The 69,643-nt window shown below is 39.0% G+C and overlaps 8 protein-coding genes and 1 pseudogene across 12 annotated transcripts; 8 read left to right on the plus strand and 1 right to left on the minus strand.

Moving 5' to 3' along the window:
• Positions 1-5,087: 5,087 nt before the first annotated feature.
• LOC120287334 (putative receptor-like protein kinase At3g47110) lies at positions 5,088-6,628 on the plus strand. Its single transcript, XM_039300105.1, has 2 exons — positions 5,088-6,069; positions 6,231-6,628. The coding sequence occupies exons 1-2, from the start codon at positions 5,088-5,090 to the stop codon at positions 6,626-6,628; spliced, it is 1,380 nt and encodes a 459-aa protein (XP_039156039.1).
• A 12,028-nt stretch (positions 6,629-18,656) lies between these two features.
• LOC120287335 lies at positions 18,657-25,520 on the plus strand (annotated as a pseudogene).
• Positions 25,521-26,503: 983 nt separating this feature from the next.
• On the minus strand, positions 26,504-27,763 carry LOC104414943. Its single transcript, XM_039299336.1, has 2 exons — positions 27,672-27,763; positions 26,504-27,530 (listed from the first exon to the last, which is right to left on the minus strand). Exon 2 carries the CDS (start codon positions 27,496-27,498, stop codon positions 27,028-27,030), a length of 471 nt encoding a protein of 156 aa, XP_039155270.1. The 5' UTR covers positions 27,499-27,530; positions 27,672-27,763; the 3' UTR covers positions 26,504-27,027.
• Positions 27,764-28,746: 983 nt separating this feature from the next.
• On the plus strand, positions 28,747-32,555 carry LOC104414944 (uncharacterized protein At4g15545). 4 transcript variants are annotated; one of them, XM_039298942.1, is made up of 9 exons: positions 28,747-29,127; positions 29,234-29,302; positions 30,181-30,305; positions 30,360-30,412; positions 30,842-30,934; positions 31,359-31,502; positions 31,651-31,693; positions 32,036-32,114; positions 32,211-32,555. In XM_039298942.1, the coding sequence occupies exons 1-9, from the start codon at positions 28,840-28,842 to the stop codon at positions 32,307-32,309; spliced, it is 993 nt and encodes a 330-aa protein (XP_039154876.1). In that variant the 5' UTR covers positions 28,747-28,839; the 3' UTR covers positions 32,310-32,555. The 4 variants fall into 4 exon arrangements, with proteins under 4 accessions (XP_039154876.1, XP_039154875.1, XP_010024466.2 ...); XM_039298941.1 differs by having other exon boundaries at positions 28,753-29,127; positions 31,245-31,502; XM_010026163.3 differs by having other exon boundaries at positions 28,759-29,127; positions 30,181-30,237; positions 30,373-30,412; positions 31,245-31,502.
• Positions 32,556-35,171: 2,616 nt separating this feature from the next.
• On the plus strand, positions 35,172-39,039 carry LOC104414945 (receptor-like cytosolic serine/threonine-protein kinase RBK2). 2 transcript variants are annotated; one of them, XM_010026167.3, is made up of 9 exons: positions 35,172-35,684; positions 36,329-36,468; positions 36,569-36,958; positions 37,047-37,298; positions 37,398-37,552; positions 37,811-37,890; positions 37,999-38,134; positions 38,254-38,403; positions 38,511-39,039. In XM_010026167.3, the coding sequence occupies exons 1-9, from the start codon at positions 35,398-35,400 to the stop codon at positions 38,703-38,705; spliced, it is 1,785 nt and encodes a 594-aa protein (XP_010024469.2). In that variant the 5' UTR covers positions 35,172-35,397; the 3' UTR covers positions 38,706-39,039. The 2 variants fall into 2 exon arrangements, with proteins under 2 accessions (XP_010024469.2, XP_010024468.2); XM_010026166.3 differs by having other exon boundaries at positions 35,174-35,684; positions 37,392-37,552.
• A 1,149-nt stretch (positions 39,040-40,188) lies between these two features.
• On the plus strand, positions 40,189-43,878 carry LOC104414947 (probable prolyl 4-hydroxylase 4). The gene is made up of 7 exons (XM_010026170.3): positions 40,189-40,461; positions 40,594-40,651; positions 40,851-40,955; positions 41,583-41,640; positions 42,600-42,775; positions 43,174-43,243; positions 43,349-43,878. The coding sequence occupies exons 1-7, from the start codon at positions 40,322-40,324 to the stop codon at positions 43,642-43,644; spliced, it is 903 nt and encodes a 300-aa protein (XP_010024472.1). The 5' UTR covers positions 40,189-40,321; the 3' UTR covers positions 43,645-43,878.
• A 3,114-nt stretch (positions 43,879-46,992) lies between these two features.
• Positions 46,993-48,102, plus strand: LOC104417422 (histidine-containing phosphotransfer protein 1). Its single transcript, XM_039300107.1, has 6 exons — positions 46,993-47,003; positions 47,155-47,264; positions 47,388-47,454; positions 47,675-47,746; positions 47,877-47,949; positions 48,043-48,102. Exons 1-6 carry the CDS (start codon positions 46,993-46,995, stop codon positions 48,100-48,102), a joined length of 393 nt encoding a protein of 130 aa, XP_039156041.1.
• Positions 48,103-49,733: 1,631 nt separating this feature from the next.
• LOC104414948 (histidine-containing phosphotransfer protein 1) lies at positions 49,734-50,531 on the plus strand. Its single transcript, XM_039300108.1, has 4 exons — positions 49,734-49,799; positions 49,901-50,031; positions 50,166-50,234; positions 50,447-50,531. The coding sequence occupies exons 1-4, from the start codon at positions 49,734-49,736 to the stop codon at positions 50,529-50,531; spliced, it is 351 nt and encodes a 116-aa protein (XP_039156042.1).
• Positions 50,532-63,853: 13,322 nt separating this feature from the next.
• LOC104417423 (histidine-containing phosphotransfer protein 1) lies at positions 63,854-65,048 on the plus strand. Its single transcript, XM_010028707.2, has 6 exons — positions 63,854-63,925; positions 64,064-64,194; positions 64,342-64,410; positions 64,611-64,691; positions 64,790-64,862; positions 64,989-65,048. The coding sequence occupies exons 1-6, from the start codon at positions 63,854-63,856 to the stop codon at positions 65,046-65,048; spliced, it is 486 nt and encodes a 161-aa protein (XP_010027009.2).
• Positions 65,049-69,643: the final 4,595 nt, after the last annotated feature.

The raw sequence follows: 69,643 nt of genomic DNA on the forward strand, positions 1-69,643 counted from the left end.
CTTGTCTGTGAGAGAGGGGAGGAAGGGAGGTTGGCTTATAAACTCTGTTAGGAACTGCTCATATATGTAGGAAATAGTGGAGGTTCAGGAATCAATGGAAAAAATATCGAATATCCCCTTTATGACGTACTAAACAAAGTCAATTATAATATACAAAAATTTAAAAAAAAAAATCATGTTTTCAGGTGAATCTGATGTGAATCACATTATCTCTTGATTTGTGATTGACATTAGTCTATTAGATTAACTCTATATAACAACTTCCCCAAGCAGGGTCAATTATATTTCTTCTTTGGCGCTTTAAGGGGTGTATAACATTAACTCTCTCTTTGTGCATCAAACATGGCAACCTATGACATGAACTAGCATATAACATGCACAAAGAAAAAGTAATACAAGTCACTGCATACAGCTTCCCACATGCATGAAAAGGTCGTGGAAATCATACACAATTTGGCAGCAAATAGAGCCTCGCCTACGTAAAGCCCATGCTACTCTCTCTCTCTCTCTCTCTCTCTCTCTCTCTCTCTCTCTCTCTCTCTCTCTCTCTCGTTCATGCTCAGGCATGTTATTGACAAAGTAGTGCGATCCTTCCTTTGATTAACTCGGTTTGTCCCTGTAATCATACCAACACACACTTTAATTTTTTGCATGATGTGTCCTTATTTGAATAGTAAGTCAACTTGTTTCATATTCCCCGTATGCTTTATTAAAATTTCAAAACTATGCTTCTTATCCCTAAATTTGAGCATTTTTTTTCCGGTCAAATCCTCTCAACATTTAGTTTGCTTCATCAAGTCATTGAATTTACATAGCCTTTTCTAATCAAATCCCCTTAGCTCCAAATCTAATAATTGGAGTTGACATAAGTTATTCAAGAACTTTTATATTTTACACTATTCTAATTTCATCGCCTTCTTATTCTTTTATCCTCAAATATTTTGGCATACTATTTAATTACTATGAACACAACAACAAAATTTTAGCATATTACACTTAATTACTATTTCTCTTCTTACAAAGTACATGGTCTAGGGGTGATGTGTACCAACTCTATATGAAGAGTCACAAGGATCTAATCCAATGTAAAATTTAAATTTGTTGACCAAGTTTTTGCTTAAAGAATGCATAGTGTAGAGGACACAAAGTAACTCCATGGGTCCCTCTTTGTCCGACATCACCTAGTCACAGTTTATGAAGCACCGACACTCTTCAAAAGCCTTCATGTCGTGTTGGACACTTCAACACATGTCCGACACTCTCCGACACTCGATCAACATGTGTCAGAAAATCTGACACCTAGTCAACTTTCCCAATACTTGAGTCAGAATTTTGACATACAAGTTTCCAACACTTGATTCCGCTATCGAGGTCAATTTTCAAAATTCAATAAATAAGAGGTCAAAATATTTATGTGAAAAAAAACACACTAATAAAAATAATAAATTGAGAAAGAAGAAAAACCTAATATTCTCTTCTCTTCTAACTCTCACTTCCCGTTATATACAATTCACCCCTTAAGTTTTTTTTTCTCCTCTCCCAACATATCTAACATGTGAGTCCAAAATATTGATCGCTTATTTTTTCTCTGAATTTTATGAATTATTGTAATAGAGTTAAATTTGTCAAATTGAAATAATGAATGATATTAATATATTACGGAATAATGTTTTTAGTGTAAATTCATTCTAGGCTTTTAAATTATTTATTTATTTATGAATTTGATTCAAATTAATTTGATTGAAATAATTATAAAAATGATCATTACTATGTATATATAAAAATATATACTTAATATATAATGTGTCCCAACGCATCGAAATTTTCTGTTTTTTGAGAAATGATATGTCGGCGTGTCGTGTTGTGTTGTGTTGCGTATCAGTGTCGGTGCTACTTAGGTCACAATGCCTTCTCATGTCATTCTCGTTTGATTTGCTTTGGTTGAGGATCATGTCGTGTGACAAGAATCTTAATTATTTCTTAATTATAGTATTATTCCCAAGATGGTTAATGATAATTTTTGTTTGTTTGTCTAGTTCTAATTGGTCTTAGGTGATTACTAAAAAAAAAAATTCTTTTTAGTCACATCACACCGAAATGATTTGACAATCCTAAAATTATTTCTCTTTTTTTTTCCTTGTGGACATCACAACCAATTAAAAGATCACTTGAAGTTAATTAAAGGAAGTAAATCCAATTGCGATCGAATCGGCCTATACACGGAGGAAATTTGGTCAGCATGAAAGGCAAAGTTGGTTTGCCATGCACTTTGAGGCAATGCACCTGCGTGGTTTTGTTAAGTATAAAACCAAACACCCTCCTCTAGATTTTCAATACCAAAGGATAATCTTGAGCCATACGGTAAAATCCGCTATTATGACTTTTTCTAATTGGGTCTTTGTTTATAATTCCTTGATTCTAGGGAAATAAAAGCAAAAGAAAGGTTGAATGGATGAAATAGATTGATGTTCCCACGACTTTTCCCATTTGAACTATCTTGACTATGCCATGTCAAAAGAAAAAGGATCGTTTACTTGACTTGAACTATCGCGCTTAATCAATTAAATATAATATGCCAATTACAACTTTCTTACTTTTTTGCCAATATAATAGTACCTCTGATTAAATACATACGGAGTTTTTTTAATAATTCCAATCATTTCTTTAATAACAATATGACTATATTCAAAAGTTAAAGATAATAATATAATAGCGGTGGGCTTTTTTACTATCAATTAATAATTCGTCTATACGTACTCAAGAAGCTTCCAATTTGCATCTCAATGTAACAAGTTAAACGCGGGTACAACATTATTATCAGAGGTACTATTTTGAAATAAATTCTGCTTCACCATAGTAGAGATTTTGCTCTGTTTTATGTATAAGCGCTATTTTTAATTTTACTAAAAAATCAAAAATGTATAATTTATAGAAAAGATGCATATTATAATTGAAAAATGAAAGTAAAGTTGATTATAAATTGTGAAATAAATCTACTTATATGTATAGTTAATACTGTTATGCTTTTGAGTAATGAAAAGTTAAGATTTTATATGCGCCGAAAAGGCTCAAGTTGTTGCCCCTACTAAACGGCCCACAAATTTAGGGAATAGAAATATACGATTGACAAGGAAAAAAAGTAGGCCCCATGGTGTTTTCAGCTTTCATTGACTGACTTGATCATCAGTGGTTACCTTGCATGTCTCACGGCCTTCTAATTTTTTTAATTTGAAAGGACCATGAAAAGATCTATCATGACTATTCTTGAATTGATGAATTCAACATGTCTTACTATGAGAGAACATGTTGCCTGCTATTATATATTCACGAATTGTTTGGAAACAACATTACAAAGAAAACCAAAAGAGACTTGAGCTGAGTGCGCTTCGCTACAAATCCTCATGGACCTTCCCTATAGAGATCGAGTTTTATCCGGGTCGTTCTCATGCTTAACTACCATCATTCTTCTATTAGGGAGTGTTCTATCTTTAGTAAAAGCTAGCAGGAATGAGACTGATCGGCTTGCTTTGCTAGAATTCAAGGCTCGAATAGTTGATCCTGGCGGGGTTTTGAGCTCGTGGAATGATTCTAGCCACTTCTGCGAGTGGTACGGCGTCACATGCAGTCGTAGACACCGAAGAGTCACCATACTAGACCTCCACTCCAAGAACTTGATTGGGGTCGTGCCACCCCATATTGGTAACTTGAGCTTTCTGAGAGAAGTCTATCTACAGAACAACAGTTTCCACTCTGAAATTCCCTCGCAATTTGGCTACCTATCTCGGTTGCATGAGTTGTTCCTTAATAACAACTCGTTCAACGGACAAATCCCTTCGAATCTTTCCCATTGCTCTAATTTGCTGGTTCTTAAATTAGGTTTCAATAAGCTCGAAGGAAATTTGCCTATAGAACTCGGGTCCTTGTCCAAGCTCCAAAAACTTGTACTTTAAGCCAACAGCTGGACGGGAAACATTCCGCTGTCATTTGGAAACTTGTCCTCTCTTCAAATCTTTGGAATTAAGGACAATAATCTCGGTGGTATGCTCCCAGAGACTCTCGGCCGACTGAGAAATCTATACTCCCTCGATCTCGCCTTCAATAAATTTGTCGGTACGATTCCTATCTCAATTTTCAATATATCCACTATGCAAGTGCTTAGTTTGGGTGAAAATCAGTTAGAGGGGGGCTTACCTAGTGATTTAGGCTTCACTCTTCCAAATATCAAGTATATCTCTTTGTGTGAAAACCACCTCATTGGACCCATTCCTGAGTCAATTACCAACGCCTCTAATCTTGATATCTTTGCAATCGGATCGAACAACTTCACCGGGAAAGTTCCTTCTTTCTCAAAGATGAGAGAACTCTATTGGTTTGAAATTTGCCGAAACAACTTAGGAAGTGGGGAATCTATTGATTTGGATTTCCTTTGCTCTTTAACCAATTCCACAAACTTGAAACTATTAGGTATAGAGAGCAATGCTTTTGGAGGACCAATACCCAATTGTATTAGTAACCTCTCTATCACCCTTGCGTGTTTTGGGTTACACAAGAACCATATTTCTGGAACCTTACCTTCTAGAATTGGAAATCTCATCAATTTGCAAATCCTGTACATGGGGGGTAACAACATCTCAGGAAACATTCCTTCTGAGATTGGAAACCTGAACAAATTGGAGCTTATGGATCTTGGTCAAAATAAATTCTCAGGGAAGATACCGGAATCTATCGGGAATTTAAGGATGTTAACCAAATTGAGTATGTATAGCAATAATCTCTGAGGCTCAATACCATCATCTCTAGGAAATTGCAAGAACCTACTTCTCTTAGACCTTTCAATTAATGACCTCAGCGGTAACATTCCTTCGGAAATTATGGGACTCTCATCTTTGTCAATTTATCTTAACTTGTCTCAAAATAGTTTGACCGGCTGCCTTCCAACAAAGGTTGGAAAATGGAAAAATCTCGACGCATTAGCTCTTAACGGGAACAAATTATCTCAACATGTTCCAAGCAGTATCAACAATTATGCAAGCATGGAAGGCCTATATATGCAAGATAATTTCTTTGACAGGCCCCTACCATCGACTATGAGTTATATGAGAGGCCTTCAGGTTTTGAATGTTTCCAATAATCGATTGTCCGGCCATATCCCGGAATTTCTAGGGTCGTTGAATCTGTCGAATTTGAGCCTATCTTACAATGATTTCGAGGGTGCATTGCCTATAGGAGGAGTTTTCAAAAGTGTCATTTCAACTTCAGTTGTTGGAAACAAGAAGCTTTGCGGGGGTCTACCAAATTTTCAACTACCAAAATGCGACTGCAAAGAGTCAAGTGGAACTGCAAAAATCTTGATATCCACAGTCTCTGCTCTTGTAGGAGTAGCCTGCATACTCTCTTTGTTATACTTCTTTTGGTTTAGATATAATAAGAACGCATTAGCTTCAAGCTCTTTCGAAAATGGGCATTTGCATGTTTCTTATCACAGTCTACTGAAAGCGACAGGTGGATTCTCTTCCACCAATTTGCTCGGCATGGGTAGTTTTGGGTCCGTGTATAGAGGGCTTCTTGATCAGACTCAATCGATCGTGGCCATCAAGATTCTTGACCTTACATATTACGGAGCTTCCAAGAGCTTCATAACTGAGTGCGGGGCCTTTAGAAGAATCCGACACCGTAATCTCATGAAGGTACTCACAGCATGTTCTGGATTTGATTTTAATGGAAATGATTTCAAGGCATTGGTTTATGAATTCATGTCAAATGGGAGCTTGGATGAATGGTTGCCCCCAACTACATCGCAGTATATGGCAAGAAGCAAGTTGAGTCTACTTGGGAGAGTGAATATTGCCATTGATGTTGCTTGCGCACTAGATTATCTCCATCATCACTGTGAAACGCCAATAGTTCACTACGATCTAAAGCCAAGCAATGTCCTTCTTGATGATGAAATGACTGCACATGTAGGTGATTTCGGGCTAGCCAGATTCCTTCCAGAAGCAACGCATAAGTTATTGGTCGATCAATCAAGCTCTGTAGGAGTAAAAGGATCTTTTGGCTACATAGCTCCAGGTAATGACATAGAATGTTGGCCTTTCAATTTATTTCCTCGTATCAAACACGCAATTGGAGATCGATCCTTAAATAAAAAGGCAAATGCACGAAACATCATTGGACTATATTTCAATCTCAATTATTCACTATGCATGACTATGCTCTATTGACTATTGTAGAGTATGGCTCGGGAAGTGCAATGTCCACAGAGGGAGATGTGTACAGCTTCGGAGTCTTCATTTTGGAGATGTTCACGGGCAAGAGGCCAATTGATGACATGTTTGAAAATGGGCTGAAACTTCATTGCTTCGCAAAGGCAGCGCTAGCAAATCAAGTGGAAAAGGTAATTGATCCCATTCTACTTCAGGAAAACCAAGAGTCCGAGAAAAGACAAATCATCGCTCTAGATGGCAAGGACAAAAGCTGGTTTAGCACTCTAGAGTGTTTGGTTTCGATCATTGAAATAGGAGTGACTTGCTCTTTTGAGTCTCCAAGGGAACGAATGGATATCGTTGATGCATTGACTAAACTCCAAGGAATCAGGAGGAAACTTTTTGAGTTCATTGTTATTGCCTAGTTGATGTATATTATGAGCTTCATATGGAGTCATGTTGTGACATCCCGATTTTCCAATTCTGGTTTCAATTAAATAAGTCGGGCATTTCATCTTCGCGTCTATAGCTTTCTTCTCTGAGCTGATCACTCACGAGATAACTAGTCTATCAGGTGAAGCCGTTAAGGAATCTAAACGCAATAGACTTGAGAATTCGACCAGGTTACGACTGCTCGACCGTACTAATCTGCAAGGGTCATTACGGCACAGACCGATTAGAGACCGGAGATAGGTCGATTCAACAGAACCATGTAATTCAGTATGGGTGATTCCACCTAATTGCACAATTCTTGTTAATCGACACTAGACCGATTTCTCTATCGTTTTGGTACCCTGTGTCCGTATTTGAAACCTCGAGATTTCTACGACAATCAAGAGTCGCTAATGTGTCGAAGATGCACTTTGTGGCTTGAGAAAATCAACCACAGATCAATTGCACAGAAAATTCCTAAAAGCTACCCGGTAGATTAGGACGTGCTAAAGTCGCGCCAGATTGAATTTAACCGTGAAATTGAACCCGATTATAGAAATTGGAAGTTCTATCAAGTCACAATTCATTTTAGGAAAGATTTTTCTACAAACCGAGATTTTTGGCGGAAAAGCAAAGTAATGCCGTTTTTGTTCGGGATTCTCAGAGGAGCGTTTTTAATCGAATCTTCGGGATGCAAGTTGGATCATTTGATGGGGAAATGTCATGAGAAGGCCGAGGACACATGGGTTGATTTAATTGAGCTTCAATTGGATGGAACTGAGTGAGAATTGATTGAATTTGATGTACAAATGTATGAAATTCGTATACCATGGGGGAAGAGCTATTTTGCACCTATTGGCAAGGTTGTGGAGGAAGATTGAGGAGAGGGAGTGGATGATGTCATGTGATGTCATGGTGGGGGCAAAGCAAATGAGGTTTAGACAAGTGTTGAGCTCTAGTGAGCCACCAAGGAGGCCCCCCTCTTCTGCAGACCATCTTCTTCCTTCATTCATGGCTTTCTCCATGGTTGAGGCTTAGTAAAAGCTCAAGAGAACCAGAGGAAACCGAGCTCACCAGCCCCTCCATCGTCGCACGCCCGGAAGGCCACCGTCGGCCGTTTTCCTCTCTTGTTTTCCCCTCGTTCCAGTTTCTGCTCCAGCCGACCTTTCGCCAAAGATCCGAGTAAAAAGTTAACTTCCCGGATGAATCAGCGAATGCTCCACCCACGTCCGTGACGAGGACATCAAGCCCGTTCCGGAGCACCCTGTCTCTCGCCGGAACGATTCTCCGGCTGTCCCGAAATCCTGAGAGAAGCTGCCGCTCACCGGACCGTCTGGTTCCGCCCTGCTCCGCCTGTTCCGCATTTTCTTGCTGTTTCGCCCCTTTCCGACCCTTCCTTTGTCCATCCCAACCTCCTACAAGATCCCCAAGACCCCTGGGAGCCATTGGTTGCCAACCACCCGCTTGCTGGAGCTCCGATCGGCCCGTTTTCGCCGTTGAAGTTGCTGGTTTCTTCTCTGCAGTTCAGTCCAGATCAGAAGCAGAAGACAGCAAGGTTTTGGAGACTTCGAGGCCCGTTTTCAGTGTCTTCCCGGCCTCCGTTGGTGTCGCCGCTTTGGGGTTTATCGACCGCCTTGGCGTCGCCTTCGCCGTGGACTCGCCAGAATGTTAAACCGATGAGTTTATCCTCTAATTCTTGCTTAGTGAATTAATGATGCTTAAGGGGTGTTTAGATTAGTCTAATTAGATTTAGGTGGTTAGATTAGATTATTTTAATTTAAATTAGATTAGTTGTGTGATTAGTTTAATGGATATTTAATTAGGGCTAATTGTATGTTTAAATTAGTGTAATCTAGTTTAAGCCCTAATTAATTATTTTTAATTAAATAATTATTTCGAATTTATAAATATTATTTTATTAAATTATATTATTATAAAATAATATTTAATTATTTAATTTTCGGAATTAAATTTAATTATTTAATAATTTCAAAAATTATGCCGAGATGGCCGGTCGTTAGAATTTCGCGCGATCGCAAAGTGCGGTCGGTTTGTGTTAATTGTATGTTTAAATTGAGAAATTGAGTGATTGATGATTATGGTGAATAATTCCAAAAGTGTGGAATTGTGTGAAATTCATGAAGTTGTGGTATTTAACTTGAAAATACCCGGTGTTAGCTTTTAGCACCGTAATTGGTTTGTATGACCAGTTTGAATCGATTGGATTGATTGATTGATTGAATTGAGATTTGAGTTGGTTTATTATTGAATAATAAGCTTTGGCGAGCAATTGTTTTATATATATGTATCCGCTTAGGCAAACAATTATGATATACATATATATATATATATATATATATATATATATATATATGGCAGCTTCTAGTAAGCTATAGTATACTATATTGAATATTGCGGCAGCTTCTGGTGAGCTAAGATCGTTTTATCAGCTTGTGCGAGCACGATCTATATATATATCAGCTTGTGAAAGCAACGATCCATATATCAGCTTGTGCGAGCTATCATCTATGTATATATCAGCTTGTGCGAGCTACCATCTATATCAGCTTGTGAGAGCATTGCATCCATTTCAGCTTGTGCGAGCCGTAATTGTATTGATGGATGAATAGATGGTATGGTTTAATAGATGATATGAATTGATAGATGTGTGGATCGTATGATATCAATTGGATTGACTGAATTGATAGACCGATGGGTATGTCGGTAGTTTCAGCTTGTGCGAGCATTGCTTGAATATGAATTGTACTAACGTGCAGGAAAGGGACTGAGGCGAGGTAAGCCCTCTATTCTATTTGTGTGGCTAGAGCGCCCTGAGGCGTATTTTCTCCCTAATTGAGTTTTAGATGGTAGGACTCGCTGAGACATAGTCTCATCCCGGTTGTGGGATAATATTTCAGGTCCCTAGATGACGGTCGTGGAGGACCGAAAGTCCTAGAGTTCGGAAGGTGAAGGCTGAAGAATCGGCGAACGTGTCTGACAAGTTGGTCATAGGACAGTTCCCTAGCTGTTGAGCCTGTCTATTTTGTAGACAATCCAATGTTGTATATAAACCTATGTGTTTATAAGAAAGCTTGTTTGGTTGTGATTGATTGCCTGCTTTTCTATCCCAAGTTAAAAGTTGTCAGGGGATTTGTTTCGCTTCCGCATGCATAATAAAATTGAATGGGTCGGCGATGTGTCCTGGGAAGTCGCATTTGAATCGACCAAAGTGGGATGTGCGCGCGCTCGGAGGATCGGGGCGTGACACATGTGGTCTTCAGGGTCATTATTTGTCCAGAACAGGATGTGCGATTTGGCCATTTAGAGAGAATTTGAATATGGTGATAGTGAAATCAAAAGTGTTGGAGACTAGTGAAGTAGCAGTCCAAGGAAGATCAAAATAGTTTATGTTGTCTTAAGCAGAAGATCAACGTCCTTCAATTGTGTGAAAAATGAATATACTTTATTTTGCTTTAATCCACAAACACTATTGATGAGTTTGAAGGTGAAGGACGTCATAAGTTTGCCATAGTGTGTTATCTTGAACATGTTTTGTATTTGTCGACATGTTTTGTACATGTATATGTATTCTATTTGTGGGAATAAAGTGAATGTTTTTTACAATTTGAAATTTGATGGGGTGAAACCATACACCTTTGTCCTTTTCTCCAGGAGTAGACTCAACTAGAGAAGATACTTCAGTAAATTCGACCTATGATATCATTCATGAGAAACATTATGAAGCAGACAATAAAGTCAAACAAGATAAGAACATAAGGTACAGTAAATGCTGGCATTTTTTTCACTCCAAATGAACCAGCAATCAAATTGCAATAAAGAAGTTTACATGCACTGTACTCCACCAGACCATAACATCACTAAACCAAACTATCATTGATAAACTAAAAAAAAAATCCACAACACTATTTCATTAAACCCATTAGTGAGAAAAAAGAGAGCCACAACACCATTTCACATACTACACCAACCATAACACTACTTCATTGAACCAACCTATTGTCAACAAACAAAAAAGAAAATCCACAACACTATTTCAATAAACCCATCAATATTTCCACTCCTTCCTCTTAGTATTTTTCTTCTTTTCTGATGGGCCTACTACTATTTTTCAACAATGTTCCACATCTCTCTCAAACATGGACGATTGTGGCATTAAATATGGCTCGCCATCCTCTAGTTGACATTTGTTGAGGGTGGTCACACGACTACGACAAGCTTTGTTGAGGTTGCTTGACATCGGCAAGCTTTGCCCAAAGGAGATCTCTCTCGCCCTAGGCCGAAGGTCACGCAATCGACGGTCGATGAGGTGGGGGGGCGGTAGCGGCGAACAAGCCTAGGTTGTGATGGTGGGGCTCCATGTTAAAATCCACTTTAGAATAAAGTGTATCAACCAACAACCACATTGAGCGAAAGATCTTGGAGTCGAAGCCCTTTGTCTAAATGCAAAATCATTCTCAATAAAACTCTTCCAATTGTGCCCGTATACTATTACATTATATTCCTTGCTCTTGAAATTTCCATTTTGTATCTTAGTTTTGTCACAAAACTTTTGACTTGGATTATCATGAAGATAACCGACTTTTTAAATTATTTATAAGCACATGATCATCGGCCAGTGAAGAATCGATCAGCTGGTGAGCTAGGAGTGAAGAATCGATCATCCGTCTACTCCAAAAATTTCTTTCAAGAAAACCCTCCCGTTCCGAGAGGCTACTTGAAATTTTCGAGAAATTATCAATTGCCTCCAAGGAAGGATTAGCTTTTAACTGAAGCATAACATGAACTCGTTGGTTCAACTAAGAAAACTAATAAAATGCACCACCAAACCTCAAATTTTGAGTTCCCATTAATCCAAACAAAACTACACACCCTCAACTAAATCGTCTTGTCAACAATTCATAATCTCTGATTTTCAGTATTTTTCTATTATGTTCACTTACAGCATAAATTGAACTTGTAATCTCATGAAAGATGGGGATCACGAAAGATGGGCGATCCCTCTCTTTACTAGATTTCAAAGATGAAAGTTCACAATGGCTTACTACTGAAAAAATACTGAAAATTTGCTGCAAAAACACAATTGAGTTATAGCATAATTAAATCATAAAGCTCGTTAATTTAGTGCATAATTTCGTTCAATTTGAGCAATATCAAATGACATAACAAATTAAGAGAAAAGAGCTGACAATTTAAAAGAGAAAAACCGTCACCCAAAGAGAGTGATCGGTGTCCAAGGGAGTCGAGGGTTGACAACCCTTCTCTCTCTCTCTCCCAAAAGGTTTTGTATTTTTTATTATATGTCAGCCCTTTTTTGTCCTTTTCACAAATATTTCATTTTTCTTGGAGCAATGTGCGCCGCATATCCTAAAAAAATTAAATTAAATTGACATGTCAATATTTTTCTAGTTCAAATAGGACAGAACTAATCCATATAGCTTGGGCATGCACAAGTTATATGGTATTACCAATGTCATTTCTGGCATATGTCGGGCTTTTATATAGATATTAACCATGCTCTTCAAACCTTGAGTTTAGTCAAGATTACTCCTGGCCTTTAAAAAAATAAAATAAATGAAGTTAATGAAAGTATTTAATTACCCGATTTGACAAGTTTTCTTACCTCGATCGAACTTGTTGAACATTTTAAGATTTTTGGAACACGTCCCCTTTGTCAATAAGTATGCGAGTAACCATGTTTTCTTATTTATATTCATCTATCAAACAGCTTTCCTTGTCAGAAGTCGAGTTTAAAAAATAAAGTTATATAATTACCAATTTATCTCGTTAGTTTATAAAAAAAAAAAAACATAATCCAATAATCACATTGTTTCACTAGAATCCAGAGGCCCAAGATCTCAACAACATATATTTTACTAAATCGTTCATCTATGTCATCGGAACCAAACATTCCCCTTCATCTAATTGGTAATTAATCTAGTGTGAGACCTACATAGACAAACGCAAGGTGAGCAAAGAACGACCTCCATCAACTTTGGAGATCAGCTTCGAAGTTACTAATCACTGACCTCCATCAACGATTTCTTCTCCATCTTAGGGAAGTTACCATGCAGGTTAAACTTAATCATAGACCAGACGGCTCATGAGATCGTTAGGGCCAACACCTGAGTTTGCAGAAGCACGCATTCAGTCATGTAGCTTGAGCCCGACCTAATGAAGTCCGAGCCAGGCTTGCCGAGCTCAGAAAAATGTCATGTAACTCATCGTCTTTGGACAGGCATAGGCAACTATTAGTTATGTTAGGTTCAGGTCGGCCCGACTTGGATCGAAGAGAATGCTTTGAAGATTAGCTTCGAACCTCGAATTTGAGTTGTCCCTCGATCAAAACAGAACGATATGCTTTCAACTAGACCGTCTCATCAACAGTTCACAATCTCCAGTTTCCATCCTTCTCCGCGATTACAGAAAGGGTCATGGCAGCAATAGAAATTTTTTCACAGATTCGTCCAAGGACAAGAAGAGAAAAACTTTCGCATTCACACCCTCCACAAGGCTCCAACTCCGTCTACGCTATTTCCCAATATTACAAATCCACCCCCCATTTTTTCTTTTCTTCCTTCTTCGAACCCCTAGTCTGTACCCACTATTACAACTAATCACTAAAAATGCAGCCTAATTACAGCAAAAGAAGCGCGTATTGCGCGCATGCTCCTCCTAGTTTCTCCAAATTCCGGATTGGCCCCCGTTTCTGAAAAAACTCACGGAAAGGTCCAGACCTCGAGAATTCGAGCTAGAGAGAGGGAGAGAGGCGATGGAAATGGATCTGGAATCGGCTAGATCTGATCTTCAAAGATCATCTATACTTGGAGTTGGCGGTATTCGAAAGAGCTCTTGCTTTTCCTCACAAGAGATCGAGCCGGAGCAACCGCCGGAGGTCCCTACTGGTTGAATCATCGACCAAGAGCGCCTGCTTCTTCTTGTCCTTCAAAAACGATGGCAGCGGAAGCGAGCTCGGCTCTAGCGACATGGCGAATGCCGATCCGGCATACACACGGCGGGGATGGCTCAAACCCCGAGCCGCCTCCCTTCCCCTCTCTTTTTTTTTTTTTTTTTAAATAATTGTATCTGTATTTTTAAATGTTTTAAATAAATTAGTTTTAAATTTAATTTAATTAATTTTTATATTAATTTTTTACCATGTCAACACCAAAACGACGTCGTTTTAGCATTGTCTAGCCACGTTAGTGTGCAAACCAATGCTGTTTTGCACCTATTTCACTGAAAAATGACCATGTCAGTATTTTGGCCAAATTTTTGCCGAATTGATACTTAAATGATCCATTTTTGCTATGATTTTGGCACTTAAGGCAGCGCATGGTAACGTTTCTGTTTCTCCCAATTTCTATTCATTTGTTCCCAGGAACAAAAAAAGAATAAAAACCTATTTGGTAAAACATTTGTTCCCGGGAACAATTTCTCTAATTTTTTGTTCTCGGGAACAGTTTTGAGAAACAAAAGAACGTTGCTTCTTGTTCCCAGGAACAATTTCTAGAAATAAGTCAATTTTCTTTTTTTGTTCTTTTCTTTCTCTTTCTTGCCGCGGCCACCTCCAATCGCCCGGAGCCGCCACCGCCATCGTCGCCACAGCTGCTGCCACTAGCCGCTGCCCGCTGCTGTGCAGCAGCAACAGCGGGCGGCGACAGGCGGCGAGCGGCATCAAGTGGCAACGGTTGACGGTCGGCGATCCGTTGAGCAAGAATAAAAAATGAATAAATACAAAAAAAAAAAAAAAAAAATATTGCGTTACCAAACACATTTATGTTATTTTCCTATTTCAAGAGTAAAAATTTTATGTAGTTACCAAATGGGTTCTTTTATTCATAAATTGTTCCCCGGAACAGAATCGTTGTCATGCGCAGCCTAACTGTCACTTTCCTAACTTATGGCACTTAAGGGGGTGCATGACAAACTACAATTTCTGTTCCAGAAACAATTTTTCTATTCTAGACTTGTTTTTGGAATAGAAACTTGTTTGATAAAATTATTCCCTTTTTCTATTTCTGAAATAGATTTTTGTTCCAGAAATAGATTTGGAATAGAAATCATAAATAAAAATTGTATACTTTTCTATTTCTAAAACAGAACCGAGAAATAAAAATTCTTCGCATCGTTCATCCTTACTATGAACCGACCATCCATTCGTCACCGCCGACCACCATTCACCGATCGCCGGTTGTTGCCGCCGCCGGCCGCTAGCCACCGTCCGAAAGAAAGAAATTTTATGTCGTTATCAAATGAATTTCTATTTTTAGAGCCGTTCGCCATCCCGCTGCCGCCGCCGTTCGCCGCCGACAACCAAAAGGAAGAAATTTTGTGTCGTTATCAAATGAATTTCTATTTTTAGAGTAGAAATTTTGTGTCATTATCAATTGAATTTCTATTTTTAGAGTAGAAATTTTGTGTCGTTATCAAACTCATCTAAAAATAGAAATAAAAAAATCTATTTCTCTTCTAGAAATCAATTTCTTACCAGAAGTGTCCCTCCATGCCAAATTTTGACACTTGGAGTGTACTTCTTCCTTCTTCTTTTTTTCCGGTCAAATCCTCTTAACATTTATTTTGTTTCATCAAGTCATTAAATTTGCATAGCCTTTTCTAATGAAATCCCTTTAGCTCCAAATTTAATTAATTGGGGTCAACATACCTCATTCGAGAATTTTTGTATTTTGCACTATTCTAATTTCATCACCTTCTTGTTCTTTCTACCCTCAAATTTTTTGGCATACTATTTAATTACTACGAATGCAACAACAAAATTTTGGCATATTGCACTTAATTAGTATTTCTCTTCTTACAAAGTATATGGTCTAGTGGTGATATGTACTAACTCTATTCATATGAATCTAATCCAATATAAAATTTATATTTGTTGACCAAGACTTTGCTTAAAGAATGCATAGTTAGTGCAGAGGACACAAAGTAATTCCACGGGTCCTCTTTGTTTCACATGACCTAATCACATTGCCTTCTCATGTCATTCTTGTTTGATTCGCCTTGGATGAGGATCATGTTGTGCAACAAGAATCTTGATTATTTCCTAGTAACAGTATTATTCCCAAGATGGTTAATGTTCATTTTTTGTCTGTCTAGTTCTAATTGGTCTTAGGCGATTGCTAAAAACAATAATTTCTTTAGTCACATCGCACTGAAAAGATTCAACAACCCTAAAATTATTTTCCTTTTTTTTTCCGTGGACAACACGACTAATCAAAAGATCATTTGAAGTTAATTAAAGAAAGTAAATCCAATTGCAATGGAATCGGCCTACACACGGAGGAAATTTGGTCAGCATGGGAGGCAAATTTGGCTTGCCGTGCACTTTGAGGCAATGCCAAAGGATCATCTTCACCCATAAGGTCAAATTTGGCATTATGAATTTCACTAATTGGGTCTTTGTTTATAATTCCTTGATTCTAGGGAAATAAAAGCAAAAGAAAGGTTGACTGGACGAAACAGATTGATGTTCCCATGGCTTTTCCCATGTGAACTGTCTCGACTATGCCTTGTCAAAGGAAGAAGGATCCTTTACTTGACTTGAACTATCACACTTTTTCAATTAAATATCATATGCCAATTACAACTTGCTTACTTTTTTCACTAGTTATATGCCTTTGGGATTAAATACGTACGAAGTTGTTTACAATTCCAATAATATTTTTTTAAATAACAATATGACTATATTCAAAAGTTAAAGATAATGACATAATAGCGGTGGGCTTTGTTACTATCAATTCATAATTAGCCTATAAGTACTCAAGAAGAAAAATCCAATTTGGATATCAATGTAACAAGTTAAACGCGGATACAACATTAATATCAGAGGTACTATTTTGAAATAAATTCTGCTTCACCATAGTAGAGATTTTGCTCTCTATTCTATACGAGCGCTATTTTTAATTTTAAATATAAATCCACAATGTATAATTTATAGAAAAGATATATATTATAATTGAAAAATGAAATTAAAGTTGATTATAAATTGTGAAATAAATCTGCTTACATGTATAATTAATACTGTTATGCTTTTGAGTAATGGAAAGTTAAGATTTTATATGTACGGAAAAGGCTCAAGTCGTCACCCCCTACTAAACGGCTCGTAAATTCAGGGAATGTAAAGTTGTTCCACCCGATTACGAAGATACCAAGATTATAATTGAAAGGACCATGGAAAGATCTCTCATGACTATTCTTAAATTGATGAATTTAACATGCCTTAGTATGACAGAACATGTTGCTGCCCGCTATTATATATTCCCGAATCGTTTCGAAACAACATTGCAAGAAAACAGAAAGAGACTCGAGCTGAGTGCGCTTTCCTACAAATCCTTATGGACCTTCCCTATAGAGGTCGAGTTTTATTTGGGTCATTCTCATGCTTTACTACCATCATTCTTCTATTAGGGAGTGTCTTATCTTTAGTAAAAGCTGGCAAGAACGAGACTGATCGGCTTGCTTTGCTGGAATTCAAGGCTCAGATAGTTGATCCCGGTGGGGTTTTGAGCTCATGGAATGATTCTAGCCACTTCTGCAAGTGGTACGGTGTCACATGCGGTCATAGACACTGAAGAGTCACCATACTAGACCTCCACTCCAAGAACCTAGCTGGGGTTGTGCCACCCCATATTGGTAACTTGAGCTTTATGAGGAAAGTCTATTTGCAAAACAATAGTTTCCGCTCCGAAATTCCCCTGCAATTTGGCCGCTTGTTTCGGTTGCACGAGTTGTTCCTTAATAATAACTCGTTCAGTGGACAAATCCATTCAAATCTCTCCCATTGCTCTAATTTGCTCGTTCTTAATTTTGGTTTCGATAGGCTGGAAGGAAATTTTCCTACAGAGCTTGGGTCGTTGTCTATGCTCCAAAAACTTCAACTTCAAGGTAACAGCTTGACTGGAAACATTCTGCCATCATTGGGAAACTTATCCTTTCTTCAATTCTTCGGAATGGGGAAAAATAATCTCGGCGGTACAATCCCAGAGACTCTCGGCCGACTAAGAAATCTATCCTTCCTCAGTCTCGCCTTCAATAAATTTGTAGGTACAATTCCTATCTCGATTTTCAATCCCTTTATGCTGAAAAAAAAATCAATTAGAGGGGGGCTTACCCAATGATTTAGGCTTCACTCTTCCAAATCTCAAGGATATCCTTTTGTTTGAAAACCACCTCACTGGACCCATTCCTGAGCCAATAACCAATGCCTCTAATCTTGGTATCTTCGTAATTGGGTGGAACAACTTTACTAGGAAAGTTCCTTCTTTCTCAAAGATGAGAGAACACTATTGGTTTGAAATTGGCCTTAACAACTTAGGAAGCGGGGAATCTGTTTATTTGGATTTCCTTTGCTCTTTTAACCAATTCCACAAACTTGAAAATATTAGGTATAGAGGCCAATGCTTTCGGAGGACCAATACCCGATTGTATCACTAACCTCTCCATCACCCTTACACATTTTTTGTTGCACAAGAACCATATTTCTGGAACCTTACCTTCTGGAATTGGAAATCTCATCAATTCGAAAATCTTGGCCATGGGGTACAACAACATCTTGGGAAACATTCCTTTGGAGATTGGAAACCTAAACAAATTGGGGATTATGGATCTTGGTCAAAATAAATTCTTCGGGAACATACCAGAATCTATCGGGAATTTAAGGATGTTAACTAAAGTGTACATGGATAGCAATAATCTCCAGGGCCCAATACCATCGTCTTTAGGAAATTGCCAGAACCTACTTGTCCTAGACCTTTCAACCAATAACCTCAGCGGTAACATTCCCCCCGGAAATTATGGGCCTCTCATCTTTTATCTTAACTTGTCTCAAAATAGTTTGACCGGCTCCCTTCCGACAAAGGTTGGAAAGTTGACAAATCTCGGCACATTAGCTTTTGATGGGAACAAATTATCTCAATAGATTCCAAGCAGTATTGGCAGTTGTCTAAGCATGGAAAGCCTATATGTGCAAGATAATTTCTTTGAAGGGCCATGCCATTGACTATGAGTTCCATGAAAGGCCTTCAAGATTTGAATGTTTTCAACAACCGATTGTCTGGCCATATCCCGGAATTTCTAGGGTCACTGAATCTGATGAATTTGAGCCTATCTTACAACAATTTCGAGGGTGCATTGCCTATAGGAGGAGTTTTCAGAAGTGTCATTTCAACTTCAGTTGTTGGAAACAAGAAGCTTTGCGGGGGTCTGCCAAATTTTCAACTACCGAAATGCGACTGCAAAGAGTCCAAACATGTGAGAATAAGTGGAATCGCAAAAATCCTAATATCCATAGTCTCAGCTCTTGCAGGAGTAGCCTCCGTACTCTCTTCCTTATACTTCTTCTGGTTTAGACACAATAAGAACACATTAGCTTCAAGCTCTTTTGAAAATGGGCTTTTGTGTGTTTCTTATCACAATCTACTAAAAGTGACGAGTGGATTCTCTTCCACCAATTTGCTCAGCATGGGCAATTTTGGGTCCGTGTATAGAGGACTTCTTTATCGGACTCAGTCAATTGTGGCCATCAAGATTCTTGATCTTACACGTTACGGAGCTTCCAAGAGCTTCATAATCGAGTGCGAGGCCTTGAGAAGAATCCGACACCGTAATCTCGTGAAGGTACTCACGCCATGTTCAGGGTTTGATTTTAATGGTAATGATTTCAAGGCATTGGTCTATGAATTCATGTCGAATGGGAGCTTGGATGAATGGTTGCACCCAACTACATCGCAGTATACGGCAAGAAGCAGGTTGAGTCTACTTGAAAGAGTGAATATTGCCATTGATGTTGCTTGCGCCCTAGATTATCTCCATCATTACTGTGAAACGCCAATAGTTCATTGCAATCTAAAGCCAAGCAATGTCCTTCTTGATGAAGAAATGACCGGACATGTAGGTGATTTCAGGCATGTCCGGTCATTTCAGACTTGCTAGGTTCCTTTTAGAAGCAACACATAAGTTATTGGTCGATCAAGCAAGTTCTATAGGAGTAAAAGGATCTTTTGGCTACATAGCTCCAGGTAATGACACAAAAGTTTAGCCTTTCAATTTATTTCCTCATATCGAATAGGCAATTGGAGATCGATCCTTCAATAAAAAGGCAAATGCACGAAACATCACTAGACTATATTTCAATCTCAATTATTTACTATGCATGACTATGCTCTGTTGACTATTCTCAGAAAGTTCAATATCCACAAAAGGAGATTTGTACAACTTCAGAGTCCTCATTTTGGAGATGTTCATAGGCAAGAGGCCAACTGATGACATGTTTGAAAATGGGCTAAACCTTCATTGCTTTGCAAAGGCAACTCTAGCAAATCAAGTGGAAAAGGTAATTGATCCCATTCTGTTTCAAGTTAACCAAGAGTCCAAGAAAAGAAAAACCATCACTCTAGATGGCAATGACAAAAGCTGGTGTAGCACTCTAGAGTGTTTGGTTTCGATCATCAAAATAGGAGTGGCTTGCTCTTTTGAGTCGCCGAGGGAACGAATGGATATGGTTGATGCATTGACTAAACTCCAAGGAATCAGGAAGAACATTTTGAGTTCATTGTCATTGCCTAGTTGATGTAAAATCTAAGCTTCATATGGAGCCGTGTGGTCTTTAGGGTCATTACTTTGTCCATAAAAGGATGTGGGATTTGGCCATTCACAAAGAATTTGAATATGGCGATAGCGAAATCAAAAGTGATGGAGACTAGTGACGTAGTAGTCCAAGGAAAATTGAAATAGTTTACATTGTCTTAACCAGAAGATCAACGTCCTTCAATTGTGTGAAAAATAAATATACTTTCTTTTGCTTTAACCCACAAACACTATTGATGAGTTTGAAGGTGAAGGATGTCATAAGTTTGCCATAGGATTTATCTTGAACATATATTGTATTTGTTGACACCTTTTGTACATGTATATGTATTTAGTTTATGGGAATAAAGTGAATGTTTTTTACAGTTTGAAATTTGATGGGTTGAAACCATACACCTTCTTCCTTTTCTCCAATAGTAGAGTCAACTAGAGAAGATACTTAAGTAAATTCGACCTATAATATCATTCACGAGAAACATTCTGAAGCAGACGATAAAGTCAAACAAGATAAGAACATTAGGTACAGTAAATACTGGCATTTTTTCACTCCAAATGAACAAGCAATCGAATTGCAATAAAAGAAGTTTACATGCATTGTACTCCACCAAACCATAACATCACTTCACTAAACCAAACTATTATCGATAAACTTAAAAAAAATCCACAACACTATTTTATTAAACCCATCAATGAAATAAAAGAGAGCCACAACACCATCTCACGTACTGCACCAAACCATAATACTACTTTATTGAACCAACCCATTCTCAACAAACAAAAAAGAAAATCCACAACACTACTTCAGTAAACCCGTCAATGACAACAACAACAAAAAAGGGCCATAACATCATTTCATGTACTCCATCAAACCATAACACTACTTCACTAAACCAACCCATCATTGACAAATCAAAAAACATCAATAGGAATATTTCACTAAACCCATCAATATTTCCACCGCTTCCTCTCAATATTTTTCTTCTTTCTTGATGGGCCTACTACTATTTCTCAACAATGTTTCACATCTCTCTCAAATAGGGACGATCATGGCATTAAATCTAGCTTGCCAACCTCTAGTTGACATTTGCTGAGGGTGGTCACGTGACTGCGACAAGCTTCGTTGAGGTTGGTTGACATTGGCAAGCTTCGTTCAAAAGAGATCTCTCTCGCCTTGGGCCGTAGGTCGCGCAATCAGACAATCGAGGAGGTGGTGGGGGCAGTAGTGACGAACGAGCCTAGGTTATGACGGTGGGGCTCTGTGTTAAAATCCATTTTAGAATAAAGTGTATCAATTAACAATCACATTGAGCGAAAGATATTTGAGTCAAAGCCATGCGTCGAAATGTAAAATCATTCTCCACAAAACTCTTCCAATTGTGCCCATATACAGATTACATTATATTCCTTGTTCTTGAAATTTCCATTTTGTATTTTAGTTTTGTCACAAAAATTTTGACTTGGATTATCATGAAGATAACCAACTTTTTAAATTATTTATAAGCACAGGGTCGTCGGCCGGTGAAGAATTGATCGGCCGGTGAGCTAGGAGTGATACTAAATCCATCTACTCCAAAAATTTCTTTCAAGAAAACCCTCCCGTTCCAAGAGGCTACTTAAAATTTTCAAGAAATTATCAATTGCCTCAAAGGAAGGATTAGTTTTTAACTGAAGCATAACATGAACTCGTCGGTTCAGTAAGAAAACTAATAAAGTGCACCACCAAACCTCGAATTTTGGAGTTCCCGTCAATTCAAACAAAACTACACACCCTCAACTAAAAAGTCTCGTCAACAATTCATAATCTCTGATTTTCATTATTTTTTATTATGTTCACTTACAACATAAATTGAACTTGTAATCTCATGAAAGATGTACAATCCCTTTCTTTACTAGATTTCAAAAATAAAAGTTCACAATGGCTTACTACTGAAAAAATACTGAAATTTTGCTGCAAAAATCTAATTGAGTTATGACATAATTAAATCATAAAGCTTGTAAATTTAGTGCATAATTTCGTTCAATTTGAGCAATATAAAATAACATTAAGATAAAAGAGCTGACAATTTAAAAGAGAAAAACCGTCACCCAAAGAAAGTGATCGATCCCTGCAGTAGGATCAGATCATAGCCCACTTGTTTTAGATACAAAACCCTATTCGGGTCGACGAAAGAGACACTTTACCTTTGAAGCTTTATGGAATCAGGATCCGGGCTGTCACTCAGTCATTGAAACCTCTTGGCACTCTGTCTCGAGGCAGGACTCTCCTCTCCCCGGTCAAGCGCGCGCGGTCGCTGCAGCCTTATCCACTTGGAGTCGCCATAATTTCTCCCACAACAGGCAACAAGCAATGGAATTAGAGCACCAGTTACAAACTTTGACAAATCAGCACCCTACTTTATTGAATCAATCTCGGCAACAAATGATAAAAACAGAACTTCAAAAAGCATGGCAGAGGGAAGAGCAATTTTGGGCAATGCGATCTAGGATAAACTGGTTAAAGTGGGGAGACCGCAATACTAAGTTCTTTCATGCTACCACACTTCAAAGAAGACAATGTAATCAAATTACTATATTGAGGGATGAACATCAGCAATGGGTTCGGGATCCTGGACAAATCAAAGAACTGACTACAGCTTATTTTTCACAGCTCTATACCACTTCAGGCCCTCGCTGTTATGCACAAATTTTACAACAGTGTCCACAGATGGTTGATGCAAAAATGAATGCAACACTTCTCGCTCAACCCAGTCTCGAAGAAGTTAAAGTGGCCACATTTCAATTGGGTGCTTCAAAAGCACCAGGCCCGGATGGTTTAAATGGACTATTTTATCAATCGCATTGGGAAGTTCTTAAGGTGGACATTCACAAAGCAGTTCAGCAATTCTTTACTTCTGGATCATTACCTTTACCTTTAAACAGAACTGCTATAACCCTAATCCCCAAAACCCCAAACCCAGAAAGCGTGGATCAGTTCGTCCTATTAGCTTGTGCAACTTTGCCTATAAGATTTTCTCTAAAGTACTAGCTAATAGATTAAAATCCCTGCTGCCTACGCTGATTACTGAGGAACAAAGTGCTTTTGTTGCTGAAAGACAAATTCAGGACAATGTTCTCATAGTACAGGAAGTCATTCATCAGCTCAAGACCAGGAAACAGAGGCGTCATTTTAAAGCGATTCTTAAGTTAGATATGCAGAAAGCTTATGACCGTGTTGAATGGGACTTTCTTCAAGATTATTTACTTCGATTAGGCTTTCATTCTCATTGGGTCCACCTAATTATGTAGTGCATTTCAACTACATCTTTCTCTGTCAAAATGAATGGTGAGTATTTACCGAGTTTTCACCCAACTCGAGGGCTGAGGTAGGGAGATCCTTTATCCCCTTACTTGTTTATCCTTATAGCCAATCTCTTATCCTTCCTAATTAGAAATGCTATGGATATGGGCTTACTCAAAGGCATTAAGTTGAATCAATGGTGTCCTACTTTATCACATCTCTTTTCGCCGATGATCTTTGTGTTCTTTCTTGATGGTACCTTCTTTGGAGTGTCGAACCTATCTAATATTCTAAACCAGTATTGCCTGGCTTCTGGACAAACTATCAATCGAAATAAATCTAGAATTTTCTTTAGTCCTTCTTGTCCTATCTCTCTCCAGGAAAATTTGGCTAGGGAATTAAGGGTACCTGTTTTACAGCGATGTGGGAAGTATTTAGGGATACCTACTGATTGGGGAAGATCTAAAAGGGATATGTTTTCTTGGCTGTTGAGTAGAGTTCAATCGAAATTAGAAGGGTGGAAGGAGAAACTAATTTCTAAGGGAGGGAAAGAAGTTCTGCTAAAGACTGTCATTCAATCTATTCCGCAATACGCCATGTCTGTTTTTAAGATTCCTATCTCATTATGTAAAGTTATTGAACAAAGAATGGCTAAATTTTGGTGGAGCAATGATACAAGCAGATTTGGGATTCATTGGTAGAGTTGGAAAACTTTACAGAACCGGAAGGAATTAGAGGGATTGGGCTTCAGAGATTTGATGAGTTTTAATCAAGCCATGCTCGGTAAGCAGGCATGGCGTCTAATTCATCAACCCTTATCTTTATGGGCCAAGTTTTTTAGAGGTATATATTTTCACTCATCCACCTTTTTAAAAGCTGACAAGGGCTCTTGCCCATCATGGGGCTAGCAGAGCCTCTTGAGCGGGAGGGATGCTATTTTACCAAATGTTAGTTGGTCAGTGGGCGATGGAAAATGCATCAACATTAGAGAAGACAGATGGCTCCCAATGGGCATTCTAGGTGGACTAAAAGCCCCAGAAGAACCTCTACTAGTAGTTGATCTTATTGATCAGGCTACCAGTTCATGGAAGATAGATTTATTGTATAGATTTTTCGACTTGCCAATCATTCAACAGATAACAGACATCCAACTCAGGCCTAACTTCACTTCAGATGCACTTATATGGACAGCTACTAAACAAGGAACATTTACGGTCAAATCAGCATATCATGCAATTATTCAGACAAAATTAGGTATCCCAAATTCTTGTGCTTCAACATCATACCAAACCCCTACCTAGTTATGGCGCAATATCTGGAAGATGCCTGCTGCACCCAAACTCCGTGTCTTCCTCTGGTCCATCTGCAACAATTCCTTGGCGACGAGAGACAACCTACATCGCAGACATATATTAGAAAGTCCCTGCTGCCAACTATGTAAAAATCAAGTTCCAGAAACCTTAGAACATATGTTCTTACTCTGTTCGTGGACTCATCAGGTGTGGAATCACTCCCAGATCGGGATCTCAGTCATTCCCAACAATATTCAGCGTCTGGACTCGTGGATCATGTCCACGATCGGGGAAGGAAACCGATTACCTCGTCTGGTATTTATTTCTCATGTTCTGTGGCAGATCTGGCGAGCCTGGAATGGCTTCATTTTCAGAGGAACTTCTCCCAATCTGACCCAGGTGGTAGAAGCGGCACTAACTCACACTAAGGTAGATCGGTTGTCTTCGGCTTCCTGCACGCAACAAGAGCTCTCGGTCAAAAATAAAACTCATCTCTGGCATCCCCCAGATCTCGGGGTTCTGAAGGTTAATATAGACGGATCATATCATCAGGGAAGTAATCACGGCAATATGGCTTGTATTTGCAGGGATCATCAAGGCCGACTTATAGATGGTTTCTCCATAGGGGTTGTTGCGTTATCGGCTATGCAGGTTGAGATCCAAGCCTTCTCCTTCTCGCTCCGCCATCTTCTGCAATAAGGGCTCCAAAACACAACGATAATCGTCGAATCAGACAATCTCACTTTGGTGGAAACGTTGAATCGCCGGACACTGCTGCCATGGATGAATCGCTCTCTCTTCTCAGAGGCAGCATTCCTGTTAACCCTATTTCCCCATCTAACGATAGGATTCTGTCGAAGGGAAGCAAACGCGGTAGCCAACTGGGCCTGTAAGGCCCATAATAGCAATAGTTTGACTTGTAATTGGGCCCTTCTTTCGCCCCCTCCTCTCTTGAACCTGTTAAGCGCGGATGCTATAGCCGCTGGTTGTATGGGTTACTCGTATTAATACAATATGGGTTTCCGTTCAAAAAAAAAAAAAGGTAGTCGAGGGTTGGCAACCCTTCTCTCTCTCTCCCCAAAGGTTTTGTATTTTTTCTTATATGTCAGCCCTTTTTTGTCATTTTCATAAATATTTCATTGTTTTTTTTTGGCAACGTGCACTGCATATCTTAAAAATAATTTAAAATGACACATCAATATTTTTCTCGTTCAAATAGGACAGAACTGATCCATATAGCTTGGGCATGCACAATGTCATTTTTGGCATATGTCGGAGATATTAACCATGTTCTTCAAACCTATCAGTTTCGTCTCAAGATTACTTCTGGCCTTTTAAAAAACAAATGAATTTAATGAAAGTATTTAATTACTCGATTTGACAAGTCTTATTACCTCAATTGAACTTGTCGAATGTTTTAAGACTTTTGGCACACATCCCCTTTGTCAATAAGTTTGCAGAAGCACGCATTTAGTCATGTAGCATGTGCCCGACCTAATGAAGTCCGAGCCGGGCTTGCCGAGCTCAGAAAAATGTCATGTAACTCATCGTCTTTGGACAGGCATAGGCAACTATCAGTTATGTTAGGTTTGGGTCGGCCCGACTTGGACCGGAGAGAATGCTTCGAATATTAGCTTCGAAACCTCGAATTTGAGTTGTCCCTCGATCAAAAGAGAACGATATGCTTTCAACTAAAACGTCTCATACTAAAACGTCTCATCACCAATTCACAATCTCTAGTTCCCATCCTTCTCCGTGATTACAGAAAGGGGCATGGCAGCAAAAGAAGCTTTTTCACAGATTCGTCCAAGGACAAGAAGAGAAAAACTCTCGCATTCACACCCCCCACCACCCCCCCAAGGCTCCAACTCCGTCTGCCCTATTTCCCAATATTACAAATCCACCCCCCATTTCTTATTTTCTTCCTTCTTCGAGCCCTTAGTCTGTACCCACTATTACAACTAATCACTAAAAATGCAGCCTAATTACAGCAAAAGAAGCGCGTATTGCGCGCATGCTCCTCCTAGTTTCTCCAAATTCCGGATCGGCCCCCACTTCCTGAAAAAACTCGCGGAAAGGTCCAGACATTGAGAACTTCGAGATAGAGAGAGGGAGAGAGGCGATGAAAATGGATCCGGAATCGGCTAGATCTGATCTTCAAAGATCATCCATACTCGGCGGAATTCGAAAGAGCCCTTGGTTTTCCTCACAGGAGATCGAGCCGGAGCAACCGCCGGAGGTCCCTGGTGGCCGAATCGTCGACCAAGAGCGCCTGCTTCTTCTTCTCCTTCGAAAACGACGGCAGCGGAAGCGAGCTCGGCTCCGGCGACACGGCGAACGCCGACCCGGCGTACACCACGGCCCTCCCCCCCGGCGCGATGGCCTGCTTCCGCGCCATCTCCGGCTCTGGACCTGATCCCGAAACGACGACCGGACCGTCGCCTCGCCGGAGGACGGCGGCCTTCCCCGTCACATGGCCGCCGGGCCGCAACTGCTCCGGCTGGCCGGGGACGACGGGCCGCTTTCTCTGCTGGTGCTGGTGGTGCCTCCTGTGCGGCCTCGGATTAGCGGAGGAGCTCCCGTCGCTGCAGCTCCTCCGGCGGGGGTAAGCCGCCGGGGCGGCGGCTCCCATCCGCCCGGCCAAGCAGTCCTGCGGCCGCAAGATCTCCGTCCCCATGGCCTCGGTTCCAAATCAAACGACGAAATCGACTGCACAAAACAACGATCGCTAGAGAGAGATTACTCGAATGGAGCTGAACGAACTCGGTAATGGTGGAATTTATAGAGAGAGAAAGAGGGGGAGAAGGGAGGAGGAAGGAGGGTTTCTCTCCCCTGCCTCGTTCCACTGACCTTCGCTGGTCTCGACGCGTGATAGCTAATCACTCGTCGGTTGCGCGGACGCAGTCGTCTCTTAACGATCCCCCGTCGTTCGCAACCGTCCCCCGTTTTCCCCAAAGTCAAAGCCGTTGCTCTTTTGACCAACGACCCCCGGTCTCCGGGCCGGGCCGGGCATCGACCGCGTAAGCCTCTCGTGATTAAATAGGGCCTGAGTGGGCCCCAGCCGGCCCATACAGATGGGCTCGGGCCCAATTGGCTGAAGCACGATGCCGTGGTGCGCTTCGAGCCGACGTGTCCATGATAAGGACCAAGTGAGGGAAGCAGCGGCGAAGATCTTTAACGAGCCTGTCTTAGTCTGAGTAACGACCTAATCAAGAAGACGTTCTAGACAATCTTATAAAGAGGGAGGCAGAAATGAATCAAATTACGCACCGACAAGGAGGAGAACGGGATTTATGTGAAACTGTAATAAATTTATTAGAGTGTATTTAGATGTAATCGTTAAATTGCTAAAAGGAAGAGAGATGAGACTGAAACTTTATCATACATACAGAACAACCAAGTCTTTTACAAAAGATAAAATACATAACGTAAAACGCATCATAACTATCTATATTCTACATAAAGCACTTGTCTCACTAACACCTAAAAATTAGGATAACCAACACACATGACTCCACTAACTCTAATAACTGAAAAAGCCAAATCAACGTGTCCAAAAGAAAATAACTATTATATCAACAATAATAGTAATACTTATTATTAGAACTCCAATGTCAAGTGTCCTCGCGTGAGAGCGCCACCAGAATAGGTGGTCTACTGCAAAATTGCCCACTTATAAAACCAAGTAGAATTAATTTAAAGCATCACAATTTAATTGCTCAAATTGAAAAAAAAAATTAGAACTTAATTGGATATCGAACTAAATTTTCAGGTCAACTGCACCAGGAAATCCCGTTCTTCGAACTCCAATTTTTCGCCTCCATATGATCAAATTTCTCTCTCTTTGGTATCCTAGGCTCTTGTCCATTCTGTTACACTACGAACTACGAAGCACTCCTTCGATCAGAAGCGAAGACACACAAGCAACAGTTAAAATAAGTACCCCAAAAAGAAAAAGAAAAAAAAAGGAAAATCCTGTCGACAGCAAGCGTGCGGGACGCACAGAAAACGACGAGAGATGCTGGCGGCGGCGAAGGACGCGAGCGCGGCGCCGACCTTCGATCTCCCCGACGACGTGCTGCGCGTCCTGCCCACCGACCCCTTCGACCAGCTCGACGTGGCCCGGAAGATCACCTCCCTCGCCCTCTCCGCCCGCGTCTCCGAGCTCGAGTCCGAGTCCTCCGCCCTCCGCGCCGACCTCGCCGCCGCCGACCGCCTCGCCGCCGACCTCCGCTCCCAGATCGAGTCCCTCGACGCCACCCTCGCCGACGCCGCCGATCACCTCGCCCGTGCCGACCGCGAGAAGGTCTCCTCCCCTCGCCCCGTATTTCCGGCCCGGTCCGCGTGATCCGCGTTGAAAATCGGCGGAGGTTTGACTTTTTTTTTTGTTGTCCTATCTGGGGTGAGTGCAGGAGGAGCTGCTGAGAGAGAACGCTTCGCTGTCGGAGACTGTGAAGAAGCTGAACAGAGATGTCGCGAAGGTAAACGACTGATGCTCGATCTTGTTCTTGATGGTTTGGAACTGGTTCCGATACGCTGTTTTTCCGCGCGATTCTGTGGGAACGGGAATATGATTTGTGCTTGCTCCGAGAATTCGATTTTCTATTCGAGCGTGTCGGTCTCGTGAGTGAAGAATGACGGCGAACGGCGAGGAGTTCTGTTTTTTTGGTGCCTGCAGGAATCGTCTCAGACGATCTTGCGGTCATCCTTACAAGTGAACGTTAGCTCCTAAGAAGTTTAAATGGAAATGAACGATGTCCGTGTCGCCGTTAGGATTTTCAATTTTTCACAGCTTGATCGTTGTGTATGAAGGATTTCAGAACAAAAGGAATGGATCGGCTGACATGATGTGTGATGACCATGTGGCATGTGAAATTCCGATGCTAGTGTGCTGTTACTAATCCCCAGCCCTTGAATTCCCGCCAGGGCCGCCACTAAGCACACTAACGGCGTATTCTTAGGTCGAACTATTTCCGGGATGGTTTGTTTGATTGTGTCTGCTTTCGATGGTGACAGATAATCCTGGTTGGTGTAAGACTTTTTGAATGAGGCGCTTCATGGAAGTAGTGCTTGGTTGTTTGTGCAGTTTTCCGTAATGTAGTCCTTTGGTTCTCAGAGACATATGACTGACAGTTGATTGCTCTATAAGTTGTATGGGGATTATAGGATATTAGTTCTTGGGAGGTGAGCAAATGTTACTCTACTCGGTCTTCTTCCGCATAGTAGTCATCTAAAGCGAGGGATAGAGTTCAGAAAGTGTATAATTGCAGAGACATGCTTCGTTAGGGTGAAACTTGTTTAGCAATTCCTAATGGTTGGGGGAATGTGCTTGATTAAATTTAACTTTTGGTTTATGTAGTTGGAGGTAATCCAGAGGACGCTTATGCAGTCCCTTCGAGAGGAAAATGAAAGCTTTGTAAGTGAGTTAGCCCAGAGTAGCTTTCGCATCCAGCATCTAAAATTTGTTTTCTTGTGCCTAAGATGTTACTTTGCTTATTAGCTAAAAGACCATGAACTTTTTGATTGACTCTGTATGAATTATGAACCACAGGCAGGAACACCGCAGATTATTGCCAGGCCAACACCAAGTGGTATGATCTTTTTGCACTATGTCCTTCAGACTGATTATATAGCTTCAGCGTGATGCCCTTGGAAATATTTAAACATGGTTTACTGATCAGTTTCTAATGGAAGGAAAGGATTATTCTTGAAGTTTGCGCAACCTTGCCTTGTCTTACTCTGATCTTGTGACAGATAATTTTACTTTGCCATGTCCTTGTTGTGACATTACCAAAACAGCTATATAAAACAACTAATAGAACAGGACCGGGGAAAAATATCTAAGAATCAGGTTTGTTGATGGTTTAGAAAAATCCATCATGGTTAATGGCAAATAAGTGCAGCATGCTTGGAAGCTTCCATTTAGGCATTTATATGCTTTATGATGTCCTGGCCGGTGATAACGTGCCATTGAGTTTGCGTATATGATGCTGCTTCATTGCATTTGTTGATTGTTTCAGATGATGATGGCTCCCAGACTCTTTCAAGATCATCGTCGGCTCAGAGCCGGTTATCAGAAATGGGAAACTCATCAGGAGATGATCCTGAAACAGGTGTGTATCTCTATTGATTTTTTGAGTATATGTTTAACTCAATACCATTTCAAGATTAGGTACGGTATGCTTTTCATGTTAAGAAGATGGATGTATACTGTGAAAAAGTATCAATGTTTCTAATGTTGCCAAATCTTTTGAAGGAAATGATATTGAGTATGTGTCAGTCTCTTTAGAGAAGACCAATATTGTTTATTCAATTAGTGGGAAAGACTCTGCCCCCTTAAAAAGGACTGATTTTTTTTTTTTTTTGATAAGTACCATGATCACAAAAGAAAAATAGCATCACTCTAAATTTACTTGTGTATAGACTCGAGACCAGGGATATCAAGTGGCCTGATATTCTATTCGCAAACGAGCAATCCTCGGCTCACTCCTCTTGGATCTCCTCTAAGTTTATCTCTATCTGTGTCCCCTTCAAGAGTTTCTAACGCAGCATCTCCAAGATGGCAGTCCATGTCATTTGCAACCCCACTGGACAAGTTTGATGACAGGTCCTCCACTTGCTCTTCGTTGCCCTCAATCCGCCATGGTTCTGTAGCAGGCTCCGAGACAGGATCTCAAACGGGTGAGCATGATGCATGACCTCAAATCTTTGATGTCAGAGATCAAAGAAAAATGATTGGGGAGAGTTTATGTTAGGCGAATTTTCTGATCTTGATCTACACCTGTCATATGCTCTTGTCTTCATCTACTTCTTTGTCCGACTGTTTCAGGAAGAACTCGAGTCGAAGGGAAAGAGTTCCTACGGCAAGTGAGGTGAGGATTTGAACTCGTCCTTGCTATGGATGGGTTTTTCACTTTCCTGTTGTGTTATAATTTAGACAAATACAAATGCTTGCACGTGCTTGAGCTTTTGAGCATTACTGAGCACAATTCATTCATTCAAATTTCAGGCGTTCTTGAAAGCACAAAATAGAGGTGCCGTTAAAATCTCGAACTCTATGAAATGGCTTTTCTTTAACTATCTTTTGTGGCCACAATATCTCTATCCACCCAATGGGACAGGATCCGTTGATACACATAATTGAGAGAGAGAGGGGAGAGAGGGGACGGGGGTTGAAGGATTGAATTCTCACCGTTCTTTTGGTGACATGACAGGACCCGATTACCGTATGAGCAGTTTGCTGCTTTCTTGGCAAATGTCAAGCAATTGAATTCTCGCAAGCAATCTAAAGAAGTACTCTCTCTCTCTCTCGATCGATCGATCGATCGAGCACAATCTAATTAGTGGCTGCTAATGGTTTCATTGCTTTTCCTTCATGTTATAACGCAGGAGACTCTGCGGAATGCTGCTGAGATCTTTGGTGCAGATAATAAGGATCTCTATGATGTATTCGAGAGATTATTGACTCGCCACGCCCACGCCGATTAACTGCGTCAACCAGCAAACAAATGCCTTAATGATGCAGTACTGCCCGTAAAAATAATTCTCATCACTTTCATTGTACATGTTGAATAAATTTAAATTCGTCATGCTCGGAGACAAGGTTTCGGTTCTTGCAATGACATTGGTTTGGATTCAACCAAACGTCCTCATCTGGTGTGAAGTGTGCTTTTGTCTGTGGTCTTGGAAATTGACTGCCGTTAAAGATGGTGCACTTCAATGTTTTTTTTTTTTTTTATTATTATTTTTAAAAGAATGTAGGCTACATTTGGTTGTACAGATTTCTAAACATGATAGAACTGTATAGGATATGATAAGAAATACATAGATTTCTTCATATCTCATTCACTATTTGGTGAATTACAGATTTAAAATTGGATATCTTCATATGTTATTCAATCTATCATTTAGTGAACTACGGATTTAAAGTCAGGTATTTTAAAAACAATAAAAGTAGGCAAGTACAAATTTGCAGGTTTATATTCACAAAATTGTCCAAAACAATATATCTTTTTCAAATTAATAGATTCTTATTGAATTTCATGATTATGCATTGTAATATTTTTTTTTCGTAAAATTTCGATGTGAACTAGAAAGTTATTGAGAAAAAGGCTTCGATGTCGATATTTTGGAAACAAAGGAGTTGGAGTCATCTGTGGGTGAACGGCAAAGAAAGAAAAAAAACGTAGAATTTTATGTTTTAGATAAAAAAAATCCTATATGACCTTATCCCACCCTCTCCCTCGGATTTTTTTATCCGGGTTATATCTCATCTATATCCGACTTTATCCTATTTTAGACAGTTACTAAACACAGAATATGATAAAATATATCCTATCCTAATTTTTATCCGATCGACCAAATGTAGTCGTAGAGTTTAAGTCTCTATCCCTAGTTTATCACGGGAAAAGGTGGGAAACTTTAAATCCTCAGCATGAGTTATAAGGGGAAAACGACCTACCAAAGAAAGGGGAATAGGCAACTTCCTCCGAGTTAAAACAAGAGGGAGAGTTTTGGAATTGGTTTAAAATTTATTATATGGACATTGATTTAGTCCTAAAGTTTATAATTTTTTTAATTTAGTCTTAAATATTTGTACTTAAAATTTAGTGTTGTCCTTTTGACAAATATTTATTGGAAATCACTTAAGTAAGTAGGATGGCTTGTAATAAATGAACTATCATTTATGATGAAACTTGACTAAAAGCATTATCCTAGAATTTTAAATCCTCAGCATCAGTTATAAGGGGAAAACGACCTAGCAAGGAAAGGGGAAAAAAAAATTCCGACTAATTAATAAAAAAAAATATTAATTGATGGGCTAACGAGTAATAGGCAACTTCCTCCAAGTTAAAACAAGGGGGAGAGTTTTCGAATTGGTTCAAAATTTATTATATGGACATTGATTCAGTCCTAAATTTTATAATTTTGTCAATTTAGTCTTAAATATTTGTGCTCAAAATGTAGTGTTGTCCTTTTGACAAATATTTATTGGAAATCGTTGAAGTAAGTAGGACGGCTTGTAATAAATGAATTGTCATTTATGATGAAACTTGACTAAAAGCATTATGCTAGAATTTTGCACAAAAATTTAAGATTAAATTGATAAAAAAGAAAAGTTTAGAACTGAATTGATATATGTATAATAATTTGAGGATGGATTGGCTGATATTCCGCAAAAGAAGTGGCTTGAAATTCTTTGGTTCACATGCTAACGGATGCGATTTTAAGGTATTAATAATTAATCATAAAAATTATGAATTTTCTCCTTTAAGATTGGCTTTTGCAACCCCCACGGATGGCTTTCTGGTAGGAGTTTTGTTGAAGGGTGATCGTACTGCAAGTTCCTCTTTATTTTCCAATTCTTTTTGTATTATTTTAATTTTAATTATTGTACTTTCAAAATTAAAAAATTAAATGTTTTACTTTTAATTTGTCTTATCAATTCCCTTTACTTAGACAAATTTTTTAGTCAAGTCCTTTGATACCAAAATTTAACCAAAATTAAATTGATATGGTCATCAAACGACACCTATCCGTGATGTAAGTAAAATATAGACATGCCCACATCAGCTTGGATAGAAAACATGGCTAATCTTGACAGGACGACATGGACAAAATTTAGCTCATTTACAATGCCCAATGTGGACATTGGGCTAAGAAAAATTATATTCACATTGCTCTACATCGTAGGGTGAGCAAAACAAATCAATTGAACTGAGAATCACTTGGATAAGACCAAACGAGCTTATTAAGTCCAATTCTCGAAAGTACAAGTCAGGTTCTTTTTTTAATATTTTTAATATTTTTTAATTATCACGCACACACATTCTCTATTTTTTCAGTCTTATTTTTAGCACTTACTCTGCTTTCAATCTTTCCCTTCTCTAGGTATCCTCTGCCTCTCATGAAATTCAAATCATTCTCTCCTCTAAACTTGACCAATTTCATTGGCTGCTTTAAAGCCAAATCGAACCAAACTAGGAACCAATCACCCCTATGTTGATTGGATTGGATTGATTTCGCCTCCAAGAGATTCGATTACTTAAAAGCAGATCGAAAGCGTAGATCCTCAACAAAAACGTGAAAGTACACATGCAAAAAAGTAGTATTTTTTTCTGGGTTTTTTTCCCAAGTCGCTAGTCGTCGCAAGTTCTTCCCGAGTCGGCAATTGCGTGGAATCTCCGAATTTCGTGAAAAGACTCCACGAGAAAAGTGATCCTGTCCTCCCGAACGGATCGGAAGTTTCCCTCGCACTCTTTCGGACGTGCGAGACGGTCCTAATTAGCCGTCGTTTCTAAGTTTGCACCGTATCTTTCCAGCACGAGAAGAATAGCCTCCACGATTTTCCTTCCCATAATATTAAAATTCATCCTCCGGCTTGTCGGCCGGAGAGCCGGGCGCGTCCACGTGTAAAGCACCCAGTTCGGGAAACCGAGGGAGGGAAGGGAAGTCTCGACAGATATGCACTGGATCGGATACTGCTCGCATATTTATACGATGCGCGTAATATCCCCCACGGCGACGATGATCTCGGGTCGGTCGGTGGTGATGATGATGTGATGAGCTTTCCAAGATGGGATTTTTAGTGACGGGTTGGATCAAGAACCGGTTTTTGAGGGACGGGAGAGGGAGTGCTGTCCATGGCCGTTGGACGAGGGAGAGACAAATCATGCCAGCCGTTATTTTCACACACGCACACCCCCCCTGTCCCTCTCTCTCTCTCTCTCCCTGTGACGACAAGTTCGCAGCCCGAATTCTCTGTCCCTTCTTCTTCTACAGGTTTCTGTTGGGGCTCCTGAGGTTTTTCTGTCGACGCCTCAGGGTGATGGAAGATGTCCGGGAAGATGCCGTTCCATCCAGGTCTCTTTTAGCTCCCCCTAGAGCTCTGGTTTTTCCCTCGGTTGGGCGCGTGTGGGTTCGACCTCTCTTGCGTGTGCCCGTTGTTTCTTTTTTCCTGTTTGTTTTTTTTTACGTTGGTTCTGTGAAATATCTGTCATGTTTTTATATTGTTTGTGTAAGAGTACTAGCGCGCATGCTGCAGAAGAAGCCAGAATAATTATGGTAATAATGATGCCGCCGCCTAGGTTTCTTCTTAGCTTAATCAAAGCTCAGCTTTGTCCAAGATATGCGTGACGTTCAAGCTCTTTGCGGGACGAAAAGTTGGCAGAATGTGAAGAAACCTTGTTAATCACATTGCCTTTGCCTAGGCCTTTCTTGTTTCCCGCAATTTCCTTTCGTCCTCCTCCTACCTAAATGGTTTATAGGTGGTCCTTTAACTTCTCTAGATCTTTTGTATGAAATCATTGATATATTCTTCTGTAGATATTTTTTTAAAAACAAGTTCTTTGTCCGCTTCCAATAACCTTCTCCCTAGGGCATATATTGCGTTTGTTGGGACTTGCCATCATGGGTTACTTGGGCTTGTTCTTGATTGCTTTTGTCTCGATTCGTCACATACCCTTTTGTTTTCTGTCATTTTCATTGTTGGCTTTAAATCTTGCCAGGAATGGCCCTGCTATCACTGCCAGGGAAATCCAAGAAGAAGAAGAAAAGGAAGAAGAGGAGGAGGAAGAAGAACGAGAAAGGCTCCGTGTTAAGGGCAAGAAATGCCGGGCTGGTTTCTCTGACTCCATATCATCCCATGGTAGATTCTTGATCTTTCGGCCCCTCTTCGTGTCATGAGTTTGTCTGTAATTCATCCTCATGGGTTTGTGTGATGATGCTTTGATCTGTGTGTATGCTAGACTTAAGATCTTTGGAGATGGAGGGGAGGGCGGACGATTCTTCCCCTCGAGGAGTTTTCGAGGATGACCTGAGTGGCGTAGAGCCCAGTGTGACTTCCCCTGCCAGCACCTCAAGTTCCGAATGCCACTCATTCTCAAAAGGCTCTAACAATAAGTGGCGGGGTTTCCTCCGCACGCTGAAGAAGGGATCCCCCGTGCGCTTCCACACATTTCCCCTGAAAAGCGTCCCCAAGCTCACTAGGAGGAAGAGCACGAGGATAAGAGAGGACATGGTGCCGGCATTCCATGCCAGCCTGGACACCGAGCTCGGTGACCTGAGCTATTTCAAACCGTCCTGGAGGAATTTTACCCTCATCGAGCTCCAAGACGCTACCGACAACTTCAGTCGCGGTTCGTGACTTTCCATATCGCTGAGAACTTAATATCTGATGTGAAGGACACGCTCTCAGTGCACTTCTCATGTCTGTTTTTGTGTCAGACAATCTAATTGGGGAAGGAGGATGTGCTGAAGTTTACAAGGGCATGCTGCCGGGCGGGGAGATTGTTGCGATCAAACGGTTGACGAGGGGATCGCCAGAGGAGATGACTGCAGATTTCTTATCTGAGCTCGGAATCATTGTGCATGTGGACCATCCAAACATCGCCAAATTGATCGGATACGGAGTCGAAGGGGGAATGCACTTGATTCTCCATCTGTCTCCTCATGGGAGCCTCGCGTCTCTGCTCTACGGTTGGGCTTTCATTCTCAAAAGTTTCTCGGATATTTTATATTTTTCAGTTCATCATGCTGACGAATTGGAGTGAGGATTGGTCTGGTACGTAGTTGCAGGCTCTGGGGAGAAACTGGACTGGGGCATCAGGTACAAGGTCGCTCTGGGAACGGCTGAAGGACTAATGTACCTTCATGAGGAGTGTCAGAGGAGGATTATCCACAAAGATGTGAAGGCTGCGAATATATTGCTCTCCGAGGATTTCGAGCCCCAGGTGAGCGAATTGCAGAGATATAAATGCATTTCTTAGCTCTACTTTTTGCGATGATTGACTTATGAAGTGTCTTCAGAAGTACAAATTTGGAACAGAATGCCGTCTCTTACCCTGTCTAGTATGTGCTACTTGTCTGGGTGCATAATCTATCAGAACTGGCAAGCAAAAATGAGAGAGAAATGTGCTTGTTCTGCTTAGATTAGGATGAGTTTAATCCAGGCTTACACAGTTCTTTTCATGAATTCTGTTTTTGTATAGATATCTGATTTCGGGCTTGCAAAGTGGCTGCCGGAGCAATGGTCTCATCACATTGTATCGCAAATTGAAGGCACATTTGGGTTCGTAATCCACAACTTCAGTTTTCCTTCTCATGCCGCGAATTCTGTGGAATTATTATGTTTCCTCTTCCGCCCCGTTTAATCCGTAGTTGCAAAACATGATTACAGATACCTTCCTCCCGAGTACTTCATGCACGGGATTGTCGACGAGAAAACAGATGTGTATGCGTACGGGGTACTGTTATTGGAGCTCATCACAGGACAGAAAGCTTTGGATAGTTCACAGAAAAGCCTCGTCATGTGGGTATGTTTTGCGTGTTCATTCCTCACGAGACCATCTCGGTCGAGTACTGCCAAGATTACAGTAGTACCGAGTCGATCTTTAAATTCACGCTGTCGTTTTTTACCTGCGCATTGCTGTAGGCCAAGCCTCTGCTTTCTGATAACCGCATCAAGGAGTTCGTGGATCCATCTCTCGGCGGTGCCTACAACTCGGAGCAGATGGACCGTCTGATCTTGGCGGCCTCGTTATGTACCCACCACTCTTCAATCCACAGACCCCAAATGAGCCAGGCATGTCATTTTTCCTAGAACAGTCTCTCAGCATTCTTCTCTTCAAACTCTTGTTCTAGGAGTCGAAGAGTATGGGAGACATGACCAGATTCATCTTTTACATACAGGTCGTATGCCTTTTGAGAGGCGAACAGAGCAGTTTAGAGCTCGCGAGAGAACAAGACCGAGGGCCTTTGCTGCAAAGGACGTACTCCGAGGAGCTGTACGCCGCAGAGGAGTACAACGCGACCAAGTACCTAAACGATCTGGACCGGTACATGGAGATCGTCCAGGGCTTAACTAAGGAATGCCGAACCGAGTAGCTTGTTTTTTCTTCTAACCGTGACTCTTTAAGGGAGATGCGTTGTTCCAAATGAAACTTGTATTGCTTCGACTGGTGTATATGGTCCGAGTTCTCAACCAGATTCTGCACAATCATAACTGCAGAAGTTCAGGATGCAACGAATGAGGCAGGAATCAATTAACTGCGCAAATATATATTTGGGCTGGTCTTCCGTTGGAGCCAAAGAAGAAAATAAAGCAAGAGGTTGAACCGAGAGGAGTGAAGTTTTCTTGCAGAACAGCGGCCATAAACATTCCTTTTACTGCTAATTCATGTTAAGTTTCCTATCAAAGGTTGCTCCTTAAAATTGAGTCTGTCTACATGCACTTCCAAGTCCTGATACATAAATTAAGTAGATAGTTGATAGCGCCAGCATCATGGTAATCTGTGGTATGGCCTTAATCATGCCCATTTTAAGACAAAAACGACACCTGCATCTTGATCAGCGCGATTGCTAATTTGAGCCTCGACAAGGACAACCTTCTTTAGACTGCTGCTCTAGGAACCTTCGAGCTTCATACCCGGATAATCACTTTACAAAAGGTATTTTACAATAGACTTTCAAACTACCATTTACCAAACACAATTTACATTTTGAAAAATCCCTTTAATTCAAAGTCCTTTGCATTTTTTCAAAGAGTTTTCCCAAAAGTCTCGAGTTTTCCAAGTGGCTTAGACCACAACTATCATTGGCGAAAAATGAATCTTTTTACTGATTGTCATCCCGATGTTCGCACGACCAAATAGAATGTTAATGAGTTTATTGTTGTCTAGAGTAGCTCAATAATAGACGACGTTATAAGAATAACATAATTAGTCTCTGAACTCTATTTTGATTAGGAATTTTAATTTTTTTAATACAATCCTTATGTTTTAGCCAAATATATAATGTAATCCATAAATTTTTAATTTGTTTAATGTAATCTCTAAACTTTAGGTACATGTTCAATTTAATCCATAGATTATATGATAATATTTAACGTTGTCCCTAATCTTGAATTAATGGAATGATCATTTTGAATATTTTAATATAATTTAGAGATTATATTGAACAATATCAAAAATCCAAAAATTATATTTAACAATAATCTTATTGAACATTATACTAAGATTCACGGATTATATCAAGTAAATAAAAAAAGTATGGATCATATTAACAAAATTTATGAATTATTACCCAACCATAGACAGCACAATTGATATAAATTCTCTTTTTCATTGTAGAGGTCGAGAGTTTGAACCCTCTTGTTATTAAATTGTTTTATTTTACATTTAAATCGGGCACCGGAGGTTTTACATATCGGGCACTAAAATATTACGTATTGGGCACTAAAATTATGAATTATTTATCTCATTTTTACCCCCGCATGAAAGAGAAAACTTGAGAGGAAATCTACGGCTTCTCCGAAAGGGCGCTTCTGCCCACGAAATTAATTACAGATCACCTGGACGATGGATCGGTATCGGTAGTTAAGAAAACCGAGGACGAACCGAAAAATCAACGCTTTTCCCAGAAAGAAAGTTGACATTTTCTCTCCTTTTTTGGCCTCCAAATCTACCTTCCCCGCAAGATCCCCAATTCTAGAACCCCTCATCATGTCCGCAACCTCGTTCCCGCGATCCCTCCTGTTGCTCTCGATCTGCTCGATCCTCGTCCGCTGTCCGAGCTCGAGCGCGGCTTCCGCTGGCTCCATCATCTCCCCCGCGAAGGTCAAGCAAGTCTCATGGAAACCCAGGTCCCCGTTCTCTCTCTCTTTCTCTTTTGTAATTTCAAATTCTGGAGCAAACCCAGTTCGCTGCTCGCTCGGAGCATCGTTTTCGTCTGGTCAAAAATGGAACTTGATGGTGTTTTTTTGTTTTTTTCGCAGAGCGTACGTGTACGAAGGGTTCCTCACGGACTTGGAATGCGACCACTTGATCTCCCTGGTGAGCGCCCCCTTCGTTTACTGCAACTTGATCGGTTTTCGGGTTGCTCGGATTTGTTGAAATTGAGTTCGATTCCGCAGATTGTTGAATTGAACGAGTAATCGCGGGTTATGCTGATAGAGGACGGTGCAATGTATGCTTTGCTCATGCGATGAGGCTTGTGAGTATTCATTTTAAGTTGCTTGATATTGTGGGACAGGCGAAAACAGAGTTGAAGAGATCCGCGGTGGCGGATAATTTGTCGGGAAAGAGCAAGCTCAGTGAAGTTCGGACCAGCTCGGGGATGTTTATTTCTAAGGCCAAAGTTAGTTTTGTTTTACCCTTCATTGTTTGCCGGATCTTTATTTGAAGTTCTATGCTTAATGCTTATGAAGATGTGCCATTGTATATATGGAATTAGGTTTTAGTTGTAAAATTTGTGTCGTACTGAAGGGGGGAGAAGAAAAATGACTTGACTTCCTTGGAGTTGTGATTCCTATCTTATTGAAATGCTTGTTCATTTTTACACCTTGTAAGTTAAAGTAAATATTTACAAGGGCAGTAGGCGCGATGAATTTGCCAAATCTCACTCTTTATATATATATATGTTCACAGAACATTTGCCTTTAGCTTTAGGGCGTGGGTGGAAGAATGGCAATTTGTGTCAGCATGTTGTGCATTTGTAATTGCGTCTGTATATGTTAGCACCCAGACATTGTATCATTTATTCAAGATTGTCAATAGAAGAGAGCTGCCAAAAGAACTAAGGCTGTCTGCCAGCTTCTGCTTCCTCCTAAATTGCTAATAAACTCAAATGTTTGCGTTGTTGTAAACTTGGGAATTATATTACAGATAAATGAGAAAACTATTTCTTCAGATCCATTTCTAGTTTTTCTAATTTACTTGTCACGTCCTTCATGGTGCTTGTTTTAAATCATTATTTCTATTATAGGATCCTATTGTTGCTGGGATAGAGGAGAAGATTTCAACATGGACTTTTCTCCCAAAAGGTATCCTATATCCTTAAGCATTGTTTAATTCTCTTCCTTCCAGAAGGATCTGCTCACTGATCTTTGAGTTCTGATTTGTATAGTCTGTACTATGGGCCATAATTTAGCTCTACAGTGTATTTTACTTGATGCTGAATGACAATCTGCTCAAAGAGTGATCAATGATTGCTGTATTCTGATTTTGCTTTATTCATGGTACTGGTAGGAAACAAAGAACTCAATGCTTCATATGAGGAAATAGTTTATTGGTTTACATACTTTCAAGCTGTACCAGTGTTAATTAGCCTGGAAGTCATAACAGAGTTTCCTTATTTAGTGATTTTTTCTGTTTACGAAGTTTCCTTGAAAGTCAATTAATCGAAAGTAAAGGTCAAGTATTATGTCTGAGCAGATAGCAGTAAAAGCAAATACTGAGACCACAGGAGCTGATATACTTGTAGGTAGAATGTTTGGCTTTCACATTGATGCTGAAGTGATACCCATTGTTGCTGATGATCAAAGCACTGGTCTTACTTTGATCTATGTCTAAACTGAGAAGTTGTTCTTTGTTGTCATCAATCTTAATGGTACTAGGGAGTGAGGTGGTCAGCTGTGCTTTTGCTTAGACAAATGCAAATGGATTTAAATGAAGATGATGACTGTTGATGCTTGTCTCTAGGTTATGGAAAGGTATGCGAGGTCTTCAGAAATCCTTCAAGTGTTTATTCAGTTAACATCATTTTCTACCATCAAATATATGTCCTGACTAATGATAGTGGGTGACGTCATCTGGTGATGGATTGTCCTTTGTCAAGATGTTAGATGTTGGTTATGAACTAGAAGAATGTGGCCAGTGGTATTGATGGATAGTAATTGTTGCTGTTGTTTTTTTTTTTTTTTTTTTTTTTGGGTATTTCATTTTGATTTCTTCTTGTGGTGGATGAGTGAGACAACTTATATTTGGTGCTTTTGACCTTCAGAAAATGGAGAAGACCTTCAAGTGCTGAGATATGAGCATGGACAGAAATATGATCCACACTATGATTACTTTGCTGATAAAGTCAATATTGCCCGAGGTGGACATCGCTTGGCAACAGTACTCCTGTATCTTACTGACGTGGAGAAGGGCGGTGAAACAGTTTTTCCCAATGCAGAGGTTAGTATCCAGAGGCTGAAGTATTTACAGACTTGTCAGAAATACATCCTGCATGTTTTGACATACTTTCAGTCATATTTTTGTTAACATACAGTTGTATTGGAGTCAAGTAATGGTTTTGTCTCCTGATGAAAAATAACCTTGTTGATGTCGTAGATTTGTCTACAGATTTGTCCCCAATATACTATTCATGAATGTCTTTAATGGACAGGATTAAGCTGGTTGAGTTAAAGTACTACGACCCAAAAACATATGCATGTTGAGGGAGACCATCATCATATCTTTTAGGAGAGTACCCATATTGTTTTGCTCATAAAAATGAACACCTTTGGGCTTTGTTTTCCTGTTGAACTTTGTTCGAGGGCTGAGTCATATTGACATTATACTTCATCTGATAGGATCCTCCTCGTCGTAGAGCTTCCAGCACAGTTGACGATCTATCTGAGTGTGCAAAGAAAGGGATCGCAGGTAAGCCACCATTTTATTCGTTGGTTTTTTCTGAATTTTATGGCTGCAATAGTAGCCCGTTTATGCGCTTCCGTTATTCTCTGACTGAACCCTGTGAATAAATAGTGAAACCGAGAAGAGGCGATGCGCTCCTTTTCTTCAGTCTCACACCGGACGCTGTCCCTGACCCAAACAGCCTTCATGCGGGTTGTCCGGTGATCGAAGGTGAGAAATGGTCAGCGACGAAGTGGATTCATGTGGATTCGTTTGACAAGATAATTGGGGAAGGTGGGAACTGCACGGACACGAATGAGAGTTGTGACAGATGGGCTGCACTTGGGGAATGCACCAAGAATCCTGAATATATGATCGGGACTCCTGAGCTACCTGGTTATTGTAGGAGGAGTTGCAAGGTATGTTGAAGACTGGAGGTTCGAGTTTGTTCATTGCTTGATATACTCCTTTTTGTTTGTATCTATACCGGCCATGAGTTCAACTCCTTTTAGGATTTTCTTTTTTCGGTTGAAATGATATGAGTGTTTTGTGTACCCCAGTTGTTTCTTAATATTGTATTTTGAACTGAACTCGTTTAAGACAATCATATGCATTTATGCGCAGAATTTGCCAGCACGAGGGTCACATGTCTGAGTTGCTAACGCACGATTATTTGTGCATTTCGAATCATTTTTATAGTAATGACGATGGTAATGGCTCGATAGAGGTGTTTGTTTTTGGCCCCCTTCTTCAATGCACCAGTTGCATGATCACAAGTCAACATGTTTAAAAAGTCAATGGAGGAAGCTCTAAATTTGATGAACACGCTTCAGATCTAAGTCTTTGCTTCTGTATTTGCTTTCCACTTGTAAGCTGCCGTTCAGTGTCTTCGATACCCCCTCACCAAGATTTTAAATCCCAGTCGAGTATGTATCTGGAACTCACTTTTAGGATATTCTTTTAGTTAAAACTCATACAAACTCAAAATGAAATCGATAACTAGCCTCTTTATTTTGTCAATCATCAGATATGTGTGAAAATAGTTTATTTCTTATTTTCTTTTCTTTTTTTTTCAATTTAAAAGGGACCAAACAGCCTAGAGAAACTTACCCAAAAAAAAAAAAAAAAAAAAAACAGCCTAGAGAAATCCTGTCACCTTGAGAATGGTATGTAATAAAGCTTGAGAGTTGGTAGATCATACGAGTCCTATTAGCAGTCCTGTTAAGTGGGTCGGGTCGGGTCGGGTCGGGTCGGGTTTGATTGGGATGAAAATGGTTTAACCCATGTTGACCCATTTAATTCGTTTTAACCTATATTCATATTTGTGTAACTCATACCTAATCCATATTTGCTAAAACCCATTAATATTTGAGGAAAACCCACACCCACTTTTAAACTCTATGCTAATTGGATAAAACTTCAAATCAAATTAAAAAATAATAAATAAAATAAAAAATGTGAAAAACTATAAATTAAAATATTAATAAAGAATCTGACCAATAAAATATATATTTATAAAGAACTTAGGGCTGATAAACCCATTTTGCAACTTGGACTTAATGAGCCCAATTTCATGTGGTTAGCTCTTTTATTTATAAATAGGTTACAAATTATACAAGTTAAAATAAAAAAAAGGAAGAAAGCAGGGAAAACGATGAATTAAGAAAAGAAAAAAAAAGGAGAGGAGAAAATCGTCAATCCGAGAAAGAATCGAAGCGCTTTCATTTCTTCGCTTGTCGTCTTCCAGAGCCCACCCCCACGTCATATCATGTGCTCCTCATCTTCCCTTCAACCACCCCTCCACCTCTATCGCCACTATCACCGCCACCACCACCGCCGTTCCCATCCCTTTTTGACCACTGCAATCTCGAGTTTCGCCAGCCGCCCGAACGCTCCTCACCGCCGGTGAGGATGCTGAGGCCAAGAAGAAAAAGTTCCGGCCCGACTAGGAGGAGGAGGAGCCAGCCCCCGGGGGGACGGCGTGGCCCCGCCGGTCGAGTTCGTCCACCTCATTGAGGACCTGCTGTTCGAGGTGCTCAAGCACACGGACGCCTACATACTCTCGATGGAGGCGGCACAGGCACAGGCGAGTAATGAAGTGTTGTGGTTGGGTCAATTGCATGAGTTAAAAGAAGTTTTGTATTAGGCTACCCACTTAATATTGAAAATGGGTTAGAATGTTTGACCCATTTTTGACCCACTTAAAACATTTTGAACGTATTTTATTTAGCCATTTATATATTTATGATGTACATGGAATCCATTAATACAAAATATTAGTCAAAAAATGCGTCATTGACCCATTTTGACACCTCTATCTATTAGGAGTATGCAAAAAAATTAGGAACTGCAGGATGTTTCCCATGCGAACTAGTCTGGTTCCCGGTTTTAATAAATTGGCTGGAAACTATTGATGTGGACACCGAGCGTTTTATGTGACATAGTTGACATTAACGTGGATAATTTTTACAATTTTTTAAAACTTAAAATTTTAATTATTATTCTTTTTCTCTTTGTTTGTTTTCCTTACATTGTCAACGACCCTCTTTGATCATTGATGGAGGGCCAAATTTTTAATTATTATTCTTTTTTTCTTTCTTTGTTTTCCTTACATTGTCAATTACCCTCTTCGATCACGCCAACAAGCCCTTGCCGACCCGAGGTCTCCCTCAAGTGCTTTCACTAGTCGTGGGCAAGGGCACAAACGCCCTCTCAGATTTGTCGATCAAAATTAGTTGGATAAACTCAATTAGCAAAATGTAAAAATGTTTATAATTAAATTGACATAAATAAATGATTTAAGATTGAAATTGTACTAATACTATAAGTTTAGGATTTTCTTGGTACTTCTCCCATGCACTTTTTACGTGACTAACCCACACAAATGCATGTAAACCGTCATGCACACCTGTTTCAAGTAAAAAACGGAGTGACCTCCCGAGGTTTTATAATATTATCTGATATAGCTAGAAGTAAAACAACTAACTATGTCAATCATTAAAAAGGTGGCTTGTATAAAGAAAAGGTTAAGCAGCCTATAACTAAATACATCTTCTTCTTTTTTTTTTATGGTGAAATATAACTATATACATCTTTCCTTAGCTATAGTCTATTAATGAAACAAGTTGGGTTGCGTGGTTATATAGGCATATCTTCTAATTCTTTGGCAGTGTAGATGATATCTCGTGGAAAATTTATCACATTTTCCGAGGATCCCATAAAGATATTGGAGTCGTGGTTCCAAGTTTAATGGCTTAATTAGCATGGACTTCACTCGCCAATGTCGACTCATGTCATGCAAAGATCTTTTGCCCGTTCGATATGTCAACTCAATAGAACTCCAAATGAGGCTAGCTTTACTATTATAGAGATTATAAATTAAAATATACTAAATAACAGACCAAAAAGAATGATAATAAAAAAGATATCATATTGCTTTTTGATTTAGCAAATAGATTGAAATGAAAAGATAATTTGAGATCTGGCTAATAGTATAATTATATAGAATTGTGACTAATATTGAGGACTAATTTGACTTTATTATGGAAAGCTGATGGACTAGATTGAACATTAAGGAAAAGGGCAATGATTGCATTAAATAAATTAAAAATCCAATAATGACATTGCACTTTGAGACTATTTGTATGATTTTCAATAGCCACCAACGGATTGGCTGAAAGACAAAAAGTGGTGTGTCTGGTTTTGTTCTGTTCGTGCTTGTTTGGAGGGCGAGAAACAACAGAACAAAGCAGAGCATAGATGTGGGTCTGACGCAAATGAAGAGGAGGTTGGTTGATTACAGGAACTCCCTGTACAAAGAGGAAAGAATCACACAAATTCACGCAAAATCTAAAGTGGTTCCCTCTCTTTCTCTCTCCTCTTGTTTTTCTGCTTTGTAATGTGCATTTTTCTTTTTTTGGCCATTTGGATGAGAGTAGGGGAATCTGGATTCTCTGTATTGGAGCTTCAGGAGCTGCAAGATGTGATACGGTGTCTCTTTTCTTCAGTAATTCTGAGAAGCTGCTTGATGATTTCTCCAGCGATCTGTAAATACACCAACCGTCATTTTTTTTCTTGATGCTCTCTTCAACATCTCTTCAGCACTCCTGGAGTCCTTTTAGTTTGCTTCATCCTATGAAAAATTCATTGCATCTCACTCTCTGATATTAAGCTCCGGAAAATGTGGACTTCAAAAGGGTGGATGCTCATGTTCACAAATTGAAAGGCAGCAGTTCCAGGTATTGATAAATTTCCTCCTTACTTCAAATGAATGAGTCAACTCTAATGCATTTGTCTTTTTTTCAAACAAAGCTTTTTCTGGAAGAATGTCACTTTCTCTTTAATTGCTTTTCCTAAGGGTGGCATTTCATTTGAAAAGGTGAAATTTTAAGCTTTGGATAGTAGAGACATAAAGGTATGCGCAATGGTTGATAAGAAAGACATGACTTTGGTTGACAGCATAGGAGCATCAAGAGCTAAGAATGCATGCATAGCGTTCCGAGACTTCCGTCAGGAGGAAAACATTCCTGAGTGAGTTTTTGCCGAAACCTCTTGTTTGTAATGCAAAGTTATCTGCCTTTTGTTTGTTCCGATAAAAAAATCAAATTTTTTAGCCATAAATGTCATGAACAGGTGAGGAAAGAGATGAATTTTGTTGCAGGTGCCTGCAATGTCTGCAACAACCGAAACAAGAGTTCCTCCTTGTGAAAAGAAAGCTCGAAACTCTTTTCGAGGCAGGTATAGATAAATTCTTTTTGATGATTTCTTTCAACTACTTCCATGAATCATTCTGATATTCGTCAGCTTGTTTCGAACTTGATTTTCAGCTGGAGAAACAAGTTGTAGCTGCCGGTGGGTTGATCCCGAAGATGCAACCAGGCGATTGATGGTAATAGCGGGGCATGTTTTGAGGAAGAAGAGGAAGAATCAGCATATAGAAGCCATTACAATACTTCTTAGGCTCAGCATGTGTAATGTGAGCCAACTATGAAACTACGTCACTTTGGAAATGGTATTTGATTGAACTAGAGTGAAAATTTTCAGCATCATTGAACTGTGTAGATCATATGAATCCTTTATTATATGACATGGCTTTGGCATCTGTGGACCTCTCAAATTTATAAAAGCCATTCTGACTCCTATTTGTACTTCTTAGCCACAAGAAGAACATTTCTTGACAACTTGGGTGTATACATTTTCGACATGTCTAATTATTTCAAGTGATAAAGGAAGCGACCCCCGAGGTTTCATGATATATTTTATTATGGCTAAAAGTAATTTTGCTAACAAGTGAGAATTAACTATGCTAAGTTTTGATTAAAAAAGTGGCTTGTATTAAGAAATAATCACGTAGCCTATAGTTATATATAAAAATCATTTTCGGCTCTACTCTCTTTTAATGAAACAAGTTGGGTTGCATAGTTATAATAGTTCTATCCTTTTGCAGATTAGATGACATCTTATGGAAAAATTATGACCTTTTCCCAAGGATTGCATAAAGATATTGGACTCAGTAGTTCCAAGTTTAATAGTTAATCAACGAGGACCCGACTCGCTAATGTTGACTGATGTCATCCGAAGACTTTTTTTCCATGTTTGATAAATGATTTTGTGCATCCCTTCTGCCTATGTATGTATGATGACTATTTCTCCGAGTGGATTTTTTCTTGAGTATCACTTGATAAAGTTATGAGATTTGAAAGCTATATTATCAAGCATAATCCTATCTAGTACTCAAACCTCACGATGTACGTTAGAATTTTCAAAGAAAAAATGGGTTGTACAGTGTAATTATGCACATCTCACTCTTCATTTAAAAAAATTGAAGGCATCGTCGCTCATCAATTTTGACCATAGAATTCTGTTGATTGCCTCTATCAAGTACAATAATTTGTTGTCGGTCATTATCCAAACTGGATATCACCCACTTTTCTGCAGCTCTTTCCTCTTCAACCAACACTTAGCCACTTTCTTTCCCTTTTTTGAAACAAGCAAGCGCTCTCATTTTATCTAATCTACAAGAAATTTAAATAATTAGTAAGCAGTTTTCGCCGATGAATTTAAGAAATTTCATTCGACCTCTTTCAAAAAAGTTCTTATCTACTTAATTTAAATACTTATCCTAATTTAAACTCTTTTCTACGGTGCTGAATAAGCCCACTCCTCTCCCACTAAGCTCTATTCTCCACACCGGCAGAGGCACAGAAAGATCGGAGAACCGCAGCAATCCAAAAAACAGCCATAAAAGCACGAATCCAAAGCATCAGTAAGAGTTCCTGGTCCTTACAAACCAACCACATTCGCAAAACCAAGTAAAGTTCCCATCTTTGCCCGTGCAATTAAATTCATCAGATCGCTTTCAAGATTTCTTTAGCACTTATGGCCTCCCGTTGAACAGTTGTTCCTCAGGATCTGCAAAGTTTTCTCTGTTTCTTTATTTAAAGCCACAACTCATTGGCTTAAAGACAAAGTGGTCTGTCTTGTGTTGTTCCATATGAGTTCGTTAGCAGATCAGAGCATGGACGAGGGTCTGACGGAGATGCAGAGGAGGTTGGCTGATTATAGGAGCTACCTATGGAAAGAGGTTAGAACCACGCAAATTCACGTAAAGTCTAGACCCGTCGATGTTCTTTTTTCTTTTCGCTTTATAATGTGCTTGTTCTTTTGCCTTCCGGGTGGGAGTAGGGTATCCTGGATTCTCAGTACTTACAGCTTCATGAACTGCAAGATGAGAGCAACCCGGGTTTTGTAGTGGAAGTGGCGTCTCTTTTCTTGACTGACTCTGAGAAGCTGCTCGAGGATCTCGCCAGCGATCTGTAAACACACCGACCATCTTTACTCATTTTTCTCCATCTTTTGCCCCGTTCCTTGATGCTCTTCATTATCTCTTCAGCATTCCTGGGTTTTTCATTCTGTGTAAAGTTCATTAATCTCTCTCTCCCCAATGTAGAGTTCGGCAAGATGTGGACTTCCAAAGGGTAGACGCCCATGTCGACCGGTTGGAGGGCGGCAGTCGTAGGTATAGATAAAGTTTCCTTCTTTCTTCAAATGAAAGTGTCAAATTTTTTCATTTATTTTTTCTGAAGAAAGCTTTTTTCTGGAAGAACGTCACCTTCTTTGATTGCTATTCATGAGAGCGGCGTTTAATCTGTGAAATTTTAAGCTTTGGATTGTAGAGACAAAAAGGTTTGTGCAGTGGCTAATGAGAAAGTCGTTGACTTTGGTTGACAGCATAGGAATACCGAGACTTAAGAATGCCTGCATGGCCTTCCGCAACCTCCGCAACTCCTGTCAGGAGATAAACATTCCTGGGTAAGTTTTTCCCCCAAATCAATTGTGCCGTTTCTTTTCTTGATAAGAAGTATCAAATTGTTTAGCCATAAATAGTATTAGGAAAGTGGGAGCAGAATGGGCTTATGAAACCTCAAAGATCATGAGGGGAGAGATTAATTTTCGTTGCAGGTACCTGCAGTGTCTGGAACAAATGAGACAAGAGTTCTTCCTTGTGAAAAGCAAGCTCGAAGCTCTTTTCAATGTGGGTACAGAAATTCGTTTTGATGATCTCTTTCCCCGATCTGCTTCAACGACTGGTAAATTTTCAACGTATATTCGTGAATCGTTCTGATATTGGTTTGGCTCGTTTTGAACTTGAATTGCAGCTGGAGCAACAGATTGTGGCTGCTGGTGGGTCCATCCCGAAACTGCAACCGAGCTTTTGATGGCAAAAATGGCATGTTTTGAAGAAGATAAAGAGGAAGAAGCGTATAGAAGATACTATAAAACTTAGCCTCTGCATGCGTCATGTTAGTAACTTTTTTTTTTTACTCTTAGGTCGTTGTGTTAGCTTGAACGCTAGTAAACAAGTTTATGGGGTATTTAATTTTTATAAATGATTCAAATAGTATAGAAAAGTTTACTGTCACTTTCGAAAAGACATTTGATTTTCAGCATTTTCGAAGTCCGTGGATGATTTGAAATCTATGTTAGATAAGATGACTTTAGCATCCGTAGACCTCTTAAATTCATTAAAGCCATGCCAAACCTCATTTTTATCTTTTGGCTATAATCGGTACATTTGACGGCTTAAGTGTTTGCATTTTCAACATGATCAATCCCTATACATGCATGTCAACTCTCCCAATCACTTATTTCGAGTGATAAAAGGAGTGACTCTCAAGGTCTCATGATATAATTTATTATGGCTAGATGTAAAGTTTGCTAACAAGTTACAACTAATTTTGCTAACCATTCATTGAAAAGGTGGCTTGTGTAAAGAAAAAATCACGTAGCCTATAGTAAAAGTTTTGATAATTTTATCTAAACTCTTTCAATGAAACAAGCTAGGTTGCATATTTATAGAAGCATTTCTTTTAATCGTTTTGCATATTAGATGACATCTTATGGAAAAATTATGACATTTTCCAAAGAATTGGATAAAGACATTGCATTCAATGTTCCAAGTTTAAATGCTCAATTAACATGGACTTGATTCGCCGATATGGACTCATGTTATCCAATGACTTTTTCCCTGTTTGATACGTGATCAGCGCTGCCAACCCCAAGACAAGTATGTTTGGACGATGACTATTTCAGAGTAGGTTTTACTTGAGTTCACTCCATAAGCAATGCCTTACCAGATACGTAATTTGAAAGAACAAATAGGTTGTACAATGTACTTATGCACATCTCTACCTTCAGTGAAAAAACATGATGGCATTATCACTCATCAATTGCGATCATTTTCTATCTATTGCCTCTTTCGACCATAATGATTCTTTTCTTTCTTTTTTTTCTTTTTTTGTCGGTCATTATCATAATTGGACACCACTTACTTTTTTGTGCCCCTTCTTCCGCAACAAACATTTAACACAAGTAGGCGCTCTTGTTTATCTAATCTAGTAGAAAAAAAAAAAAAAAAAAAAAACTAGTCGTGCAGGTTTTCCTCAATGAAAGAAATTTCATTTGACACCCTTAATTTGAAAAATGAATAGATATATTGATAATTTGATTCTTTGTTGTTATAGTAACCGATTGCAAAAGAGAGAGAGTCGGCCACATTAAAATTATCTTATGAGAAAGTCCAAAGAGTTCTAATCTACTTAATTAAAAATCTTATTCTAATTTAAAATTTTCTGCAATCTCAACTGATTCCATTTTTGAGCCCCATAAATAACCCATCCTTCTCACTCTAAATTCTATACTCTAAACCGGTCAAAAAACAATTTCATTTTCCATAATTCCCTTGTCTTACAATTTTTTAGATCCTCCATTTTAGGGATTTTCTAATTCTTGAAGATTTAGTGATTTCATAAGACATAAATTTTTTTCAATACATAATATACTAAACAATCATTATTATTTTCTATACATTCCGTTTGTATCAATATCCATTTTCTGTAAGTCAACTTGTGTTACAATTTTTATATCCTCCTTCATAGGAATGTTCTAAATATTGAAGATTTGAGGATTTCATGAGACCTGAATTTCTTCATACATAATGCACTATATAAACATTCCACTTTTCCATACATTGCGATTGTATCAATATTCATATCTTTGTACGGGAAGTGGCTAAACTTTCTTTGGGACATGTAACATATATAGGTATAGGCAGATGCTTTGATGTTATTTTGAATTTTTCTTATGTCTGTCATTTTTTAGGTCAAGCCAGTGTTGGCGCGCAGACAGAAAGAGAGGAGACCCACAGCAGTCCAAAAAACAACTATCAACAGAAGATATATCTTCCCCCTTCTTCGTCGCACCAGTTGCATGATCACAAGTAATGGATGAAGCCCTAAATTTGATGACCGCGCTTCAGATCTAAGTTTTGCTTCTGTTTTTGCTTTCTACTTCTAAGCTGCATGTCAGTGTTTTCGATACCCTCTTACCAAGATTTTAAATCCCCTTTTAGGATATTCTTTCAGTTAAAACTAATACTAACTCAGAAGGAAATTGCAAAAATACCCTTATTATTTTTTCAATCATCAGATATGTGTGAATATAGTGTTTTTTTTTATTTTCTTTTTCAGTTTATAAGGGGCCAAACTGACTAGAAATCCCGTCACTTAGAGAATGTTATTTAAAAAAGCATGAAAGTCGGTATATTATATGACTCCTATGATATATTAGATGGCTTTGGCATTCATAAACTATTCAAATTCATTGAGGCCATGCCAATCCCCATTCGTACTTCTCATCCACAATAAGTGCATTTCTTGACAACTTGGATGTGTGCATTTTTTGCATGACTAATCCTTGTTAACGGACGTCAATTGTCACATCCACCTATTTCAAGTGATAAGGGGAGTGGCCCTCCATGTTTCACGACATAATTTAATGCAGCTCAAAGTAAACTTTGCTAAAAAGTAACTATTATCTATGCTAATCAAAGGTTAAAAAGGTGGCTTGTAAACCAAAGCATTATGTAGGCTATAACTGTATGAAATCTTTTTAGGTATAATTTATTAACGAAACAAGTTGGGTTGCATGGTTATAAAGGCATTTCTTTTTATCATTTGCAGTTTACCTGATATCTCATGGAAATTTTTGACATTTTCCTGAGGATTCCATAATGATATTGGACTCGCTGTTCCGAGTATAGTGGCTCAATTAACATGGACTTGACTCGCCAATGTCAACATATGTCATACAAAGAATTTCTGCCCATTTGATATGTGATCCTGCTTATCTTTAATCCCATCCATTTGATCAACAGAGCCAACTCCAAAACAATTTTTTGGGCGACGACTATTTTAGAGTGGATTTTTTACTCAACTTCACAAGCAATATTTGAGCAGGTATGGGATTTGAGAGCCATAGTGTCACGCAAAGTGCTGGCTAATATTCAAATCGCTTGATAGACATTGCAATTTTCAGAGAAAAAATGGTTTGTACAATGTAATCATCCACATCTCTACTTTTTATCGGGAAAAAAAATAGTGTCATTAATGTTCATCAATTTTGATTATAATTCAAATTTTCTTACGGTTATAAGCGTAATTGGTCATCACCCTTTCTTGCCCCCTTTTCTTCCTCAACAAACGCTCGGCTACTTTCTTTCCCCCTTTTTTTTTTACACAGGTAAGCACTTTTGTTTGATCAAATCTCCCAGTAAAATTATAAGAATTAGACTTCTCCAGAAATTCCATTTGACCCCTTTTAGAAAAGTTTTTAAACTGCTTAATTAAAAATCTTGTCATAATTTAAACATTTTTCGCAATCCAAACTATCTCCCTTTTGGAACAAGAAATATGCTATCTTTTTTACTATCAATTTGTTTTTTGGTCTTGCCAGTATTAGATAGTTCCATTTTAGTATATTTTAGCTTATGATTTATATTGAGCTAAAAGTGGTATCATATTTAAAGCTATACCTATCGCGACACAATTTCTTCACCACCTAGTCCTCGGGGAAAGGAAGGGGAGAAATGTTGGATTTAGGGATACTTGATCATAAAAGCTCCCTCATGATTCTCATCCACAAAAGCATCATCACCTCGCCTTCCAAGTGAATCTCTTGTGAGTTCACTTGATCATAGTTGCAAGGTCTCCCAAGCTCGTGCCCTGCATGACAACGAAAGGTGTTGTGACCTTACCATGTTGTCGCAGCACGTCTTGATCGACGGTTTTAAGGTCAAAAGGAAATTGGATGTAAATGTGAGCTTATGGGTACTTTTACAATCATGATAGCCCTCTCAAAATGAACATCCACCAAAGATGGCATCACTTCATCTTTATCGGTTTCATCATCTTGGGTATGCTAAATCATAACCGTAAACCTTTTCTAAAGGTCTATACCTCTCATAACAGATTTATTTATATGATCTAGTTATTTAAGACAACCTAGAGATAAGACAGGAGTCATCACTAGCCTCATTTTTGGGGGGCCAGCTAGAGAACCCAATCGAGAATATGGAGTAATCTCTCGATTTCTATGCAACTAGATATCCAGGTTCGGAGACTTGAGTTACGCTAATGTTTCTATTAGAGCCATTTCAATACCTAACAATATATCATGTTACATAAGGTGTCTATACATTTTGTCACGCCCCGAACCTCGAGCGCGCCAACATCCCACCATGGTCATGCAAATGCGACATTCCTAGGTAGTGTCGCCGACCCCATTCATTTATTATTGCGCAAGCGGAACGTATTATAAAACCCCTGACAATAAAATACGGGATAGAAAAGCAGGAAGCAAAATCACCACATAACACTTTCATAATTCAACAGAATTACAAACAGAGGTCTACGGCCAACAATCTACAAAAGACCGACTCTTAAAAAGGAACTGTCCTACGACCTACAAGTCGGACACGCTCTCCAATCCTTATGACTTCACCTCTGCAACTTCTCAAAGCCAACCAAAGCTATCTGGCCGCTCCGTTCATCAGGGACCTGAAATTTTGATTCCCCAAACCGAGATGAGACAATATCTCAGCAAGTTCAACCCCCTAAACCCCTATTAGAAAGAAAATACGCCCCGGGTGGCCTAGCCACATCACACAGAGAACTTACCTCGCCTCAATTCCTTCCTGTAGGTTAGCACAGTTCAAATCACTCAATCACAGATAATAATAGGAACTTAAACAACCGGAACGCATTCATTTTCATATAACCAACAATTGCAGGGGTCCTGATTATAAGACTAAATCGTTATGACACGTCCCATTCCATGCCACACAATTCCGTCCCATAATCCGACCCATCAACAATACTCAACATATATTCCAATTATTATTCACTGCCACACAAGGGCATAGTCTACTCGCAGTTTGGCTATCTACTGGCATATAGCCAGGCATCGCCTCCCCACCTTGGAGCGCGGCTTCGTCAGTACGTCGACGGCGTTCCCGAAGGAGCATAAGCCCAGAATCAACTGCGACCCGCATCCACCACGTGGGCATCCCATATAGGGGTAAGTCCGGCTCAACAGCCCACGACGATTCTTCTTAATTATCACACAGCCAAAGCATACTCGGCCCCAAGACACTTTATCTTTCACTCAATGCTTCCACTTAAAATAGTGATCCCGACCATTTTTCTTCATATTAAAAATATTCCAGAAATTACTCACGTGTGTGGGGACACGCTAATTTCGAATCAAAAAGCCAATATCTCACTTTTTCAAACCCCACTATTTAATATATTCATCAAATTCATCAAATTTGCCACATACATTCATCAAATTCAAATTCTAAAGGCACAGCAGCGATCAGCACAAAATTCTGAGAATTTAGGGTCCCAAAATAATTTTTCGAATTTATTAAATAATTAAATTTATTCCGAAAATTAATATAATAATAATATCCATATTTTTCACGATCCATGCTCAATTTATGATAGCCAATCATCAATTTCAAAATCCGACTACACGGCAGCGATCGGCACGAAATTCTGAGCAACCGGGGTCAAAAATAATTTTTTTTTTTCGTTTTTTTTAAATAATAATATTTTTAATAATTTCGGAATATGATTTATTATTAAATAATTCAACAATTTCGAAACATTTATTTAAATCATAAACAAATTCCTTTAAGTCACATCAAGGTTTATTTTAAAAATAAACCTACTTAACCCTTAAACTAAACATGCTTAACTTTAATTAAACAACTTAATCTAATCCATATTTAAATAAACTAATCTACCAATCTAATCTTACTTAATTTAGACTAAGCACACTTAGGGCATCATTAACCCTCTAATCAAGATTTAGTGAGTTAAACTCACCGGATTAACGAACCGAGTGGACCAAAAGACGGGGACAGGAGGATCGACTTTCCTCGCGGGAGGATCCGGGATCGACTTTCCTCAAAGCGGGCCGAGCATCCGGGCTCGGGAAGGCGGCCAAAACGGGCCAAACATGGGCTGCCATACCCATTTTCTGCAACTTCCGGTTGAGGCCGAGAAGAGGCGCATCCAGGGCTGGTTCGGCGGAGGAACGGCGGGGATGGGCGGCAGCAGCTCAGGCGGGCTCCGGCGGCTCACGGCGGCGGGGACGAGCTCTGGCAGCTCCCGGAACCCACGAACCGAGACAGACGGGGATGGCCAGGCACGGGCGAGGCAGCGGTGCGAGCTGGCAAGCGGGCGAGCGGTCGAACGGCGGCGAGCTGCGACGGCGAGGAGCTCCGGCTGGCGGCGTGCGACGGCCATGGCTGCTCTGGCTTGCTGCTGGGGAAACGGGCTGAGGCGGAACGGAGGGGCGAGCTGACCGGAAGCGGGCGCGGGCGACGCGGGGCGACGTGCGGCGGCGGCTAGCGGCGACGGGCGTGCGGCGGCGAGCTCGGCTGGCTTCCGTCGAGTTGCTGCACGCACGAGCTCCCCCCATTTCCGTCAGTTCCAGCATGAAGAAGAAGAAGAAGATGCACCAACGGGAGAGGGAGGAGAGAGAAGGAGGGGAGAGAGATGTGACCATTTTCTTTTTTTCTTTTTTTTTTTAACTCACAAAAATGGCCCACCACCATGACATCATGGGTGATATCACACTCCACTCACCCAATCATCCACAACCTCTTCCAATGGTTGCAATTTCATTTTCCGCCGGGGTCCAATTCTTGTACAACCAATTCTTCAATTCCACTTGATTCTCTTCCAATTGAATCAAATTGAAGTCCATAAAATAAATTCAATGTCACCACACTTCAATTCACATCTTCACTTGACTATATAATCAATTTAAGTCCCAAAAGCGCGATCAAAGGCGGGCCTACAAATTTTCCGAACCAAATTAACCATACTCTGATTATTATGCTGAAAAAGCTCGGCTTGCATGAAAAATCTTCTAAAGATAAGTCAATGATCCTAAAATGATTTGTGACACCCCCAGACTTCCAATTTCTGAATTCAATCTCAATTCCACGGTTAATTTCACTTTGGCACGATACTAGCACGGCCCAACCTACCGGGTAGCCTTTAGAAATTTTCACGCATTTGACTTGTGGTTGATCATCTCAAGCCACAATGTATATCTTTGAAACATTGGCGATCTTCGGTTGTCGTGGTAATCTCAAGGTTTCAAATACGAAACATAGGGTACCCAATCGATAGAAAATCGGCCCAAAGTCTTGCCGATCGACAAGAATTGTGCGATCTGGTGGAATCACCCACACCGATCACATGCCTTTGTCGAGTTGACCCATCTCCGATCTCTAATCGATTTTAATCATGCCGTAATGACCCTTGCAGATTAGCTCGGTCGAAAGGTTGCTTTCTAATCAAATTCTCGAGTATGATGCATTAGAAACTCTTACCAGCTTCACCCGATAGATTAGTTTTCATATGAGTGGCCGACTCAAGGAAAAGAACTATATGCGTGCCAACGTAATGCCCGTCTCAATTTATTGAAAATAGGATTGGAAAACCGGGATGTCACACATTTCTTTTTTACTTTTCAGGGATTGTTTATCCTGAACTAGGCAACCAACATGAAAAATCATTTTCATGACATTCTATTTTCTAAGAAAAATTAAAAGAAGGCAATCAATTGAATTGAAAGTGCGAAACGGTAAGTAAACAATCAAGGAAAATAGTAAATCTATCATACAATCCTAAGAAATATGAAAAATCAAACAAAAAGGAAAAACCCACAATTCGTTGGGTATTTATACAAATAAGGAGAATCCGAGACATATGTCGGGAATAAATGATACAAAAGTGTGGTTAGAATGGAAATTGAGCTTCCACCATCTTCATTTTCTCTCCATTTTCGAGATCTTAATCTAAACCTTGTCTAAGAACTATAGCTAGGAGCGTATAATAGAAAGAAACAAACATACATATCAAAACAACCAAAAGAACGATACAAGGTCAAGATCACATTATCCAACAAAACAAGGTTTAAGATCAATCAAATTTGGGCCTTGGGGTTGGCCTTTGCAGCTCATGCACAAGTCTTTCTAGACACCTACTCAATTCATTTTTCATTACGTATAACCATTATTGATCATTTGTGTTTTCACATGACCCATAATTCTTGTACGTCCCTAATATGGTGTTCTATATGATCCCTAAGATTTCCCCTCGATATCATGCATTGTCCCAAACATACATCTAAAATTCACATGCATTGTATGAATAAAACACACATGCATGCATTTTAAGTCTTATTTCTCAATCAATCAATCAAGTGAATGAACCGTCAATAGGTTACTTATTACCAAGGCATGTGCTAATCACAAACACAAGTATTTTTAATGAATAACATGTATATGCATGAAGGGTACATGTGATATTTCAAAAAGGATTTGAAACCATCAACAAGGTTTTTGAAAGAAAGTGATGTCCCGGTTATGAAACACATTCAATTACCAAAGCTAGCTTGAGACTCGCATAAATGCACTCACAAGCATTGCAAACATTTTAAATACAGTCCAAACCAAGACTTTTACAATGTCAAATGAAAGTTTAAAATGATTTAAAGACATTTTGGACTAAAGAAAATCTAAGCTATAGAACGCCTTTAATTGCCAAGGCTAGCCCAGGACTCATATAAATACACTCACAAGCATTGTAGGCATTTTAATACGGTTCAAGCCATGACTTTTCCTAAATCAAATCAAGTATTGGAAATGAATTTCTAAAAATTTACTTTTGGAAACATCATATGTATCAAAGTGGTTTTGAGATGCAATTTGGAAAATCCGTTTACCATTTATTGAAAATCGTTTGACAATGAAAATTAGAGAATTTGAAATAAATTTCATGAAGATGATATGCCTTAATATTATACACAAACTAGCCTAAAAAGACTATCTAAGCAACCACAAACGAAAGCTTATAACAGGAGTTTTCAGACAAAGCACAATATATCAACAAAATTTGATGATACCCATTAATAATCTAGCTATGAAAAAATTGCCTAATATGCACAACATAATATGGAACAATTTCCGGGAAGAAAGTTTTCCTAAAAGACCTAAGCATGATTTTATAAAAATCACAACAAGCAACAATGCATCGGAAAATTACCAAAACAGTAGGACACCAAGTCATTACAATCAATATTTAACCTACTAAATGAAGTCTAAAAATCACAAAATTTTCTCAAAACATAGCCAACAATATAACAAAAAAACTTTATTAAGGGGCCAATTCAAGAATCCTTACCAACAAATTGATACGAAAATAATAAACGTCAATGTAAACAGGATTAAAAACAGGGGTTCAAATTTGACCCTTGGACTAAATTCTAGTCTAGCTAAGAAAAAATGGAAAATAGACCTAACGATGATAAATTTACATGAAGTCGACGACATTTGAAAACTCTAGGTGTGTTTTATAACTTCTTAAGAGGGCTTGAGTCCAATTAAGGTTAACTTGGTGCTTTAAGACCAAGATTTCTAAAAGCGTGCATATCAACCATAAAAACCCAAACATAAACATGTATTATTAAGCATTCAGATCATTCATGTAATGCACAAATGGTATGAAGATCGCACACAACTTAGAATCGGATGCAACAAGCGATTGAGGAAATTATCTAATCCTAAGCCGGCATGCAAAGATGTCACATGATTCAATGTCAATACAAAATGATTTGTGATTTATAGTAACATGCTTGAAAGCGCATAAGTATAAATAGCACAATTGTAACATGATTTTCACATGTGAAATGACATTCAACTATGGCGAACCACATATGCACATGAAAAGGTAATATGTAGTTCAAATATCAAGAAGACACTAACGTGAAATTTAGCCTCTAAGAGACCCAAACAAGCATGAAAAGGTATGTACATGATAGGATTTTAATCCTATAACAAGAGCCGAGAGCATGCATAGTTTCAATCACTTAAGGATATGCATAAATCCAACAATAAATATCTCATATAGAATGAACGATGTCGATAATTTTTGTTAAGAACTCAAAACCTAATTGTGATCAGATGGATGATGATGAAAATAGCAAAACAGATGCGCATTATTAACTATCCTAATTGCAGCAACACCCATCCACATATACACATGCAATTGACATATCTACTAACGACAAAATCATGCAAATCTTACATCAATAGAAATCATATGAGTGTCTTTCATTTTTTATGGAGGCCCTCAGGTCAAACAAACTCAATTTCATGCTTAAATTTGCCTAAACATGCTTCAAATTAATGTAGTGTAGATAGACTAGGGTATCCTAGTTTTTATGTTTAGAAGAGCTCGAGTCGAAATAAGGCCAAAGGCCTCATTTTAACCAAAATAATGAGCATACCATAGAAGCGGGAAATTGCAGTTTAGCACAAATCATATTCAAACACATTCAAATTCATCTTCAATGAATAATCAACCACAGTATATCATTCGACATCATTATCAATCTTACATCCGTGTATATTTCGTAGATCTAGACTTGAATCCTGGCCCGATTGGTTAAGCTGATCGTGCCTCATTGGATTCGAGATTAAAGAGGTTTAGCTTTGCATTTTTCTTCGAGACTAAATGCAATCAGATGAAATGGACTTTGCCGAAAGAGGAACGGCGCCTCAAGGATCACGAACAAACCCCGATGGATCACCAAGAAGCTGGTCAAACCAGCGATTTAACCAAAAAAAGTAGAATCGGTCCAAGCTTGGACAGGTTTGGGATCACCAAGGAAGGTTGGACCACCGGCGCTTCTCTAGTGGCCGACCGGTCAAGCTCCAATCACACCTTGGTCGAAGATGATTTCACAAAGAGATTGGTTGAGGTCAGGCGGCCGTTAAGTAACCGCCAACCGCTGATTCAAGCCGCTGTTGAGCAACCACCAACCGTTGCTTCAAGCAGGGACTAGTTTTGGGGATGCCAGAAGAATTGGACGTTTCTCGATCACTTGAGGCCTGGACGAAAAGGGAGGAAGTCGGTGAAGGAGTTGACCAGCAATCGGATGGCCGTCGGTGTGAGGCTAGAGAGCCTTGACTAGTGGACGCCGGTTCGCGAGAGAGAGAGAGAGAGAGAGAGAGAGAGAGAGGGGGGTTTGACTTTAGAGAGAGAAAATAAATCTGCAAATGAGGCATTTTCTTACATATTTGAGGGAAAATGATATTTATACCACTCCCAAATTGGTCGATCTTAGTCGTCGATTTGATCCGACAATCGAAATCATAATCTAATGAGCAAAAATTAATTTTAAAAGTTTAATCATCATTAGAAGGTGTCAAGTAATCATTCGGATGGACCTAATTTGCGAAAAGCCAAGTTAAAAATGAGAATCAATGAAATTAGGGGTCAAATTGTAAATTTACAAAATCTGAGAGCTAATCGACAAAATCATGGGAAATTGAAGATGCATAAGTGAAATTGGCATAGTGAAGATCTTGGAACCGGTCGCTGGAGGTTTAGAATCGGCCAGCAAGGGGCTGAATCGACCTACCCCACTAGTGGCTAGGCGGATCGGTCGCTACACCTAATTATGTCTAAAACCATTTTTTTTTTTTTTTTGTCGATTTAGAATCTAAAATCAAAAAATTCAGAAAACAAGTTTCTTAACCAAATTTTGCAAAATTTTCAACACACAAATCAAATTAACACTAAAGAAATGTTTTGTTGCATTTTTTATTTTTCTAACTTTTTGGGCAAAAATTTGACAAAAGTCAACCATTTAGTTTACTTTTTCTAAAAAGTTAATTTTTGAGCCAAATTTTGAATTTTTGAAGAATTCACTTGAAAAAAAAGATGAAATTAAGGCTAAATGACATCTTTTTGGGTGAAAAGTTAGTTTTTCACTCGGGGTTGACCTTAGATTAAAGGGTTGACCAAAGAGTCAACGTGAAAGTCAACCATTTGATATTTTAGTTTTTTTTTTTTTCTAAAAATCAAGCTGGAAATAGCTTAAAAACAATAATGTAAAAAAAGAAAGAAAAATGGCACTTTTTTGTTTGGAAATGAACTCTGTCGCACTCGTAATCCCAAATCCCGATTTTCCATGTTTTTTAATGAGTAGATTAAAAATCAGGTGTCAATAATATCGAGCTAATATTTATGCTAAGAATAAATGCTTTCATAAAGATATTTAAAAAAATATTGAATTATATATAAATAATTGTACTTATATTAATTTAAGTATTGTTTATAATTTTTAGATGTTAAATTTTCAAGCTTTTGTGCTTCATTTTTTCTTGATAAAATTTTGATTAATGTGTAAATTAGGACATTAAAATATCAAGATCAACAACCCAATGCAATTCCAAATGAGGCTATTGTTATAACATAAAAATCATAAGTCAAGATACTCTTATATGAAACTATTTTAATATTTATAAATTCTAAAATGGTACAACGGTAAAGGAAAAGATAGTTTTTTTTTTGTTGATTCAGGAAACAAATTGAAATGAAAAATTATTCTAAAATCTAGGCAATAGTGTAACTAGGAAAACCTAAGAATAGTAGCAATGATTGATTTGATTTTATTATGAAAAGTTGATGAGCTAGACTGAACGAATTAAAAGTTTAGATACTATATTGAACATGTACAACCAGGGCAATGATCATAATAAACTAATTAAAAGTAAAATTTGAATTGCACGTTGAGGCAATGTTGAGGTACTAGAAGCATGATTTTGTCCTATTTAAAGCGAACAGCTTAATGGCTTGAAGACAAATTGTCTGTCTTGTTTTGTTCCATGTGAGTTCCTGTTTGTTTAAGGGTAAAAAAAAAACAATAGAAATGAGCATGAATGTAGGTCAAATGCAATTACAGAAGAGGTTGGTTGATTACAAGAACTCCCCGATAACGGAGGTAAGAACCACACAAAATCTTATGAAGTCTTTAAGTGGCTGTGTCTCTTTCTTTCTGCTCATTCTTTAGGTTGACCCATCAATGTTCTTTTTATGCTTTATGATGTGCTTTGTTTGTTTGCCTTTTGGGTGAGAGTAGGGGATCTTGGATTCTCAGTACTTACAGCTTCTGGGCCTGCAAGATGAGAGCAACCCAAATTTAGTAGTGGAAGTGGCGTCTCTTTTCTTCACTGATGCTGAGCAGCTGCTCAACGATCTGTCCAGAGAACTGTAAACGCACCAGCCAACTTACTTTTCTCCTTGTTTGATCCGTTCATTGATGCTGCTCTCCATTATTTCTTCAGCATTCCTGGGTTTTTTCAGTTTGCATCATTCGGTGAAAACTTCACTAGTCACTCTCTCTCCCGCCCAATATAGAACTCAGCAAAATGTGGACTTCCAACAGGTTGACGTTCATGTGGACCGGTTAGAGGGCCAAAGTCCTAGGTATAAATAAAGTTTCCTTCTTTCGTCAAATGAATGCGTCAAATTTTATAGTTTATTTTTTTCTCTAAAGAAAACTTTTTTCCTGAAAGAATGTCACTTTCTATAATTGCTTTTCCTGAGAGTGGCATTTCATTTGCGAAAGTGAAATCTTAAACTTTGAGACAGTTTTTGATGAGAAAGTCGATGACTTTGATTGACAGCATTGGAGCACCGAGACTTAAGAATGCCTGCATAGCCTTCCGCCACTTCCGCAACACATGTCAGGAGACAAACATTCCTGTGTGAGTTTTTCCCCAAATCTTTTGTTTATGATTGCGAAGTTATCTCCCTATCATGGGATCTCAAGATAATGAGGCAAGAGAGTAATTTTTTATTGCAGTTACCTGAGATGTCTGGAAAACATGAGACAAGAATTCCTCCTTGTGAAAAGCAAGCTTGAAACTCTTTTCAACGTGGGTACAGAGACATTCGTTTTAATGGTTTCTTTCTACTGATCCACTTCAAAGACTGGTAATCTTTGAATCTACTTTTGTGAATCATTCTGATATTCGTTGGCTTGTTTTGAACTTGAATTGCAGCTAGAGCAACAAATTGCGGCTGCTGGTGGGACGATCCCAATAGGGCGACCGCACCTCTGATGGCATTGATACTTAGGCTCGGCATGCATAGTGGTTTTTAAATTTCTCTTGCTGGAACATGCAATGGTAGTAAATACTAAGGTTGAATGCTAGTAATCAAGCTTAAAAGGTTTTTAGTTTTTCATATGATCCAAACAGTATGAAGAAATTACGTCTCTCTAGAAATGGTATTTTATAAAGCTTTGAGTAAATTTCAGCATCACCAAAGTGTTGGATGTATACCCTAAAGCTATTATATAATAATTACATATTAGGGATTTCAGTTATACTTTCATTATTATTATTTAATTAATGGCAATGACGTATTTATTCATTTGTCCAATTATTTTATATTTAGGAATGATTCCATAAGATCAGTTGCAACTAAACCTATTCTTGAGACGTCAATAATATATATGACGGGCTCATAGTTAGACTGAATCTTTAAATCATTCCCGATCGATGGATTATTAAGTGGATATTAATAATCTTGTTAAGACCGGTGTGTTCTTAACTTCGCCATTAAGTATTTGATACTTAAGGGAATGTTGAGTCACATGTCATTAGATATTATGATGCCTGAGTTAGAACGCAGGTATTTGTATTAGACAAGTTCACTGAACGTGACGCATATGGAATGATTAGTGACATGAAAGCTTTTAGCATGTTCAATGTCTGATTGTTCATGCTTTGGTCTTGTGTAAATAATCCTTAGACTTGAGACACAGTGTTAACTTGTGTATTGAACAACTATGGTTCACGGGTGCATATAATGTTGGGTCGTTAATCCGTCTTTATACTTGATGGTCATAGTTCGTTCATATACGAAGTTGCACGTGTGCGCAATATGGAATATGTCTTCTTGTTACATGCAAGGTATGATAATGATGTCCTATACAATCTAATTATGACATTGCATTGAAATCCTCGGCCGGGGTTGTAACTGAGAATAAATTGTTTATGTCTCAAATAAAATGCATGTCAATGTATATGATCGAATTAATGACTTGACAAATATTTCATGATCTTTATTTGATTGGGACATAGTAAGACAGATGGATTGAATTATACTGTAACCAAAGCTGATAGGTTCATTATTTTCTTAAAGTATTCACACTATCTGAGTAGTCATGACATATTGCTAGATGTCAATCATGGTTTGTTAGACCTAAAAGATTAATCGGGACAATTAATTATTTTGGGAATACTAATGTGTTAGTACAAGTCTTATTACCAACTTAATGATGAATCTAGGGATATCACACACCATAAACAATTAGGATAACATGGAACAGGAGAGATATATTGTCGCAAATGTGTTTGCAATTATTACAATCGAATTAAATCGATTTAAAATTAAATTAAATGAGATTTGATATAATTTGTATTATAGTCACGAGCCTACTTGCATATGATGCACACACATGCCCAGAGTGGATACATGTTAATGCATTCCATTTGTACATATAAAGAATAAGTCCTTTTTATTTTTATTTATATATATAAATGAAAAGGGGTTTAATTAATTATTTTTTCATTTAATTAATTAATTAAAGTGCACGTGTGCAAAGTGGTTTTATTTTGAATAAAAAAAATTAAAGGTTAAAGCTTCGTGCATGTGCACAATGCTTTAAATCGTGCACATGGTCAGCGGTTGCTGACCATCATGCACGAAGCACCGCTGACCATCATGCACAGAATCGTGCATGGGCGGTTTGCTCATGCACGATGGTCGTGCATGAGCGAACCGGTCGTGCACGATTGTTCGTGCAAAAAGCGGACGATCAGCAACGGTTGCTGATCGTGCAAAAAGCGGACTCCCAAATGTTGAAAGAGGCAATTGAGAAGCTAGCGCCTGTTTATGTGTTACAGACTTGGCATACCTTGGTAATTGCTTGGTACGCTTTTGGTGAAGGTGGCTGTGTTCCTTGGCCACTGGGTACGATATCCCTTCCCGTTAGTTTGTACTTATTTGTGAAAGGGCCAATGTTGAGAAAGTCTCCTGCCAGGAATTTGGGGAAGCGAGAAGAATCTAATGGTAATGCTGTGGAGGTTTCAACTTGAGAGAAATTATTGGATGAACAGCTTGAGCTGTTGAGGCAATTCGGGATGGATCTGCTTCCTGTCCAAGACAGGTCAGTTTCTAGCGTACTGATTATTCGATAGTGTTTGCATTTTTAATTAATAAATAGTTGTTTGACATGCTTAGCAGATCTATGGTTTAATGTGAATGTTCCTACTCGTCACAAGTGTCTCTCTGTCATAGCAAAGTCGATGGAGAATGTTGCTTTGATATGCTTTGATAAGCTCAATCAGAGGTCAAAAGGAAGTGATTATGGGCGAAATATGAATCCCCACTTATTTCGTCCGCTTGCACTTTGCTTTCTAACAATGTAGGCTAACCACCTTAGTCTTTGTGATAATGAAGGTGTTTCATATGTTGATGTCGTGGTCTGGTTCACCCCCAAAGTTGACCTGGAATCTCTCGTCGGTTACATAAGTAGGCAAATTTAATATATTCCAAATATGTTCATTTGGCTCAGTAGAATATTTTATTCATGAAGAGAAGACAACCAGAGAAAGTTCAAAGAACCGGGAAAACTGACAATTGGGTTAAGAAGAAGAAGAAACCAATTCTGCTGGCATTTTGAGAAGGCCCGGACATTAAATTTATTTGAGACCCAGAGTTTAGACTAGATGTCCTCCTGGTCGTCTTATGCATCTAATTGAAAGACCCCTATTTTTGCTTTTCCTTTGCAGTAGTCCTTTCAATATATAAATGGAAACATATATATATTTTTTTGTAACTTCTTCACATAATGCAGCAAAATAAGGATACGAAAGTTCTCTTTGCTAAGGGATGTGCATGTGCTCAAAGTTCGGGTCGTGACATTAGTGGGTCATGATTGAATAGATTGGGCCAAGAAAAGCAGTTGTGGGCTTACAAACCAAGATTGATAGGGTTCACGTCGGCCCGGGGCTTAGCCTGTCTTTGTCGCTATCAACAACATTGGGCCAAACATGTCTCTTCCATACTTTATTTTCTCTGTTATTTAGAAATTGGATGTGAGATTGCAAGCTTTGGAGGGAGAGAGGTTTTGCAGAAACGAGGTTTAGGAAATAATAAAAATGAGATAAGGCTAGGTGTTAAGTGGCTTAGGATTGAATAGATTGGGTTGACAAAAGTAGTTGTGGGCTTAAAAACTCAAACCGAGAAAGTCCGAGTCAGCTTAGCCGAGCTGGGCCCTTTGAACTGATCCGATTTTCTTTTCATTGATATTAAAAAATTAATAAATAAAAAACTCATAATAAAAACTGGTGTTTTTATTGGATACGCTTGCAATTATATCTTCTCGAAGATAAACGGGTGGTGTGTCATGTTTTGGGAGGGAGTAACATTGTTGACGTTGATGGCCATTGTGTTATGTGCCATACTAGAATCACCACGCTAGCTTATATACAGGCCGCAAATATTACAGAAGGCTGGAATCATAAATATTAATGAGAAAGTCCATTGGATTGTTCGATTGACCTTCTGAAGACTTTATGTGTCCTTGTTGCCGCTTTGCTGCTTGACCAGCACGGTTAGCAGCAATTGCTTTTGATCAATATTGGTGGGATGGTAGTATCCCTTATTAGTCTTGGCAGTTGTCTAATGAAGATTGACCATATTAGTCTTGGCGACATCCAAAGCCACATCCAAATTGATGGGAGTCCACTAACCATGAATGCGGGTCATCAAATCGAGTCAAGTGAATCGGGTTGAGGGACAAATCCCTACCCAAATTTCTCACCTGATTTCTTGCACTTTCTAGTCGCTAAGACTAATATGGTCAATCTTCATCAGGCAACTACCAAGACTAATAAGGGCCATCCCACCGATACTGATCAAAAGTAATTGTCGTCGACCATGCCGGTCAAGCAACAAAGTGACAACAAGGGCGCATACAGTCTTCAGAAGGTCAACTAAAACAATCCAAATGACATTCTCATTAATATTTATGACTCCAACCTTCTCCAATATTTGCGGCGTGTATATGAGCTAGCGCTGTGATTCTGGCATAGCACATAACACAATGGCTAGCAACGTCAACGATGTTACTCCCTCCCAAAACATGACATGCCACTAGTTCAAGCTTCGAGAAGATGTAATTGCAAGCATATCCAATAATGACACCAGTTTTTATTATTTTTTATTATTAATTTTTTAATATCAACAAAAAGAAAATTGGATTGAGTCAAAGGATCCAATCCAACTAAGCTGATGCGGACCCTATCGGTCCAAGTTTTTAAGCCTACAACTGCTGTTCCCGCCCAATCTATTCAATCATAACCCACTTAACACCTAGCTCATTTTTATTATTTCCTAAACCTCGTTTCTGCAAAAACCCTTCTCCCCCCAAAGCTTGCAATCTCACATCCAACTTCTGAATAACAGAGAAAATAAAGTGTGGAAGAGACATGCTCGGCCCGATGTTGTTGATAGTGACGAAGACGGGCTAAGCCCAACTAAACTGACGTGGACCCTATTGTCTATTGCTCTTCCAGATTTATTGCCTATTTAGCAATTTGCTTTGTCTATTGTGACTCCATGCATACCAACTAACAAGATCCTA

This window comes from Eucalyptus grandis, chromosome 8, assembly GCF_016545825.1.
Source record: "Eucalyptus grandis isolate ANBG69807.140 chromosome 8, ASM1654582v1, whole genome shotgun sequence".
Taxonomy (NCBI): Eukaryota; Viridiplantae; Streptophyta; class Magnoliopsida; order Myrtales; family Myrtaceae; genus Eucalyptus; species Eucalyptus grandis.

Bases quoted from the DNA above. Each gene is read 5' to 3' on its own strand.
- LOC104417422 (XM_039300107.1), top strand. The intron at 47,265-47,387 runs AAATACACCAAC...TCTGATATTAAG, and splicing joins TGATTTCTCCAGCGATCTGT to CTCCGGAAAATGTGGACTTC. The intron at 47,455-47,674 runs GTATTGATAAAT...TTTGGTTGACAG, and splicing joins TTGAAAGGCAGCAGTTCCAG to CATAGGAGCATCAAGAGCTA.
- LOC104414947 (XM_010026170.3), top strand. From the start codon at position 40,322: ATGTCCGCAACCTCGTTCCCGCGATCCCTCCTGTTGCTCTCGATCTGC. The intron at 41,641-42,599 runs GTATCCTATATC...TTTGACCTTCAG, and splicing joins ATGGACTTTTCTCCCAAAAG to AAAATGGAGAAGACCTTCAA. The intron at 42,776-43,173 runs GTTAGTATCCAG...TTCATCTGATAG, and splicing joins CAGTTTTTCCCAATGCAGAG to GATCCTCCTCGTCGTAGAGC.
- LOC104414945 (XM_010026166.3), top strand. From the start codon at position 35,398: ATGGGATTTTTAGTGACGGGTTGGATCAAGAACCGGTTTTTGAGGGAC. The intron at 36,959-37,046 runs GTTCGTGACTTT...TTTTTGTGTCAG, and splicing joins TACCGACAACTTCAGTCGCG to ACAATCTAATTGGGGAAGGA. The intron at 38,404-38,510 runs GCATGTCATTTT...TTTTACATACAG, and splicing joins ACAGACCCCAAATGAGCCAG to GTCGTATGCCTTTTGAGAGG.
- LOC104414944 (XM_039298941.1), top strand. From the start codon at position 28,840: ATGCTGGCGGCGGCGAAGGACGCGAGCGCGGCGCCGACCTTCGATCTC. The intron at 29,303-30,180 runs GTAAACGACTGA...TGGTTTATGTAG, and splicing joins TGAACAGAGATGTCGCGAAG to TTGGAGGTAATCCAGAGGAC. The intron at 31,694-32,035 runs GTGAGGATTTGA...GTGACATGACAG, and splicing joins GAGTTCCTACGGCAAGTGAG to GACCCGATTACCGTATGAGC.
- LOC104414943 (XM_039299336.1), bottom strand. From the start codon at position 27,498: ATGGGGACGGAGATCTTGCGGCCGCAGGACTGCTTGGCCGGGCGGATG.
- LOC120287334 (XM_039300105.1), top strand. From the start codon at position 5,088: ATGAGTTATATGAGAGGCCTTCAGGTTTTGAATGTTTCCAATAATCGA. The intron at 6,070-6,230 runs GTAATGACATAG...TGACTATTGTAG, and splicing joins TTTTGGCTACATAGCTCCAG to AGTATGGCTCGGGAAGTGCA.
- LOC104414948 (XM_039300108.1), top strand. From the start codon at position 49,734: ATGGACGAGGGTCTGACGGAGATGCAGAGGAGGTTGGCTGATTATAGG. The intron at 50,032-50,165 runs GTAAACACACCG...TCCCCAATGTAG, and splicing joins GAGGATCTCGCCAGCGATCT to AGTTCGGCAAGATGTGGACT. The intron at 50,235-50,446 runs GTATAGATAAAG...TTTGGTTGACAG, and splicing joins TTGGAGGGCGGCAGTCGTAG to CATAGGAATACCGAGACTTA.
- LOC104417423 (XM_010028707.2), top strand. From the start codon at position 63,854: ATGAGCATGAATGTAGGTCAAATGCAATTACAGAAGAGGTTGGTTGAT. The intron at 64,195-64,341 runs GTAAACGCACCA...CGCCCAATATAG, and splicing joins AACGATCTGTCCAGAGAACT to AACTCAGCAAAATGTGGACT. The intron at 64,411-64,610 runs GTATAAATAAAG...TTTGATTGACAG, and splicing joins TTAGAGGGCCAAAGTCCTAG to CATTGGAGCACCGAGACTTA.